The sequence below is a fragment of the Xenopus laevis genome, chromosome 2S (genome assembly GCF_017654675.1).
Source record: "Xenopus laevis strain J_2021 chromosome 2S, Xenopus_laevis_v10.1, whole genome shotgun sequence".
In the NCBI taxonomy this organism is placed as follows: domain Eukaryota; kingdom Metazoa; phylum Chordata; class Amphibia; order Anura; family Pipidae; genus Xenopus; species Xenopus laevis.
In genome coordinates, this window is record NC_054374.1 from 127,772,973 (window position 1) to 127,845,061 (window position 72,089).

A 72,089-nucleotide genomic window follows, 5' to 3' on the forward strand; every position below is an offset into this window, starting at 1 on the left:
CTCTTTTCTTTTTCTGCTGAGACGCCAGGTGATTCGCTGCAAAAAAAAACCAAAACATTATGTCCCTTAAGCACAAAAATATTTGCAATAATTAAAGAACAGTCGAGCATATAATGGAAAATCCCTTAAATGATCTCATCAGTGCTGAGACACAGTCAGTCTGTTATACAGCCGCGCCTATATCAGTGTTCGATTGCAAATAGACCTCTGCACTGGATAATGATGTCAATGGTATGTTTCTGACTATTAGGGCTGTGCTAAAGGCATTAGGGGTGCAAGGATACAAACATCCTCACAATATTAACTCTTCAGATATCAAGGCCCAATCATAGCTGAAAAGTGACCCACCTGCTGTTTTGAACTACAACTCCCAGCATCCAGTGTAATACCATGCCCAAGGCTTGTTGCTACATTTCTGCAAAACCCATGTCACTTGGCACCAAAATGTAGATGAGCATAAAACCCTGACAAAAAATGTGACTGGGTAGACACACAATCAATTGACAATGTACTAATAGTAATTATAGCCCTGACGGTTATGAAGAAACATACTAAAATGTCCAGTGCAGTAACCTTTGGACCCAGAAAAATTAAACAGCTAGGACCAAATATGTATAACCGCACCTATAGGGGTGCCAAGACTTTGTAGTGATGTTATAAAGTCAGGATCTGTATAAAAGAACTCCTGCACACAAAGTCAGGGTCTAACACCTCATGTGTTACACAACTATGGAACATGAAACCACATTACATTACATTAAGAATAAATAGATTATGTTGTATTTAATTTAAACAACACCTACTTCTGAATCAAATGACTTGGAAGTGCCCAGTAGGGTGGCCTAAAGGGTGTGTCTGTAAATAATGGTTTGCTGCCTTGATATACACTGACCACCAGCTCATGACCTACATTTGCACACCCCTCTTGTAGATGTTGCAAAATTATATTCTGATCAACTAGAAAAGCCATGCCTGACTTCAGGACACGTCCTGCGCCAGGGCCCCATCCCCTCTAGTTACGTTACTGTATAATACACAAGATTTAGTGAGTCATGTGACAGAAATGACATCACTAAACTACAAAAAACGACAAAAAAATACTACAAAAAACGTATCAATTATTATTTTGTAAAGGGCCTCTGGGAGTGGGACTGTGCAAAACTGTAATAACTGAAAAAAAGACACATAAATGTGTTCAAACTTTCATAACCTGCCAAATTTTGTAAAATTAACATGGTAATTAAGGGGTGTGGCCACACAGTGGGCGTGGTCAAAAAATGTTGCCGTGCTACACCCGCCAACTTTTTTAGCCCTCTTTCTGTTTCCAAAATGTTGGGAGGTATGTGCTAGCATGGCTGTTCACTTCTCAGGCTTTGAGCCGGTATAACCTCTCTGGCCATGATTGGTTCAACCACTGTTTCGCAGCTGAAGCAGTGCCGGTGACATGACTGTCCCCATTCAGCACATCTATGTAGAAGGTGCATGGCTCCTCTGCGCAATGCCATCAAATTATCCAAATTTTTAAAAATTATTTCCTTTTTCTCTGTAATAATAAAACAGTACCTTGTACTTTATCCAAACGAAGATATAGTTAATCCTTATTGGAAGCAAAACCAGCTTATTGGGTTTATTTAATGTTTATAGTTTATTTACAGATTTTCTAGTAGACAATCTATGAAGATCCATTTTCCAGAAAACCCCAGGTCCCGAGCATTCCGCATTACAGGTCCCATACCTATATATATATATATATATATATATATATATATATATATATATATATATATATATATATATATATATATATATATATATACAATAAACACGGTGCCCGGTAAAACTTGACATATGAGGAACGAAAAGACCTGCTGGTACAGTGCTGCAGAATATACTTGTAGAGTTACAAGCAACCAGGTATGTTATACAGTAGCAGAGAAACAAAGCAGTTGAGGCTGAACAAAAATGGTATTATCCTTTATTTATTAATTTCTGGTATAGGATGCAGGGTATCAACCTGCACATTGTATAACTCTACCCAGAGGTGCAACTGGCTTGTAGTAGGACATTATAGTAAAAAATCTTCCCTCAAGACCTTGACAGGGCTGAGGTCTGGCAATTGTGCCAACCAGTCCATTACAGATAGTACTCCTAGCAACATGGCAGCAGTTTGGAAGACAGAATAAAAGATCCATACGAGAGGCCCTGAAAATTAAAATAAGAACTGTTTCAAGAAACAGGACAGCTTGCTAAAAGCAAGGTTCCTTGTGATTCCCTATCCCTGTGCTACTCCATCAGCTTTATAGGAACCCTATACAGTACCAATACTGCATAGACCATACATTGCTGTGCCAGAGTGGGCATAACGGTCCTGCTAACAATTTTGCAAAGTTTAATAAGTTTAACAATACATAACACATACATAAAGGTGGGCACAGCTTTTCCAAAGCAGAACACACAGATATATGAAATGTATTTCTATATGTACATTATGTATTATATATAACTTCTTTTTAAAAATTAGCCTGACTCTCCCCCTACTTAAAGAACCTACTATCAAATTATATTCCTGCAGCACCTCCCTTTAGTTTTTTTGTGGTAATTTTACTAACAGTGTATATTTGTCCGTATAAGTGCATGCAGTGTTGCCATGCAGAATGACAGAATGCTTTGTATAGCTTTGCCAAGCAGTATGCTAAAAAGGAAACCCCTCACAGACATGGCAACTGAATGACACTGAATCTAAATATGTAATTGGCTATCATAAAATTCCTTAATTCTGTGGAACAGCACCTTTATCTACCTGGTAACAGCACTATGTGTAGAAAAATATTAGCATAGGAAATATATATCCCCCTCAAACCAGTATTTTCTCAGTTTTGGAGAGCGGTGCCCTTACATACCCATTTTCCCCAGATACACATTGAGTATAAACAGGGTTAGAAAGCAGGGAACCCTGGCAACAATGCAGAATGGCAGGATCCTATTTAAGGAGGGGGGGGGGTTAACAAAGACACACACATATATATATATATATATATATATATATATATATATATATATATATATATATATATATATATATATATATTTCTAACAATTGTTTTTACAATATAATATGTCCTTTACCTCCTTCTAAGGAGCCCCACTGTTGCTGGAGGTCCAGAGCAAATGTACCCTGTAATCACCCCTTGTTATCAGTCCCCAACAGAATGGTGAGAGAGAGTGAGAGAGAGAGAGAGAGAGAGAGAGAGAGAGAAGAGAGAGAGACATCTGCCAAGGAATGAGATGAGGTGAATTCTGTAGAAGTGATGGACAGAGAGGGGAGTGGAGAAGTAACCACAGGGAGTGGCTGTGGCGTGCACTGACTAGAGCAACTTCAGAGAGGAGCCAATCTACCAGAGAAACAGCCCATATCCCAAACAGGAGCTGCACAGACTGTGTAACAGGCACAGCTGGGAATTACCAGGGATACAAACACAACCACAGGGAGAGCCAGTGCCACAGGGAACATGAGTGGGAAGCTTGGTGGCACCACATTGCAGTAGCATTCCAAGAGACATGTAGCACCCACAGAGATCACAAGGGAGCATCTCCAGTCCATAGCCAGGCACAGGAGAGCAAGGTATGGCAACTGGGCATGGGTAGGGGAATGGAAACTACCTGACCTGGCACCTGCCACTCAGCACAGCATTTGCTAAAATTCTGTACAAAACATAATGCAGCAAATTCAGGGCTGCCTTAAGAAACCTTTATTTTCTTTAGGGGCCCAGTACTATATGAGCACCCAGGGCCCCTTTTGACATTCTGCGCAGTATGTCCGTTGTTTTATTTCTAGAGCCCCAGCAATGCTAGGACCCCATATACTTGTACCACCTGTTCTGCATAATGTTGCTCCTGGCGCATTGGCTATAAGTGATTCCCCTCTCCTTTAGTACTCTGCAAGGTTTCCTTTTCTACAAGTGAGTGTTGTACATCTCTAGCTTGTTGTTGAGTTGCAACTCTCCACTTTCCACTGAAAACCAAATACAGATAGAGGATACAGGGTGGACATCCCTGAATTAGAGTGTGTCCCAGTCTTCCATCATTGCCACGGGACCCTTCTTTTCCACTTCTAACACTGACTGCCAGCTAGGTGGCTCAGAGTGGGTACAGTGCAATGACAAGAATAGAGTGCATTGCTGTGATTAGATACTGAATTGCAACAGTTGTATATTTAACAGACATATACACGTGAATAGTAGGTGTACAGACCTTTGTGTTAAGTATGGAACTACATAATGTGCACAATTCTAGCACTTGAGAATTAAAGCCCTTGTGTCACAGAAGCGACTGTGATTGCTGCATGTAAAAGAAAGATGCATCATGTTTATCAACAGGAAAAAAAATCTACAGTAGAACCCCCATTTTACGTTTTTCAGGGTTCCAGAAAAAAATGGTGTAAAATCCAGGAAAATGTAAAATCAGGGAAATGTTTTTATGCATAATATATAGGGGGGACCATAAAACATACAATGTAAAATGAGGGAAAACTTAAAATCAAGGGATGTAAAATTGAGGTTCCACTGTATGTGCCTAAATAGGAAAATATATAATAATGCATAATAATGAAATATATAATGCTGAAAATATACATTTATTTTATTCTGTATATGTAATGTCAACATGCTGTGCAGAGCTTTATATAGATTGTACATCATTCATATCAGTCCCTGCACCACTAGAGCTTACAATTTAAGGTCCCTATTCTAACATTTCAGTTTACCATTTGTCTGTATCTATCTGTCTATCTTTAAGAAACTATTTATCTTCAGCTCTCGATTCATTCATTCATTCACTTGTCTAATTATCTAACTACCTAATTATATGTCTGCTGTTCTCTATTTATATAGCCGATTATGTATCTGTTATTTATCTATATTTATCTGTCCTATCTAAAGGTCTGTTTATCAATGTAGCAAATATCCTAGGGAGGTAGAAGGATCTGCTTTGGAAAACCTTTAATTTTATAAATAAATATTTGTGTGTGTGGGTTAGTAATGGCATTGAATATTAGTTAATAGGAAATATCTATCTGTCTGTCTGTCTGTCTATCTCTCTCTTTCTCTCTGTCTATATTTATCTATCTATCTATCTATCTATCTATCTAGTTATCTTGCTATCATCTATATCTATCTATCTATCTATCTATCTATCTATCTATCTATCTATCTATCTATCTATCATCTATCTCTCTCTCTATATCTATCTATCTATCTATCTATCTATCTATCTATCTATCTATCTATCTATCTATCTATCTATCTATCTATCTATCTATCTATCTAGTTATCTTGCTATCATCTATATCTATCTATCTATCTCTATCTTCTATCTATCTATCTATCTATCTATCTATCTATCTATCTATCTATCTATCTATCTATCTATCTCTCTCTCTCTCTCTCTCTCTCTCTCTCTCACTCTCTCTCTCTCTCTCTCTCTCTCTCTCTCTCTCTCTCTCTGTCTGTCTGTCTATCTATCTATCTATCTATCTATCTATCTATCTATCTATCTATCTATCTATCTATCTATCTATCTATCTATCTATCTAGTTATCTTGCTATCATCTATATCTATCTATCTATCTTCTATCTATCTATCTATCTATCTATCTATCTATCTATCTATCTATCTATCTATCTATCTATCTATCTATCTATCTATCTATTCATCTATCTATCTATCATCTATCTATCTATCTATCTATCTATCTATCTATCTATCTATCTATCATCTATCTATCTCTTTCTCTCTGTCTATATATCTATCTATCTATCTATCTATCTATCTATCTATTTATCTATCTATCTATGAATGTAGCAAATATCCTAGGGAGGTAGAAGGATCTGCATTGGAAAACCTTTAATTTTATAAATAAATATTTGTGTGTGTAGGTTAGTAATGATATTGAATATTAGTTAATAGGAAATATTAGTAGTGGAGCATGCCCATTATCTATCTGTCTGTCTGTCTGTCTGTCTGTCTGTCTGTCTGTCTGTCTCTCTCTATCTATCTATCTATCTATATCTATCATCTATCTCTTTATCTCTGTCTATCTATATCTACAGTATCTATCTAGCTAATCTCTAGCTATCTCTACATCTATCCATGTGTCAGTCTATCCAGGTGTGATCCTGGCCCCTCCGTCGCCTGAGGCAGCAGCAGTTGCTGCTGCCCCCCCTCCCCTAGAAATTCGCTCTTAAAGTACCAGGAGCAGCATTTTTGCTGCCCCTGGTACCTAGTGGGGCACTGCCGCCTGAGGCGACAGCCTCAACTGGCCTCATTGGCGAAGCACCCCTGAGTCTATCTTCCTTCCAGCATATTTCTCTCTATAAATTGTCTTGACTGTATGTGAAAGAAAACATTTTCCCATGCATTTTGTCTTCTAATCCCAACCCTGTGATTGCAGGCGAATGAGTTGTTAGTAGTGCAGTCATTGGCAAGAATGATGGATGAGGTGGTAGACGCCTTATCCTGAAACAAACCTGTAATTTGAAAGATGCCATTATAAACACACACCTAAACTTTTGTTACCCCTGCCCACCATATGAGCTGACATACAAAGAAAAGGTGTGAGAGGATTGTTGTACTATTACTAAAGGTGGCCATAGACACACAGATCCAATCGTACGAATCGAGGATTTGTACGGCGTGTGCCGACATCTTTCGTCCAGTGGAGATCGGTCGTTTGGTCGATCGGTCAAGTTTGATTTTGACCCGACCGATCCCGCCGGAGCTCATGGCACATAGTAATCTGATCGTTCGGCCATATGGCCGAACAATCAGATTACCCCCGATATAGCCATGCCTGTTAATGGCATATCGGGGAAAGATCCGCTCGTTTGGCAACATCGCCAAACGAGCGAATCTTTGCATCTATGGCCACCTTAAGGAATTAATTCATTATATGCAATCTCTCTCCCGGCTGCTGCTCTAGAGGTAAAATATTAGCCCTCATACAGAAAGCGAAAAAAGAGCAATTTAATTAAACCATAAAAAGAAAAGAGTAACACATAAAGAACAAGCACATTTTGCGTTAATGGAATTATTATACGGGAATTTATTTAATGTATTCTCCAAATGCATGATGTATCTTGTATAAAAATGTTTCCCCCTAGAATTGTTACATTGTGCAATAGATTAATGACAGTACATTACAGACATGTGTAATGTTCCCATTATATTAATGCCTGCCTCTGTTAATGCTGTATTGTACCTATTCTGTGAAAGTCTGCTGACATATATTTATATTATATTTATCAAAACGAGAATTCTGTTTTGTTTTTTCTCTGACACTTTGCATATAAAGACCAAGCAATAAATACAAGCCCCTAAAAACTATCAATCACTCTTGCTGCCCATCTGCTCTGGGAATAAGATTATTTGTGGGGCGTGTTGTATTCTTCAATGAACTGAAGCTGCTCCTGAGATCTCCACTGTGCTAACATTTGCAAATGAATGTCCCAGCCCTATGTAGTTGGGTTAGGCAATAAAATGGTTTAATCCTGTTGCAAAATCCAGTAGACTACTTTAGGTATTAGTACAATACAGCTAATCCAAAAAATAAAAGTTTGCCTATTGATAGAAAATTGCCATTATAATCAAATCATCAATATTCAGTACATTTCCATACATTTGTATTTTCATTTGCCTTAATGTTATTTAAAAATGTAATTGCAAAATAGCTAAAACCTGTATTTGTCTGTCCCTTTCTGGACTCATGGTTCTTCTTTTTAAACAATGTAGCAGAAATCAGTTCTCTAAGACAGGTCTCTTAAAGAACACATAAAAAAATGTTTTGCCTAATTAAAAACCATAATTCTAAATAACTTTGCAACATATATTCATTACACATTTTCTATGGCTTTAAAAATGATTTGTATATGTATATATTGCTATTTAAAGCAGTGTTTGTCTGTCCCTTTCTATTCTCTGCCCTGGTGGCACTGGCTTTTGAAACAATGTAACATAAGCCAACTTCAACCTGTCAAGGTCCTGCAGAAGTCAATGACAGAATACCTATTTGCAATTTGAAAATATTCTGGTCTGCGCTGGGTCTCGTACGCGAATCCAAAAATGTCAGGCTTTTTAGGCGATTACATTTAAAATTATTACTTTTCGGGCATCAAATCTAAAAAATTCTGATATTTCACATTACAATCCAAAAAAAGTCACAGTTTTCGTGCAACAATCCAAAAAAGTCGTGTTTTTTCTTGGTTTTTTAATGATAAATAAGGGTAAATCATGGATTCTAGTTTGGTTGGAGTTTTTTTTTTTATTAGTTTTTTTTAATTTAAAATATCAGAAAATGTGGATTTAGATAAATAACCCCCTATATGTTGAGGTTGACATCTTATTGATACTCTCCTGATACTTCTGGTACACTCTGAAAAGTAGTCAAAGATTTCTGGGAGAAAAAAAACATGGAAAGAAGTCAGAGCAAAACAGTAACAGGACTAAGGTCATTTATGGAAGAACTGGAAACAAAAATAACTGCCCGTTTATTTATCAAACAATTTCAATGATCTCACATTTGTCTTATAAATACTGATTTATCCTGCGTCAGGAGTTAGACGTATTCAGAATGTCGTTTTTCATCATCAACACAAATCAGACATTAGTCAATGACAGTGGTAATCCTTTATGAACATAAAACCTACACACCAGGGGGGGTACAGATCAGAAAGAGAGACATTCTATTTCGGTAAAATATGTGACATGAAAAAAAATACTCTACTTCCATTCAAAACCTGCCTGCCACCTGCCCTAAACCTGCCATCGTCTGCCCTTTTAAAGACACATGAATTGCACAGTCTTCAGAAAACGTATTATTTTTTTTTGCAAATCCATCTCACAAGATGCATCAAGAATGCCCAGGGGCTTAACAACAAATTATTTTTTAGTCAGCCTTTGGAGATTATTTTTTAAAGCTGACCCTTTTTAGTCACTCAGAACACTTTAATGGAAAATGTAGGTGTTAAGATCCTTCCTCAGGCTAAAACAACATAAGTAATAACTGGATGTGCACACAGCTGGTGCAGCAGTGATACCTGAGTATGGCTCCACGGAGCTGCTGCTGATGAACTCCGCTTTTTACTGATCATATTACATTCACAGATGTAAAGTCATTGTCTGTAGCAAGACAAATACAGATAACATGGACCAATGTTAAATGGTTTGTGCAAAATGCAGGTGAACAATACAATACAATACAGTTGTGAAGAATATCATACTGTTGCTTTAGGTATAGTATAGTGTTTGGGATTCAGAAGCGAGCACCTAGGGACATTAACTTTGGGTTACCAGCTCAGTTGAAAATTCAGGGACATGTCTAGTGTATGCTGCAGGGGTGCACTGGTTGCATTTAGATTCAATTAAATTTATATGAAATTTGAGATGTGCTCCTGCATTTTAAAGTGATCTGGTAACCCTAATTCCAACTACTGCATAGAGGTCTATCAGAAGTTCTTTTCCTTCATATACTTGTTAGGGTCCTACAGACTCGACCTCTATCTGTTATTTTAAGGAGTCAAGCCCCTGTCCATTCTTTGGAGCAAATTTACTAACCTCTGAAAATTCGCCAGCGACGGCTTCACTCACATCACAATACTTTGCGAGGATTAGATTAGCCAGGACAAAGCTAATTCACTAAAATCCGAAATTGCGTCCAGGGCGCCGAACACTGGCTAAGTTGCGCTAGCGTTACTGCACCAAGCAAATCGAAGTTGTGCTAGCGATGCCTAATTTGCATACGGCGGGAAGTTAAAGTACAATGGATGTATCTGTTGCTGCAAATACATTACACTACACAAGTCCAGGAAACCTTAATAAAAGAAAATAGAGGTTATATTGCCCTACTCATAAACCCAGTGTATCGTTTATGTGCCAAATGTAACAAAATGTAGGGGGGAACCCTGGAAAAAATTTACGATCTTTTGCAGCCTATCACCCTGAAAAATGAAAAGTCGCCAGCGTATTTAGGGACTTAGAAAAAATTCAGAAAAAAACTCCTATCTACTCTATTCAGGGCCGGGCCAAGATATTTTGGCACTTTAGGCAAGGGCTTCTATCAGTGCCCCCAACCGGTCCTGCATTACCATTTCCCACCTTACCAGTCATATTGCCCCATGTACCTGTGCCAGCACCTATCATATTGCCTCCATTTGTACCTGTGATAATGGCAATCAATCCCTCAGATTGCCCCAAGACCACAATCTATACCCGTGCCAGCATAAGCCAAAACATCCATCTTATTGTTACCCCCAATCTGTACCTATGCCAGCAGCAGGCAAAAAAAATTCCATCATATTGCCCACAAATATATACCTGTGCCAGCAGCTGCCAAGAACGAGGTGAGGAACACTTTTGCCCACAGTATGAATTACATGCAAGAGGGGGTTAATACAGGCGGTTTATAAAATTGAAAATCTATTAAAGGCCACACAAAAAATGGTTTGAAAAAAGTGAGCCCTGATGTTCTTGACTGTTGGTAACTGCACTTGTGTTATTTGGTACCAGCGTTAGAGTAAGCTCCACTAGCATTTAAAATTTAAAAAGATTTTTTTGAAAAAAGTTTGAAATCCTTCACACTTTATACAGAATACACCACTACTGTGCTAAAGATGGTAATGCTGGCATGTACTGTAATACGCATAATTGCTCCACTCCATGCAAACAGCCCTGTTATATTACATGATAAAAATGCATATTAGATAGTACTAGATATGCCAGGCCCTCCTTACACTAAGGGGGTGATTTATCAATGTTCAATTTTAACATTTTGCTGCAAATACATTTTTTTGGGCTTCAACTCCTGAAATTGAATCATGTTTTAAAAACTCATATGTACCCTATTTGTTAAGCGCTAAAATTGGTAACACTCGTGTAGAAGTCAATGGGAGCTGTATATTTTGATGGGGGTTTAGACAGAGTACAATTTCGAGGTAAATCAGCAAACATTCACGTTTGATAAAAATTTGAATCACTTATTTGAATTTTGATAACTAGAACTTTATAGTGCAGGAAGACAAAAGGCACATAATCAAATTAACAATGGCAGATGCTGTTCAGTCTCAGCATGATGGGTAGCAGGAGCCACCACAGTCATCCGGGCAAAGCAATTATTTTAGTGTCCCATTGTCTTTTATAGACATATTAACTCACTAGTTACGCATTACTCAAATCGAACCCCCTGTTGTGTTCTGTTTCTTGACAAAAGAAAGGAGCCCAGGTTATTGTTCTGTTATAGCAGGGGGACATTTTTTCTCACTTTATGCCCCTGTAGAATGGGTTGTGAAGAGTCACTACAAATATTCAGAGCAGTCACATTCCAGGCATCAGGGTGATGGTCCCAACGTCATTTCTAAGTTGTAATAAATAGGGACCCCTTCTTTCTATGAGAAAACAACAATAGTTGTGAGTCCCTCCAAAAATCTGTCATAGGTAGTTAAATGTACAAAATGTTTATTAGGACATAGTAGACAAGGGCCTAATGCGTTCCGTGTCTGTTGGGGCACTTACTCATAACGCGTTTCGTGCCTGTGAGGGCACTTACTCATAGCCTGAGTAAGTGCCCCAACAGGCATGAAACGTGTTAGGCCCTTGTCTACTATGTCCTAATAAACATTTTGTACTTCCACTGACTGATTTTTGGGGGGACTCCCAACTATTGTTTTTTTTCTCATGGATATGCACCTGTGGACTGGGGTGAACTGTGAGTATATCCTCCTACTTTCACTACTTTTTGCTTTATGGCAACCCCATTTACTGTGATAGTGCTCATACTGGCCCTTGGCACCTGCTTTTTTTTGGGGGGGGGGGTTGTTTTACTTTTTTTTTTTTTTTGCTTTTGTTTCTAGCTAAAGTTAGAAATCAATGTATAACGGTTAGTCGTGCAGATTAGTGTTGAAAAGAATAGATTGTATTTTAAATTGACACTTATTCCAGTGCATAAGGAGACTGATTTCATTCTACCTTCATCCAATTATATGAGTCAAACTGTCTGTATAGCAGAAAATAAGCATGATCAGTGGTTCAGATCTAAATTTCACTGTCCACCTGTGTCCACCTGATGTTAAGAATACAACGATCCATTCTGGTGTACACAAGTCACAGTTAGAAACAACTCAAGCAAGTATTTTTGTGCCAAAGTTTCCCTGTCACTGTGTTTAGTGCATCTTACCATTTCTAAACATCAGGAGCAATGACAGTTGAGCAGCAGTGTTTCATTTATCACTTTTTTCCCCTGGACAGGAGCAACGAACAAGACCCCCATTTGGCATTGGCCTTAGGGGATTAGATTCTTTTACAGTCTACTCTTACTTGTAATAGATGGATGCTTATTGGTTGTCAGGAGCAACTACAATGCAATTTATCACCCATGTAACAAAAAACCTTAAATCTTCTTGGATCGAGGCTGAGCTAGAATCACATGGCTGGAAAATACTAGATAGGCCCATGTATACCAGGAGTCTTTCCCAGTCCCGCTGTGCTTTATTCTATATGGACCCACAGTAAAACCAAATGTTTTGTATTCTGTTAAACTTCTCTATTAGACTAGCAATTTATATTAATGTTGAACAGAATGTACCACAAGTGGAACATTCTCACATTCATGTTAGTGATACTGCAGTTTCTTTGCTATTCACCAGAAAAGGGTGGTTAGTTCTGCAGACTTTCACAACTACCTACAGTCTTTCATCAGCAATGAATGCTGTGCCTGAAGACTTTTAGGGTAATTTAGAAGTCTTCTTCAGCTATGGCTAGGGACACCAACATTATCCGACTCACTTAACTACTAAAGATGTCGTTTTTATCATCATTTATTTCTATAGCCGTAACAAGTGCATGTAGTGCTGTAAAAGAGCCTTACGTTGCATAAAAATTCAAGGGACACTGAATAGAACAGCCTACAACATAAAAGGCAACAAAGCACTTGAAATATACACCTGGCAGATGACATTTTCTATATTGTTATGATCAGTAAGTTGGTCTTCATATAGTGTGCAAAATTAAAATGACTTTTGCTTTGCTGCTATAGCATCCTTTGTTCTTTTGGGAAGATTTATGGGAAAATTGTTAGTGGGATTTGCTTCCATTCAGCCACAAGTGGATTAGTGATGTTGGGGGATCAGGATTGGATTGCAGTTCCAATCCATCCCACAGGTGTTCAGTTGGGCTGAGGTCAGGGTTCTGTGTAGGACAGTCATGGTCTTGCTCTCCCATCTCAGCAAACCCATTCTGTACAGGCCTGGCTTTGTGCATGGGAGGATTATTACACCAAAGCCAAACTGCTACCACAAAGCAGAGAGAGAGAGTGTCATTGCACTCCTGGGAGGCAAAATTCAAACTTGTGAGTTTTTTCTTCATTCAAAAAAAATGCAACAAACTCATCTGGAAAAATCTATCAATTAAGAACTTGAAAGAAAACCTTGAATGCAACAAAATGCATTCTACTCATTATTTTCAATGAGCCTACTAACTTTAAAACTTGATTTATTGGATTGGGGGAAAAACTCAATAAAATCGAGTGAAACCCCGAATTGTTTCAAGTTTTTTTTCGGATTTTTGCCCAGAATTGCTTGATTTTTTTGGACTTTTTCCAGAAAAGCCTGAATGTTCCCGATTATTGCACGAAAAATCTGAAATAGTCGGATTTTGGGGCTACTTCCAGCACAGACCACAGAAACTTCCAAATAGGATAGGGGCCGCTCCCATTGACTTAAATACAACCTTGGCCGGTCTGAGATGGTGGATTTTCGAATTTGGACTTTTTGCAGCCTCAGGATATAATAAATCGCGATAAATTTGAGTTTGTTCTCGCAATTTATTTCAGATTTGGATTTTATTGTAAAAAAACTATAATTATTAGAGTTGTTAGCATTCAGACTTTAATAAATAACCCCCTTGATGTATAGCACTGTGTTTACAAGTACCACTAAATAAGTATACATAGAGGTATATTTATCAAAGAGTGAAGTTAGAGATCACCACAGTCCTCTAGAGTGAAATTCCGCCACTCTCCATTCATTTGTATGGGATTTTAAAAGAGTATTTATCAATGGGTGAAAGTGAAAGTTCATCCTTTGATAAATACGCCTTTCAAACTCCCATAGAAATTAATGGAAAGAGGCAGTATTTCACTCTAGAGGACTGTGGTGATCTCTAACTTCATTCCTTGATAAAATACCCCATAGACACATATGTGAATCTACAGGGATTGAACAAAATGTACAGTGACCAATATGTTTGCATATCGCATATGCCTCCACTACCCTGTACTGAGTATCACAGCAGCCTAAGGGGTCCTTTTACTAAAGTTTGTAAAAATTGGCTACAACCCATTACCCATTATCTCTGAGAATATTTTTGTGACAAAATTAACGCTGCTCGCATGTTTACTAAAGTGCAATGAGACAAATTCGATAAATGTCGTTACATATGCAATCGTAGCTGTTCGTTTCACCGCTATTTCTGGCAAATTGTTTTTTGGAGCTTGTTCAGGTTAGCTGCATAATCCGCTTTAAATCTTGCAGTTTTTTTGGCACCACTGCCAATGGCCACACTAATATATGAATATATATATATATATATGAATGAGTTTATATAAAATAGTATTTATGACTAGTTATTACTGCATCTGCACCGAAGCCGTGCAATGCCTGTAACAATGCTTAGTGATGTGACTTGTGTAAAATGACTCAGTGAAACTTGTCTATAGAAAAAGCTACTGTACACCATGAAATATATATATATATATATATATATATATATATATATATATATATATATATATATATATATATATATATATAAAATATAAATATAAAATATAAATATAATGATATAAGAAGTCACCTTGATGTTCCACGCAGGTGGAGAATTTGTTTGGTTTTTATAATAAATGTTTTAATGAATTACTTTTTAAATCTTTTAGTTAATTTATTCATTTGTTTACTGCTACATTATTCAGCATTAATTAGGCAAACACAACATCAAAGGCAGGGTGGTACAATCTGGTTGCCTGCTAAAACATGTCTCATTTTAGTTCATGAAAGGAAACCAGGATTTTTCATGTGGGAGATTAAGATCAGTGCAGGTGCCATAGTGAAAAGCAATGCCTACTTTTCCTCGTTTTGTATGTGGAAATTGTAACCAAACATATACTGGGTTTAGAAAACAACAGATGTTTCTTGCTGAATGAAGCCTGGGTACCCTCATGCGCACTCAGAGATGCCAGTTAGTCCTCCAGTCCAAACTGGAGCCAATAAAAGCCGCACACTCTGCCCCTCTAGGATATCAAAACAATGCGTACAGCTTCAAACATTAAAAATGAAAGTTCTGTAGCTTAAAAATAAACCAGCAAAGACATTAAAAATATAGTTGAACCTGAATTCCTCAATCGGTCATCTTGGTTTATACACTTCTAAAAATTCCAGTATGTTTCATGTTCTCCCTTTTCCCCTTTCATTTTAACCTTTTCTGCCACTTACTACTGCAGCTAAAACTTCCCAGCCTTCATAGATTCAATTTTTGGTTAACTAACTATATTGAAAACATTTTTATATTGCACAGCCTATCTATTTACCCAGTTTTTATTTGTATACTGAACTGTTCCTTTAAGGGTTGTAGTAATATATATATAGATATATTGCTATGGGTTGCAGTGCACATCCGAAACAGCTGGCATGCCCCAGGAGACAAATGGTTGTTGCAAACTTTTTGTGGAGCGTGTGAATTCTCAATAGTACGGATAACTATCATTAAAGGGGGAAATATGTCCAGGGTCGGACTGAGGGGCCCGGGGCCCACTAGGGCTGCTGTCCCCTGCACCCTTCGGGCGGTCACGGCAGGAAGAATCCTGCAGATCAGGGTGCGGATCTGGGCCAGCGGGGCCCACAAGAGCCAGGGGCCCACTGGGTTTTTTCCCAGTGTCCCGTCAGCCCCGTCTGACCCTGAATATTTCCCTGATCACAAGAAGTGTATCAGTTTCCTCATAAGTGGGGTCAATGTCCCAACAGCTATAATGCATTGTGTGATTGTTGAAAATTCGGAAAAATATAGTTTGGCTCTTTGAGAATTACCACAACACCACTGATGTACACCCCTTGACTTGTATCTTATTCTCATATAACAGATAGGGTTGCCACCTAGCTCGTATTTTACCGGCCTGGCCGGTAAAAATTATGGTTGATCTCAATGTTATTAATAGGGAAAAAAGATAAATATATAGAAAGGCCGGTATTTTTTTCTAGAAAAGGTGGCAACCTTAATAACGGAGGACAATTGGGCTCATTGTATAAAACAGCTTCACTTGATTGGAGAATGTGCTCCTTTGGCAGATTCAAGAGCTACTAGCAGGGTACCTCTTGGAAATGCTCATTATCTGAGATAAAAATACTACCACAGGCAAGAACCTTAAAGGATCAGTAAAACCAAAACACTGAGGGGCCCATTTACTTAGCTCAAAGGAATAGAATAAAAAAAATTTAGAATGATTTTTTTGGCTACTTCGACCATCGAATTGGCTACTTCAACCTTCGACTACGACTTTGAATCAAATGATTCAAACTAAAAATCATTCGACTGTTCGACCATTCGATAGTTGAAGCACTGTCTCTTCGACCCCCTAGTTCGCCACCTAAAACCTACCGAAGTCAAGGTCCCCATAGGCTTTCTAAGTATTTTTTGGTCGAAGAAAAATCGATCGATCGATGGATTAAAATCTTTCGTATCAAACGATTTTTCGTTTGATCGTACTATTTGCGCTAAATCCTTCGACTTCGATATTCGAAGTCGAAGGATTTCAATTAGGCAGTCGAATATCGAGGGTTAATTAACCCTCGATATTCGACCATACGTAAATTTGCCCCTGAAAGTGTATCAAAGTAATCAAAGTATAATGTACTGTAGCTCTGCACTGGTACAGCTGGTGTATTTGCTTCAGAGAGACATCTATAGTTTATATAAACAAGTTGCTGTGTAGCTATGGGGGCAGCCATTGAAACTGGAAAAAGAAAAGACACATATTATATAGTAGATAACAGATAAAACACCATTGTATTGTACAGGGCTTGTCATTATGTACAATGTGACCTGTGCCTTTTCTCCTTTTTTCCATCTTGAATGGCTTCCCCCATGGCTACACAGAAACTATAGTTGTCTTTCTGAAGCAAACAATTACTTTAAAGGAAAACTATACCCCCAAAATGAACACTCAAGCAACAGATAGTTTACATCAGGGATCCCCAACCTTTTTCACCCGTGAGCAACATTCGGATGTAAAAAGAGTTGGGGAGCAACACAAGCATGAAAAATTTTCCTGGATCAAGCCAAATAAGGGCTGAATTTGGCTATTGGTAGCCCATATGTGGACTAGCAGCCTACAGGAGACTCTGTTTGGCAGTACACCTGGCTTTTATACAACCAAATCTTGCCTCAAAGCCTGGAATTCAAAAATACGTGCTTGCTTTGTGGCCACTGAGAGCAACATCCAAGGGTTTGGGGAGCAACATGTTGCTCACGAGCTACTGGTTGGGGATCACTGGTTTACATCATATTAAGTGGCATATTAAAGAATTTCACCAAACTGGTCTATATATTTAAGTAAATATTGCCCTTTTACATCTCTTGCCTTGAACCACCATTTTGTGATGGTCTGTGTGCTGCCTCAGAGATCACGTGACCAGAAATACTACAGCTCTAACTGTAACAGGAAGAAGTGTGGAAGCAAAAGAACTTTGTCTGTTATTTAGCTCATGTGACCTCACAAGTATGGTTTGTTGGTATGTTTGTGAGTACAGTGAATGCTATGATCCCAGGGGGCGCCCCTTATTTTTTAAAATGGCAATTTTCTATTTATGATTACCGAATGGCAAATACTACTAGAAAAGTATATTATTATGAAAATGGTTTATTTACATGAAGCAGGATTTTACATATGAGCTGTTTTATGCAATATCTTTTTATAGAGACCCACATTGTTCGGGGGGGTATAGTTTTCCTTTAAAACGCTTTCATTTTTTGGTGTTATGAATGTGGAAAAAATATTATTTTTCCCTATATTTCATTAAAACTCAAAAACATTGAGATCTATTAAGTGTAAAAAACAAGAAAACCTTTAATACAAAAATACGAGGTATTAGAGTATACATATTTTTTTGCCTCGTTCAGCACTTTATTTGTGCTTTTTATGTTTGGATCTTTTAATACATTTCCCGAAATCTGTGGGTTTAGACAAAATTAATTGAGTTGGGTTTTCAAAAACCTCTAAAACCACTAAAATGAGAATGTGGATAAATAAGCCTCCACATATGTTGCAGAGAGTGCTATTCTAAGACAATGTGCAATTCAGCAGCTCTCCAGTTTAGAATTTTAGAAGCTATCTGGTTGCTAGGGTCCAATTTACCCTAGCAACCAGGCAGTGGTTTGAATGAGAGACTGGAATATGAATAGGAGAGAGATTGAATAGAAAGATATGCAATAATATGTAATAATAGAAATTGTAGCCTAAAAAGCAATACCATTGTCTGCCTGAATCAGTGACCCCTATATGAAAGCTGGAAAGAGTCAGAAGAGGAAAGCAAGCACTTATTTTATAAGTTAAGACGAATTTCAAAAGTTGTTAGGAATTGGCCAGAAAAGTTCACTTAAAGGTGAATTACCCCTTTAAGTCTAAAAAGCATCTTATCATTTTCATGACAGTTTGACAACTAAAGGCAATATTTCACTGGGCTGTACAATGGAATAAATCACAATTTAACTTGCTAGAGACAAAAAAATCAGCTTAAGATCCAAAATATTCCAAAAACGAAGAGAAAAAAAACAGTAAGCAAAATAACACTTATAGAAACACACTGTAAATAAAAGTGAGCCGTATTCATAAATAAATTGTATTTTCCTTTTAATCGCTGTAGGAGAAAGGAAATACGTTTTGTTTTTTACACTTGCACATATAATACTAAAAAGGAGAACTGCAAGCAGTTTTTTTAAACCAGACTTAAATATTGGGCACCAGTTGTGAGAGGTTACTAATCGTTAGAAGTGTCAGGTTTCCCCTCCTCATCTGGCCTTTCAGCAGTAGAAAAGAAAACGTGTCAGTGGCTAGCCTCCAGGCTTACTGACAGAGAAGAGAAATGTGACCCTACAATAGTCAGTCACAGCTGTAAGGTGCACTTTTGACTCACTTTGTGCCATCAATAGAATCTAAAAGGTATAACCACTTAACTACACATTTTTATTATCCTAGTTAATTTCCTGTCACATTATTCAGAGTTATGTGTTTGTAGACTGTCAGCATTCAGTCGTTCCTGTAGAATCATAATAGGGGCAAATAGGTTCTTTCTCAAAACAAGTTTATTCTTGAACAGTAGTAACCCATTTCAACTAATCCAAATCTTACTTTCAGTTACTTTACTGTAGATGACAGACCAGGGGCTGCTATGTGTTACTACCCTGTAAACTAAAATGGCAGTGCCTGTTACTTTACTTCCAGATATTGCTACAATATTGCTAATGGTTTCCAAGTAAACTATTTTATTTTATGACAGTTCCTCTGTGGGAAAAAAATGGGTATCAAAAGTGATTATCTTGCAGGGACTAAAACACTTTGCTGGGGGCACAGACAGGGCTCATTTAGGGTGTCAGTAAGACCAGGGCAAAGATCTCACTGATGGTCCCCCACAGCAACCCCCCCAGAAATATGTAATAGAACTATGTTGAAGCAGATGAACTTTATTATAATTATGTAGGGAATGCTCTGTACTGATTGTAGTAGAAGTGATGGCTACGTACATAAACAGAGTTAGCGGAAATCCAGTTTCCATATCAGTTTGCTTCAGAATCAAAAATGCACATATGGAGGACCTGTAAGGGTTAGTTCACACGAGGAGATTCAGGGAGATTTTGTCGCCTGGCGACCAATCGCCTCTTCTTCTGGGCGAAAATCTCCCCGAACTATCTCCTCGTGTCTTCCCATCTGTTATAATGAAAAGTCGTCTACGCTAAAGCACACGCGGCACTGCGTTTTCAGAAGTCGCCCGAAGTTGCCTCACACGGAAACATCGGGCGACTTCGGTGTTCGGTGTGCTTTAGCGCAGGTGACTTTTCATTATAGCGGATGGGAAGACACAAGGAGGTAGTTCGGGGAGATTGTCGCCCAAAAGAAGAGGCTTTTAGTCGCCAGGCGTCAAAATATCCCCGGATCGCCTCATGTGAACTAACCCTAAAGTTGCAGAAAGCTTTTGGAAGATGGTAGAAAACATGCTGCTAGATCCTTACTGAAGGCAAATTGGAAAAGAGTAGGACAACAAAGTTTGATGGCGTTAAAGAGGATAAACCTTAAAAATAAACATGGCTGGGCATTCCATATTTTATATGCTGGACTTACTACACCACACTAAAGGTTTTGCATCTATATGAGCTGGAAAGAGTGCAGACACTGGTTACTGGTTAGAGGGATGGAAGGGATGGAATTATGAGGGTTGACTGTTAAGGTTATAGTTGTTTCCTCTGGATAAAAGACACCTGTGAGGGGACATGATTACTGCTTACAAGTACATTAGAGGGCATTATAGACAGATAGTGGGGAAGAGGATCACCAAACCAGAGACCACCCCTTTAGACTAGAGGAAAAAACTTCAATTTGAAGCAGTGGAGGTGGTTCTTCACAGTGAGGACAGTGAGGTGGAATGCACTGCCGGGTGATGTTGTGATGGCTGATTCTATTAATGTTTTTAAGAGTGGCTTGGATGATTTCTTGGACAAGCATAATATCAAAGGCCATTGTGATACTATAATCTACAATTAGTATAGATATGTGGTTTATATTGTTCATATATGTGAGTGTACAGAGGGGTCAGTGTGAGTGTATATAGATGTGTACACTGGGGTTCATTGGGAGGGGGTTGAACTTGGAGGACTTTGGTCTTTTTTCAACCTGTAACTGACAGCAGCCTAGAACATGTGCAGTGAGTCAGCAGAAAAGAAGGTGAAGAGCTACTGGGGACATCTTCATTGATCCCGATCCTCCATGCTAAAAGGCTGTGGTTGCCTTGGACTTATACAGAACCTCAGAACACAGTTGGCAACATTTTTGCCATACCTCTTTTAAAGCTCTTTTTATCTTTTAGCTGGTTCAGAGCCATGGAATAGAAGGTGATAGCCTCTTAGAGACAGTCTGTGAAGGGCAGTTGGAGTAATTATCTTAGGCCCAATATCTATAAAATTGACGGAGATGAGAGTTTGGTTTAACAATAAAGTAGCATAGTAACATAGTATCTTAGACTGAAAAAAGACACTTCCATCAAGTTCAACTTTTTTAATAAACCTGCCTAACTGCTAATGCATATGTAGAAAAATATCTGAAGCCTCTATTATGAGCTAATTCCACAGCCCTGTATTTTCTCATTGCTAAAAACTAACTAGATCCAGAGGCGATCCTGGCCCCTCCGCTGCCTGAGGCAGCAGCATTTGCTGCCGCCCTCCCCCGTTTTGCGCCTGAGGGGGTCCAGGAGGGTACGCAGAGAGCCTAACTGCACTCTCTGCGCTAGAAGAGTCTAATTTCCGGTTTGAAAACCGGAAATTCAGCTCTTAAAGTACCAGGAGCAGCATTTTTGCCGCCCCTGGTTCTTAGTGGGGTGCTGCTGCCTGAGGAGACAGCCTCACTCGCCTCACTAGCGAAGCGCCCCTGACTAGATCTAGTCCTTTTTTTTAAGCTATTTAATGTATCTGCCAGTATAACTGATTCATGGAGAGAATTCCACAACTTCACAGCTCTCACTGTAAAAATCCCTAAGATTGAACCTACTTTCTTCTTATGTAAATGGATGTCCTTGGGTCTGCTGGAAGGGCCTGCTGGTAAATAAAGTGTTAGGGAGATTATTATATGATCCCCTTATATTTTAACAGTAGACATAGTTATCATATCCCCCTTTAAGCGCCTCTTTTCCAGTGTAAACAACCTCAACGGGGAGGCCCATTTATCCAGATTTAGTGGTTTTTGAAACCACTAAAGTAGTAGTTTTTACTAAAACCCATGAATGGTAATTTATTAGAATAAAGAAAAATTACGTGAGTTTCCCATATATAAGTCAAAAATTGTTAAAAATACAAAAGCATTTATTAGGACATTAAAGATAAATAAGCCATAGAACAGCCATATACTGTAAATAGCCTTATTTGTCTTTCTTGTCCTATGAAATGCTTTTGTATTCTTAACTATTTTTGACTTATTTTTGGGAAACTCCCATCATTTTACTTTGATTATATATTTGCACCCTCAGACTGGGGTGAACTGTGAGACTCTTTCCTCATCCAAATTTAACTTCTTTGATTGAACTGTGGTTTACTAGGGTAACACCTTTATTTGACTTTTTGTTATGACACACTGCACCATTCCACCCTCTTCTTGTATCAATTTTTTTAAAACTCACAAATGAAAAACAAACAAAAATAATTGAATAACAATATGAAAACTTTGAAATCCTCATTTTTGTAAGAATTCAATTCATATGAATAAAAGCATATAATCCCCGAAAACCTCTAACCTCTATCACAAAGCAAAGACAGATTTGCCAATTGAAAATGGACAGCTCCCATTTAGTGTTGATCTGGACCACTGGGATACCAGGAAAACTCCAACGGGCTCTGGTGTTAGTGGCCCCTCTTACTTCTAACCATTTAGCCTATTTCATGGTCATTCCCCATTTCTTTATGAGGAAAAAATGTGTAATAATGGAATAATATAGTAAGTAGATATAAAAGACTAGGAGAATAAAGAGGTTGAGTGAGAAGTGGAGGAATAATAGTTTGGAAAATGGGCCCATGGTCTAAGGTTTTCTGGTGGGCCCCTGGCATCCCAGTCCAACACTGCTCCCATTGACATCTTCATGAACTTGCCAGCCGTTAGAAGATAAAGCCTTTTATTAGTGTTTCTCATTTAATAAATTACGATTTTATTGTGGCTTAGATAAATTAGTATAATCCATGATTTTAACACTAAACAAAAAAATATGACCATTAGGAAATAGGCCCCATAGTAACCACAGTTGTTTAGTTTCTTCCCCTCATATTTTTCTTTTCTATTGCCCCCTTTTCCCTACTCTAATCTAGATTTATTTTTTATACCTAAATTATGACAAATTGTTTACTGTCAGCTTATTCACTGACTTAAATTATGCCTGCTGTTAAGTCCAGGTTCTGGAGGGTGGATCAATTAAGTGGGGAAAACACAAGAAAAAAATGTCTTTATAGTATGTATAGAAACATTTATTCTGATATAAAATTAAAGTAAGAAAGAAGTTATCATGGCTGTAAAACTTCTCTATTTGATTCAAATGAGGGGTCTGCTATTTATACCTGAAAAGCTTGTCCTGGTGTGCCCTGGGCCAATGTACCTCTATTATTAAAGTAGCTGTTGGCTCAGTAACTTCTCCTTAAAGCAGAACTAAAGCCAAACTAAAGAAATAGGCTAGAAATGGTGTACATCATCTTAGAGAGGGTACGGAGAAGGGCAACTAAGCTGGTAAAAGGTATGGAAAATCTTAGCTTTGAGGAAAGACTAGCCAAGTTTGGGTTGTTCACTCTGGAGAACCCACAATATACTATATATATATATATATATATATATATATATACATACAAATACTTTGTCTGGAGTGCCCGCACCTCTGACATTTGTTGGTTGGAGGTGCTTGATCAATTGTAAATCATATAAGAATAAGAGGGATCCGCACACTCCTTGTTGTCAAAAGTGTAAGAATGCTTTTATTTTTGCATTATTATCCTACGTTTCATTTTTCAAGGATCTCCTATATCTATACTATAGAGATGTTCAATCTTTGGTGCAATATTGGAAAAGATGCATTTCTAGCCATATTAATTTTAGGGTTTAGTTCCTCTTTAAAGAGACAATATACAGTATACAATGATACAACCTGCCAATTGTTTTAATTTTTTTTTGTTATTTCTTGAGCTAAACAGGGCAAACACAAAATCTGAATCTACTCTTATTTTCCAACTTTATAGTTCTTGTGAGCAATTGTGGGAGGAGGAAAAAGTGAATCAAATTACCAGCTCATAATGAATTCTGATTTATCAGTAAGCCAGAGACAGGCACAAGCTCACTATCGCTGTTGAAAGGAATTACATGAAAGAGTTAGCAGTAGGCAGCAAGAGTAAAAACAAAACAATTTTCTACCAATGAATTTTTTTCGAATTAAAAGATGAAACGGTTAAAAGTTCCAGTAATGCATAATTTTAATGCTTAATGTGTTGTTAGCGTTGCTTTGCTTCAAAATCATCCTAAACATAAATTATCTTGGAATGGCACTTCCCCCTAAGTAATAAATCAGTGGGTTTGTTGGAATGTGTGACTGATTAATGAAGAAATTGCTCCGAAAAAACTGTAAACTTTATTACCACATAACATTTGTAGGGCCTTTATATTTCTTTTAATATATGAAAAACAATATTCAAATAGTAGTAGGAGCGAAGTACAATTTGAACCCCATTTCACCCTTTTTTACCCACAATGCAGTACTTTTTCAAGAATTGCAGTTGTTTGTGGCAATCAGAGGCAGCATAGCTCATTTTGGAAATAAAAAGAGGGACAAAAAAGTTGGCGCATGTAGTGCAACAAAATATTTGTGGCCGCACCCCCTAATTACCATGTTAATTTTACAAAATTTGGCAGGTAATGAAAGTTTGGAAAGTTTGAACATATTTCTGTGTTTTTTGTCAGTTATTACAGTTTTGTTAATGAAGATGAATTGCTCCTTAACCTTTGAGTCTAATTTCTCCCAAGGGAGCTGTTATCTTATATTGTTACAATTACTTATTTGCTTATCTCGAAATTGTTACAAAAGTATCTTATTTGAAGCTGTGGCTGTTCTGGGCTCTCTGCCAAAATCCAATTAAATTAGAAACATTGTTTCTTTTTCTGCCTGTTCAGTGCAGAGAAAAACTGAACTTTCCAGTACAAACGAGGGACTGCGGGTTAAGCTGTCAAAAGAGGGACTATCCCTCTAAAAACTGGACAGTTAGGAAAACTGAGGCAGTTGCAGGTGAAGCAAGAGTGGCCAATGCACAATGGAATTGTGTTCACACTTCAACGTAAGCTGGTTACAATTGTCAGGCCCGGATTTGTGGCATGGCCCCCCCAGCCGCATCCCTAAGGGGCACTGGGGACTCAATGCTCCCCAGTGCTCCTGTGCTTGAGAGACCACTCGCGTCTGCGGAAAAAGTGCATGCACTACCGGAGCCTGCTCTAGGACCATGTTTCCTAGGGAGGAGGGGGGCATGCGTGCAAGATGCTGGGACCATGCGGCCTTGGGGCGCCACATCACGAAATCCGGCCCTGACAGTTGTACTAAAGGTTTTCAAACTCCAGCCTGAGTTATTTCCCGTATTCAGCATGATTTTGACAAATCATTGGACTGGTTCATTGCTGGCCCACCAGGGCTGCAACACCAAAGGTCCTCCTTTCAACAACTAGGCCCCCCATGTCCAAACACTCCCATCCCGTGCGCTGTGTCCCTTCGAGTCACTGCATCGATTGAAGCAGGGCACTGAGGGAACCCTGAAGCAAACACCTGTTCTGAAGGTGGTGCTAGGTCCAGGATTCCCCTGCATCAAGTGGCATTGCAGCACTCAGTTAAAGTGGCAGTAGCAGTGAGCACAACTATATGGAAGTGCAAAGAGCACATTTTGGCACAAGTACTTTTAATTAATAAGGTTTTACACACAACTAACTAGCATAAATGTAACTGAATGCATGAGTGCTTTTGAGGGTAAATTACCCTAAGTCTCTGCAATCTATACTGAGAAGCCCACCTGTTCTTAAAAGACAAGACAAATAAATATAAATCTCTATTTACTGTTCATTCATCAGCATCAGTTGTGGAATATTGTGAAAAATAATGATCAGCTTCTTGTTCCTCGGAATTTTATCGGTGCAAAAGAGTTTTCTATTTTATATATTCATTCTTTAAAAATATAATTGTCTTTGTAATTAGGTGGTTATTTTAAAGTTTTTTATTATATTCATACAAGTGGGCAAATGTTTTCTTTTATTTAGTTGGCCTTTTGAAAATGCAGTAGGGCATATCCAAGAGCACTGAGTGAAACGTTGTAGAACGTCAAGGTTCACAAGAGCAGATGAGAATAACTGAGTATCTTTTACTTTAACAGGGCAGGTTGGACTGACATAGATAGAAGCCCCCCGGGCCAGGAGATGAAGGAAGAGCCTCACTGTCTGACACAGCTGTCCAATGAAATGTCAGAGGATGGCCTGGGACAACCATACAGAAACATGGCCCTGGATTCTTGCCATTGCCATCTGGCTGTGCAGCCGGTAAATGTGTGTTCATGTTTATGTGTGAATGGGATACATTATGATAGTCCGGAATGGTCATTATCTAAAGGGGACTCTTAGATGTCACTCTTTTAAAAAAGGTATCAGGTAGAGATATCTCCTTGTGTAGATGTTAGATTTGTAATGGCTTAAAATGTCTGTTTCAGTTTTATGCTCAGTTTTCTTAGACTAATGCAAGTGGATTTGATTATTTGATATTACTAATTATATTTAACAATAATAGTAATACTAATATGCAATCATTTAAAGGAGAAACAACCCCCTTGTTAAAAAAAAACCCTACCCCACATAGACCCCATCCTGCATAGAAAAACTAACTGTTCAGGTCAAAACCAAACAAGTGTCAACTCCATGCTTTCCTTTTCATTCCTCCTATGGCTTTGCCATGTCATTAGTTATACTGTTTTGTGGCAAATGGTACTTTTTTGTCTTTGTAAATCCTTGAAGTGGTTTGAGAAGAAATGATTATATATTTGGGGATAGTGAGCCAATGTTGCACTTTCTATTATATAATATCTGTCATTGCAGAACCTCACTTTTTCATATCATGGATCAGGAATATGATGCTCATTCCTCCTGAGGGATGTGAGAGATGTAGTTGTGTACTTGAGTGTCAAAGGATCCTATATAGCAGTGATCCCCAACCAGTAGCTCATGAGCAACATGTTGCTCTCCAACCCCTTGGGTGTTGCTCCCAGAGGCCTCAAAGCAGGTGCTTATTTTTCAATTCCTGGCTTGGAGGCAAGTTTTTGTTGTATAAAAACCAGATGAACTTCCAAATGTCTCAATGTAGGTTGTCAACCACATAGAGGCCACCAAATGACCAATCGCAGCACTTATTTGGCATCCGTAGAACATTTTTCATGCTAGTGTTGCTCCCCAACTCCTTTTACTTCTGAATGTTGATCACGGGCTGTAAAGGTTGGGGATCCCTGCTATATAGACTGCCAGTCTAAGCATAACCTTGATGTGTCAGGGATTTGCCATCTCATGGACTCATGGAAGTCTGATCTTGTACATATATGGTAGCACACAAGTCTCAAACTGTGAAAATGAGTCTGATTTGATTCAAGTCAGTCAGACTTATGTATCATTATGGTGCATGATAATCCATTGCAACCAATCGACAGGTTTACTTGCCTAGTGTAATTATAATTATGATTATGGGCGAATAAATTTGGCTGTCACGAATTTGCTGCGAATTTCCACATTTCGCCGCCGCGCATCAACACTATTTGGACACCCATTGACTTTAACTCCAGCGTCAAAATTGTCGCGAGCGACTTTTTCGGAGGCATGTCCAAAATTGGACGCGGGCGTCATTTTCAGATTTTCGCAAATTGTTCGACTAATTTTTTGGGGAAAAATTGCAAATTTTTCGGCAAAACGGGAGAAATTCACCCATCACTGATTTTAACAGTTAAAGCAACAGTTTCATTGCTTACAATGAGTTTCAAGATTAGGATGTTTTGCATTACTACATAACACCCATTAGGACTCATTTATAAAGCCCAACTGCAATTAAGGTTGTGTCCAAAACGGCTCCTTCCACATAGTTATGTTCGGCACTGCTGCGTCTGACCCACCCCCTTGTGCGCAAATGTCCCTATTGACACTGGGAAACATGGAGCTTCCCCAGTTTCCCAGAAAAGACTGTGTCGATAGATGCAGCGTACTTACACCAAATGAATGACATTCTGGCATCATTCTGACAACGCCATTCTGATTCACGTTGAAGCACAAGCACTATTGGGGGCACTTGGATCCATTGGGTGCATCTTTCCTTCATGTCCTCAAGACCATTGCACTCTAGACAAACTGTCAGTTGAAAAAATGGCAGTTGTGCTCCAAAAGTTACCAGTGTTGTCTGTTTGCTGCTACCTCTAGTAAAGTATTACCTCGGGCAAGGTTCTCAGCTTACCCAGCAGCCCTACAATATAAAGGCCCATGCTGACATTGTGCCACGGCCGGCACCCAACACCAGAACAAGTGCTCGAATCCTGGTTCTGAGCTAAGCTTCACCAGTGGTGTGACCACCTTTGAGCTTCGGGAGGAGCCCTCAGCCTAATCGGGTGCCACCTGGTCTTACGAGAGGTTCAAGCAAGTGTTCTGGCAGGCAATGGGGCACGGCTGGTAGCTAGAGTCTTTGGGACCGAGGATCACGGTAACAGACAAGGATAAGGCAGAAGGATCGTCAGACAGGCTGGGTCGTGGCAGGCAGAAAGCAAGGGTCGTCAGGCAGGCAAGGGTCAAAACCGGGTATCAAGCAGGAAGGGTACAAGCAGAAGAGTAGTCGGATATCAGGCACAGGTCAGGATACAGAATTCAGGATGGTCAAGGTACAGGCTGGGTCAAACACGGATAATCAGATTCAAACAGGCAAAATAGCACAAGGCTTCAGAACAGAGCACCAGAAACAAGTTCTATCACGGGCAGTTTGCTGGGAGTGGAAGTGGCCTATTTATACCCTGTTTGGACGCCAAGGTTTTCGCGCCAAAATCGACGCACACGCGTCAGGATCGACGCGCGCGCGTCCGCGTCAAAATAAAGGAAACGAGACGCGGGCGCGCGCGTCCTAAGGAGGCAAGATGGTGGAACCACGAGGCGGGCGTCCCCGCGGCCGGCGTGGCGGGCGTCCCCGCGGCCGACTTACAGCACCCCCAATCCCAGGTAAAACAGATTTCCTTACATTACCCCCCTCTCTAGGGGGGGACACCGGACCCCCAGGCTTCCCAGGAAACTTTAAATGGAACTGCTTCCTAAGACGATCAGCCTTGATGTCATCAACTGAGACCCAGGAGTTCTCCTCAGGACCGAATCCTTTCCACCTAGTGAGGTACTGGAGTTTGTTACGTACCATTCGGGAATCAAGGAACTCCTGGATCTCAAATTCAGGCTGACCGTCAACTTGCACTGGAGGGGGAACAGAAGTAAGGCGAGTATTAGCGGCAGGTTTAAGTAAAGAAACATGAAAAGAATCAGAAATCTTGAAATTAACAGGCAATTTAAGGCGAACAGACGAAGGGTTGATAACAGTAGTGATGGGGTAAGGACCAATGAAACGGGGACCCAGCTTAAGGGAAGGAACCTTTAGCTTGATGTTTTTGGTAGAGAGCCACACCAAGTCTCCCACTTTATACTGGGGTGCTTCTCTACGTCTTTTATCAGCAGCCCTTTTCTGAGCAGAAGTAGCAGTAGACAAGGAATCATGTACCTGGGACCAAATCAAGGAAAATTGTTCGACAGAGGAATTAGCGGAAGGGACAGAAGAACCAGAATTAGAGAAGGAAAAGGCTTTTGGGTGTAACCCATTAACAACAAAAAATGGAGACTCCCCAGTGGAGGAGTGGGTAGCGTTATTGTAGGCAAATTCTGCCCAGGGTAACAGTTCTGCCCAGGAAGATTGATTTTCGGACACAAAACATCTTAAAAATTGCTCTAAAGACTGGTTCACTCTTTCGGTTTGCCCATTGGTTTGTGGGTGATAGGCGGTTGAAAAAGAAAGATCGATCCCCACTAACGAGCAAAATGCGCGCCAGAACTTAGAGATAAATTGAACACCTCTGTCTGAAACAATATTACTGGGAAACCCATGCAACTTAAATATATGTTGAATAAAAAGTTCGGACAAAGTTTTGGCAGATGGGAGGTGGGAAAGAGCAATAAAATGACCCATCTTACTGAATCTATCCACCACCACCCAAATTACTGTTTTCCCCTGGGACACAGGCAACTCCACAATAAAATCCATAGAAAGATGGGTCCATGGTCTTTCAGGAATAGGGAGGGGAATCAGTAACCCTTGGGACAAATTTCTAGAAGTCTTGGAGCGTTGGCAGACAGGACAAGAATCCACAAAAGATTTAACATCTTGTTTACAGGTCGGCCACCAAGCACTTCGAGTAAGTAATGAAATAGTTTTACTTACACCAGGATGTCCTGCCATCTTGGAATCATGAACCTCTCTTAGAACCTGTTCTCTAAGATCTTCAGGAACAAAAAATCTCCCAACAGGAGTGTTAGAGGGAGCGTCTGTCTGAACAGGGGATAACAAAGAAGAGAGGTCAGATTCCAAAGTAGCCACAATGACTTCACCCGGAATAATTGTACTACAGTCATCAGTTTCAGAATATATTGAGTCAAAGCTTCTGGAAAGAGCATCTGCCTTGACGTTCTTTGTACCAGGCCTAAACGTCAAGGTAAAGTTAAACCTAGAAAAGAACAAAGCCCACCTTGCCTGTCTGGGATTTAGACGCTTTGCTGACTCAATATACAACAGATTTTTATGGTCAGTGTAGACCGTAACCTGGTGTTTAGCCCCTTCTAATAGATGCCGCCATTCTTCAAAGGCCCACTTGACAGCTAATAGTTCTCTATTCCCTATGTCATAATTTGCCTCTGCAGGAAGAAATTTTCTAGAGAAAAATGCACAGGGATGTAACCTATTAGTAGTCGGGTGCCTTTGAGAGAGAATTGCCCCTGCTCCCACCTCAGAAGCATCTACCTCAACTATAAAAGGTAGTGTTGTATCGGGATGGCGGAGGATTGGGGCAGAACTAAACTCCCTTTTGAGGAACTCGAAAGCTTGGATAGCTTCCGGAGGCCACATACTGGGGTCAGCACCTTTTTTAGTAAGATTTGTGATAGGAGCCACAATAAGTGAAAAATTTTTAATGAATTGCCTATAATAGTTGGCAAAACCTAGGAACCTTTGGGTTGCACGTAAAGAATATGGTTGGGTCCACTCCAGGACAGCTCTTACTTTGTCTGGATCCATTTCGAGACCCTTGGAAGAAATATTAAATCCCAAGAACTGTACGGAAGCAACCTCAAAAATACATTTTTCCAATTTTGCATACAGGTTATTAGCTCTAAGCCTACGCAATACCTCACAAACATGAAGACGATGATCAGACAGATTGGCAGAGAAGATGAGGATGTCATCTAGGTAGACCACTACGTATATCCCCAGCAGGTCCCGAAAGATGTCATTGACAAACTCCTGAAACACTGCTGGGGCGTTACATAGACCAAACGGCATAACAAGGTACTCGTAGTGGCCATCCCTAGTATTAAAAGCCGTTTTCCACTCATCCCCCTCCCTGATCCGAATGAGGTTATAGGCACCCCTCAAGTCAAGCTTGGAGAAGATCTTAGCATCCTTGACCTGGTCAAATAGTTCGGAGATTAATGGTAAGGGGTAGCGATTTTTTACAGTGATTTTGTTAAGCCCCCTGTAATCAATACAGGGGCGTAAACCACCGTCTTTCTTACCCACAAAAAAGAACCCTGCCCCCGCAGGGGAACAGGAGGGCCTAATGAAGCCCCTGTCAAGATTTTCTTGTATATACTCTTTCATTGCCTGGGCTTCGGGCAATGAAAGAGGGTAGGTTCTACCACGTGGAGGAATTGACCCAGGAACTAAATCAATAGGACAGTCATACTGCCGATGCGGAGGTAAGGTCTCAGCTGCTTTTTTGGAGAAAACATCAGAAAAAACAGAATATGCTGTGGGTAACCCCTCAAAAGAAGTAGTGGCTACTACAGAGGGAAAACAAACCCCACTACATCCTGTACCCCATTGAGTCACCCCCTTAGAAACCCAGTCTATCAGAGGGTTATGCCTCTGGAGCCATGGTAAACCAAGAATAAGAGGAGAGGAAGCTCCCTCAATGAGGTATAGAGCTATCTCCTCACAGTGTAGATCATTTGCACACATGGAAAGATTTGTGGTCTTTTGGGAAACCACCCCTGATCCCAAGGGTCTTTTATCGACAGCCAGAATTCTCAAAGGAGGATTGAGGGCAACCAAAGGAATTTTATTTTTAGCAGCGAATGCTGCGTCCAAGAAATTACCCTCCGCCCCAGAATCAATGAAGGCTGACAATTTAACAGTGCCCGTAGGCCAGGTTAATTTAACAGATAATAGGACCTTGGAGGCAGATTGGGGAGAGGAAACGCCTGCACCCAAATGGAGCTCCCCTTCTCCATTTAGGCTAGAGCGTTTCCCGGCCTCTTGGAACATTGATTGAGGAAGTGACCCTTCTCCCCACAATACAAACACAACCCAAGAGACCGCCTCCGTGCCTTTTCCTCAGGAGAGAGGTGAAAGATGCCCAGCTGCATAGGCTCCTCCTGAGGTTGAGACACAGAGGGGTTTGACAACTTAGCACTAAAATTATGCTTATACAAAGAAGAAGTACCCTGTTCCTCCCGATTTTCCCTCTGTCTCCTATCTACCTGGATAACCAGAGACATAAGGTCATCCAGACTGGTAGATAGGGGGTAATTGACCAGGCTGTCTTTGACAGATTTGGCTAGACCGATGCGAAACTGGCTCCTTAGAGCTGCATCGTTCCAGCCAGTCTCCACCGCCCACCTACGAAACTCTGTGCAGTAAATTTCCACCTCCCGTTTACCCTGGCGTAGTTTGCGAATAGCGGAATCGGCCGAAGAGGCGCGATCCGGGTCATCGTAAAGAATGGCCATAGAGCGGAAGAAAATATCTAAAGAGAAACGGGCAGGGTCGGTGGCTGGCAATCTAAGTGCCCAGACTTGGGGGTCACCCACTAATAGGGTCATTACGAACCTGACCTTTTCCTCGTCAGAGGGAAATGAGTGGGGGAAAAAGCTGAGGTACAGCTTACAGGCTTCTTGAAAAACAAAAAACTGGGTTCTGTCCCCACCAAACTTGGCCGGAAATGCAATCTTGGGTTCCTGAGGTCTGAATACAGCACCCCTATCAGGCAGGGAACCCACTGAAGGAGTAGGAACAGAACTGGCTGGCTGCTGCGAGGGTTCCAGCTGGCGTGTTAGGTTATGAAACCCCTGGAGTAGATAGTTCTGCTTTTGCTCCTGCTCCTCCATGCGTTCCAGCAGCGTAGTTAGCAACAGCTCGGAAGAAGATGGAAGTGGAGCAGCGGCAGCAGCTTCGGTGTGATCGTCGTCCTCCATGGCCCGTGATAATGCCACGGCCGGCACCCAACACCAGAACAAGTGCTCGAATCCTGGTTCTGAGCTAAGCTTCACCAGTGGTGTGACCACCTTTGAGCTTCGGGAGGAGCCCTCAGCCTAATCGGGTGCCACCTGGTCTTACGAGAGGTTCAAGCAAGTGTTCTGGCAGGCAATGGGGCACGGCTGGTAGCTAGAGTCTTTGGGACCGAGGATCACGGTAACAGACAAGGATAAGGCAGAAGGATCGTCAGACAGGCTGGGTCGTGGCAGGCAGAAAGCAAGGGTCGTCAGGCAGGCAAGGGTCAAAACCGGGTATCAAGCAGGAAGGGTACAAGCAGAAGAGTAGTCGGATATCAGGCACAGGTCAGGATACAGAATTCAGGATGGTCAAGGTACAGGCTGGGTCAAACACGGATAATCAGATTCAAACAGGCAAAATAGCACAAGGCTTCAGAACAGAGCACCAGAAACAAGTTCTATCACGGGCAGTTTGCTGGGAGTGGAAGTGGCCTATTTATACCCTGTTTGGACGCCAAGGTTTTCGCGCCAAAATCGACGCACACGCGTCAGGATCGACGCGCGCGCGTCCGCGTCAAAATAAAGGAAACGAGACGCGGGCGCGCGCGTCCTAAGGAGGCAAGATGGTGGAACCACGAGGCGGGCGTCCCCGCGGCCGGCGTGGCGGGCGTCCCCGCGGCCGACTTACAGCACCCCCAATCCCAGGTAAAACAGATTTCCTTACACATTGCACGTGCTCAGTGTGCTCTAGGCTATTATAAAGTTAAGTTTAGGAATTATAGGAAATCATCAAAACATTACAAAGTACCGTAATCCATTCGTCCCATAGTTGGTGGGTAAAAAAGGTTGTTTTATCACAGTCTTAGTTTATTTTATCATTGTTAATATTTACTGTTAAAGTAACTTTTTTTTGCTGCTCACTCATTCATCATAATAGGAAATAGTCCCAGACTGATTTAACTTGGTCTAACAAGCTGATTCCAGAGTCCAACTGACAATCAGCATGGTTGATTTATTTTGCAGTTAGGCTATTTGAGAAACTCATCTCAGGCGGCAGAGCCCCACTGGTGACCAGAGGTGTCAAAAAATACCACTCCTGGTAACTTTTGGAGCCAAATTTCTGGTTTCCAAACAGGAAATTTGGCTCTTCTAGTGCAGGGAGTGCAATGGCTCTTCTTTGTGCCAGCGTCCCAGACCTCCCTGGCGCCAGCTGCAAGTCGTCTTAGGCTGCAAAGTGGCAAGGATTGCCCCTGATATCACTCCAACTTGCAGTACAGCAGTAAAGAGTGACTGAACTTTGTCAGAGCACAAATCACATGACTGGGGACACATAGGAAACTGACATTAAATCTAGCCCCATGACAGATTTCAAAATTAAATATAAAAAAATTTGCTCTTTTAAAAAACAGTTTTCAGTGCAGAAATCTGCTGGAGCAGCATTATTAACTGATGCATTTCGTCTTCCCATGACAGTATCTCTTCAACTCTATAAATCATAGACATTTTGTGATGGAAACAAGGCAAGAAGTATCTTCAGCCCAAGCCTTTATCACACTTGTGTTGCCCCTTTAATGCTTGGAAATCGAGCCCATTTTATGGCATAAAAGTCTTTTTGTTAGAATTGGTTTAATATATATGTAAATACAGCTTTATTGCATTTTATTTCCTGTTTTGCAAAAAGTTTGCCTTTATTACTGAGGTTATAAAACACAAATTATTTTCCCTTCAGCATGGACATGTTTTGATCTGTCGCTGGGTCCCTTGGCTCATAGCTCTGTTTTCCTGCCCCTCCTTCAGCAAGAGTGAAACTGCTGAGGATCAGATCTGAAGTGAAGACAAATATATTCCCACCCTGCAGGGAGCATCCCACAGAGTTTCTGAGGAAGGCCGAGGCTTCTGTCCCCACCCAGGGCAAGATAAGGGACCAGAAATGACCTTTTCCTGAAAGCAAACAGTACAAGCAGTCTTTACACACTTAACATTTAAATATATTTAAAAGAAGTGCTTATATATTTCCATCTATCTCTGGTAATTAAAATAGAATAGAACAGTGTGTATTGTGTTTACAGGTTTGTATACACTTTGCCAGAATGGCTGTCTCAGGAGAGACTTTCAGCTTTGGCCAATGTTATGCTGGGCCATGGGTGTTCGCAGAAAAATTTCCAGTGGGGGGCAAGTAAGCTAATCTCACATAGGGTAGCATCCCACTGAAGATGAACCTATTCATGACAATACAGGAGATAACATAATTAAGGCTTGCCTTTGGGTGGGAAGTATAAAAAATGTTTTGTGTTCTTGGGAACTAAATGTACAAACAATCTCTTGGAACTGGCTGGAGAAGTCAGGGTGGGACAACAGCCCCCTCTTGCCCACTTCTGCTGACACCCATGTGCTGGGCATTAGTATTTGCTGCCTGTAGTGAATTCCAAAGAGGTATAATTGTTTTCTAAGGGGCAACAGTCCATTTTGGCCTTGCCAACTACAACACCCAGCGACTAATCTCTCTCCACAAGCAACATAAGCCGTAAACATAAACAGTGAACACTAGCCTGTACTAGTATTCATATTTCTTATAGAGACTGAAGTGTCACTGTATCTGTATAAATCTAATTATTTAAAGAAATGTTAAGCAGACACTAGTGTTATTAGGTGAATATTTGCTATCAATTCCCAACTGATAGCACTATTTTCTGTCATAGGAACATGCCATGCCATGGACCAGTTAAGCTTTATTTTATTTGGAGAAAAGCTTATTGTAAAACATTGGTGTTGTTTGTAGAGGTCTATGGAGATCTTGGGTATTCTCGGGACATAAAAATTTCTTGAGTGGTCACATACTGCCCGTGGACCTCCAGTTGGACAGTGTTTATATTAGTGAATGTGAAACAGTTGTGTGTGTTCAGTGGCACATTAGGCGTTTTTCAGCATTTTACTCTTCAGCAGGGCCAGAACTAGGGGTAGGCTGAAGAGGCATGTGCCAGAGGCACAATGATGGAGAGGTCCTACCACCTTATTCACATACCTATTCTGCATTCTGTAACTCCAAGCTTGCACATCAGTGAGAAGGCAAGTTGCAAAAGAGTTGTTCTTGGTGGTTAAGTGACGATCAGGAGGCAGATGACGGAAGGGAACTTGTCCTGAGCACTCTAAACTTTGGACACAGCTCTGCTATTTAGCAACTCGGGTTCTGTTTGAAAAGCGCCAGTCCTGGTCCCTTTGGGAGTTAATTTAATAATAGGTGCAAAGATTTTTGCAGTACTCCATTATTACACTACTCCATTAGAAGCATATAAACCACCCTCATTATGAATAGAAAGCACAAACGACATACATCACTGTATAAATATCCTCAAAAGTTGCCTGATGAAATCATCAAGTACAGTGATAATTGCATCACATGACTGACAGAAATATGTGTATTATAAGAAATATTTTATCACCTTGCAGTTCCAATAACTATATATGGTCATAAAACATTTCAGTGACATTACTATTCTTAGAATATTATATTGGGGGTATTCCCTATGTAATCGAGGTCCAATAAGGTTTTGTATTATAAAAATAGAGCGGTGCGAGTGGCTCAATGGTATAACTAATAGTTACTGGGCTTCACAGCAAAATCATTTTTAATGCCCATTAAACTTTAGGAATGAGCCATTTTTCAAAAATGTATATACTGAAGCTGCTTATAAGTCAGTGGGGCTCATTTATTAACGCAGCACAGCGCTAAAAAGAGCGCAGTGGCCTTACATTTGCCCAGCGCATGCGAGTATTTAATAATGTAGTGCACGATACCTTAACAGTGCAATTTGTGCGCTAATGTAGACACAGACAGGTGCGACGTGTGAAACTGCGTATCAGCTGTCGCAGTGCTTATAATAAATTGTGCGCACAGGAAGATACCGCAAAGGTAAGGATTAGTTGTGCTCATGTATGAATGCGCTGCTTTAATTAGTTGCGTCACATATTGCGCATATTGCGTTCACTTAGACGCATCTGCATTTGTTTCTGTGCTAATATTTGTTTGGTTGCAAAGGTGTTTAGCCTACCTGATACCCTTAAAGGAACCTTGGTCAATATAAACATGTTGGGTGGAAGGCGTGGTTAATATGCACTTTACAGGGGTTGTTCATCTTTGAGTTAACTTTGAGTTAACAAACATCCCCACCAACAGCAGCCCCATTGTATTTGCCAGAACCCAGTTTAGCACTGTGGCTCTGCACACATATATAAAATTCTCTTTTAAGCAACATGAAACGCAAAAATGTGAATATACTAGCGCAGCTGGGCAGGAATGCGCATTTTGAAGAGCGTTACTATTACGCCACGAAGAGGCAGTCGTAAAAATTGTGGTGCTGTTGCCCGGGTGCAGTTTTGCACATATACAGACGCAAATCTGCGACGGCCGCAGTGCAAGCGCATTGTAGCCACGCCCACAGCCACGCCCCTAACAACCACGGCATCGTTTGCGACATAAATGCCCAATCTTTTGCGCAATGCGCATAAACAAAACCATCGCAAAAGCTCTGTGTTATGCGCAATATCACGCAAATATATTAGCGATCACGTTTGTGATGGCGCAGACAATCTTTTGCGTCCACTTATGCGCTGCGTTGCTTTAATAAATGAGCCCCAGTGTCTCTGTAACGGTAGAGGAAGGATCCTGTCATTGCTTACATGACATAACTCTATAAATCTCACCCTAACACTAGCACATGTATAGCATAGATAGACCAGAAAAATAGCTGCAGCCTCAAATGAATATCCTCCTAAGGAATATATTGTAAAGATAGCCCTGACTACATACAGTACTAACTAGACTACTGCACAGGATGCCATGGAGGTGCACTAAGAGAGTACAATTCCCTGATAATACCTCGTTGACATTATAAAAAATGTCATGTTATGATCACTTTACCTTGAGCTTTATGAAATGCAATAGTGATGTGCAGGTCAACAAAAAGTCAACCCGAACCCTAACCCATCTGCCCCTAACCCAGCAAGGCTTGTCTATTTATCGACCCATGACCAACCCACCCATCTCTGACATCATAAAAGGGGGCAGGACATGCATGACCCGATAAATAGAGGCTGGTGGTGGCAGAAGCCGGGAGAGTAGGGCGACCCTGAAATACTATGTCGGCCCAAACCAGCCCAACACGCAGGTTAAGAGCCAGCCTGCACATCACTAATTTCCAACATCCAAATGAATTCCCAACACATATATTTTGTGATTTATTAAACTTGGATTTTTTACATTTATTATGTTTGACTGTCAGGAACACTTTTACCAAAGCTCATACCAATGCCAGACATCAGAATGTTTTTGCTTTGAGCAGCTGAACACCTTTGTGTTCAATGGGGCTCAGCAACAGCACTGAGCACTATCATTCATCAGAATTCCTACTTCCTAGTAAGAAAGGATTTGGACAATAAGACCAGGGAGCATGGTCATCCCCACAAGGGATGATCATGCTCCCCTTGCTGCCTGGGTTGGTCTTTTCTGATGCCATAATTGCTCTCTCAGCACCAGAAGAAGTGCATTTCTGGTTGAAAAAAATGTGTGCTCTTTTTTGTATCCTGCTGTACATTGCTGCCAAATAATGATTCTCATCTTGCCTCATGGCAGGAGCACTATTTGCAACCCATAAAGTTAAAGTGAGTAGAGCTAACATGTGACCGAATAACTGTAAATTAAATACAGTCAGATGCATTTTAGAATATCTCTTTAAAATAGTGAGAAAGAAGTGGGGAAGAGACATATAACTCGTGCTTGCAGCTGAGATCTGGAGTTTATTAGCACAGATAGCTACAGCTGGATACTGCATGTAGAGCTATAAATCTAACTTGCAGAAAGGGTCTTAAATCTTTTAGGTGCTTGGAGGTACATATACATTTGCAGAATAAAAGCCTTCCCATCCCTCTCTAAAATACTTTTCATGTTTAGTGCCTAAAGTCTCATTTTTCATGTTCCCTTCATACATCTTCATATATACATAAAATAAATTGAATTTAATACAAGCACTTCCAATTCAGTTTGTACAGATACCAGAGCTCCACTTAAATTACAAAAGAGCAGTCAATGGAATATCTTATTCTTCACACATGGGGGCAAATTCACTAAGCGCCGAAGCGCCGAACGCTAGCGTTAATTCGCTAGCATTTGGCATTTTCGTTACTGCGCAAATTCACTAACGAACGCTGGCGTAGTTTCGCTAGTGTTACTTCGCACCCTTACACCAGGCGAAGTTTCGCTAGCGATGTAACTACGCAAATTCACTAACGCGCGCAGTGTACTGAACGCTACCTTTTACGCTAGACTTCCTTCGCCACCTCAGACCTGGTGAAGCGCAATAGAGTAGATAGGGATTGTTTCAAAAAAAGGCAAAATTTTTTCTAAGTCCCAAAAAACGCTGGCGTGTTTTCTACATTATGGGTGATAGGCTGAAAAAGATCGAAAAATTTTTTGGGGCTCCCCTCCTTCCCCCCTACATTTCCTGACTCATGGCAACTTACCTATACAATGGGCACATGTGTAGGGCAAAATAAATTTTTTATTTGATGATTTGAAGGTTTTCTTGGCATTTGTAGTGCTGAAACGTTTTCCTCCATTGAAATTTGAATTTGGCATCCTATGCAAATTAGCCTTCGCTAGCGTAACTTCGCTTTACATAGCGAATCAACGCTAGCGCAACTTCGCAACCTTACGCTACCCCTGAGCGCAACTTCGGATTTTAGTGAATTTGCGGAGCGCTGGCGAAACTACGCCTGGCGAAGTGCGGCGAAGTGCGGCGAAGTTGCGCCTGGCGAAACTACGAATGTTAGTGAATTTGCCCCATGCAGTTTTATTTTTATTTATTGCCTGTGTATGCAACAGGCCCTGTCCTGCATTTCAAGTCTAATGAAACTAACATCCAGATTTGTTTTTCTGGCTCAGCAAAAGCAGCATATATCTGAATTTTGCCAGGATGAGAGAACAGCAGCAAGGATAGGCTGTTGTGCATACAGTCGAGTAACAAGATATTATTGGGCCCCATAGCAAATTATTTTTCAGGCCCCCAAAATGTCTAAAGGTTGACCTGTCTGTCAGGACTGCTCGGCGCGTCCGTTCCGTTCAGCGCCTCTGTCCTCTCCAGCGTCACATCCAAGATGGTGGCGCCCATTGCCAACATGTGGGGACAGTGACGCTGGAGTCCTGACCCAGGCACGATGACATCACGTGCCTGGCACGACAATTCATGATAAAAGCTCTTCCAGGTCATGGGTTCAATGCCCAATTATAGGTTTTGTTTTGAACATTCCTGAGTGCTTTATAATTCCTGTTGAACTGATTTCTGGACTTTGACCCTGCCTGAATATTGACTTTCAGGCAGGGTCTGCCTGCTTGGACTTGGAACTTGGACTTTAACCCTTTAGCTTCCTCCTTGGTACAGACTACTCCCGCTGGGAGCCGTTAGGCCCCCTGACACTGTTTTACCAATTTATTAAAATTGAATTTGAATTAGGGCCTTATGGGGCCCCTATACCTCCTGGGGCCCCCAGCAGCCGCAGGGTCTGCTTCCTCTGTAGTTATGCACCTTTGTGCACATACAGTAGGCCCCAGCATCCTTAGCAAGCCTGTGACATACAAAGTCCCACAAAGATACTCTTAAATGCATTCATGTTTTTTGTTCATTTGCAATTCTGTGTTTATCTTTTCCCAAATATACTGCTGTGAGTCACCAGATGAAACAAGCATTTGTGTACTTCTTCTTGATGATGGAACTAAAGCTGTATTGTGTGATTTACAGAGGTACATGCTGTCTTATTGGCACTGTTCCATCAAAACTGTGCGCCTTAGGTGGGAAAGCAGCACAAGTACAGTTGAGTTGGCAGGTTCAGATTCATTTTACTTGTTCAGCTGCTTCTTCTGGGATTGTGGGGCACTTCTTGGCACTTACGCATATCCCACTGAGGTTCCAAAAATCACCTTAAAATGGGGCACTTGAGAAAATACAAACATAGTGAATAACTGAGCTGCAATCACACTTGCATTGCAACAAAGTTTGTTATTATAGATATAGATGACAGATAGATAGATGATAGACAGATAGATAGATAGATAGATAGATAGATAGATAGATAGATAGATAGATAGATAGATGATAGATAGATAGATAGATAGATAGATAGATAGATAGATAGATAGATAGATAGATAGATAGATAGATAATAGATAGATAGACTATTCCCAGTATTATGGTATGGCGCAAATGCAGGGGAGTAACTATAGAGGAAGCAGACCCTGTGGCTGCAGGGGGGCCCAGGAGCTACAGGGGCCCCATGAGGCCCTAATCCATAAACAATTTCAATAAATATTGGTAAAACAGGTCAACCTCTAGACTTTTGGGGGCCTGAAAAATGATTTGCTGTGGAGCCCAGTAATGTCTAGTTAAGCCACTGGGCATATGGCTAGAGACAAAGTGGCCCTGGAAAATATTTTTAGAGCAACTATGAGTTGGTGGTTTCAGGTAACTCAGTGAAGAACATCTCCCATATAGTCCATTAGAAGCAATTAATTCAATTTTCTTTTAGTATTTCTCTGTGATATTAAAACAGTACCTTGTACCTGATGATTAGCAGCCTCAAGGTACAAATTAAAAAACATAATCTGGAAAACCCCCATGTCCCAAACATTGTGGATAATAGAACCCATAATTGTACTAAGAAATATCCCTTCCTGCTGTACAATATTAGGGTATTTAAAATCCACGACCCAAGCATTCAGCCTGCAGTCTTTTTCTTTAATATGGTCATGAAACCACTCTGTGACTTCTAATATCCTTATATTTTGCAATACAAGGTATTTTATTCTAAACAGATAGATATTATGTATCTTTAGCTATAATTTTCCTTGTAAATAGTTAAATAGCCTCAGTCTTCAAATTAAGAAGGGCACCTACCCTCACCTACCGCACTTATTTTGCAGGTCCTGTATTAATTATATGCCATTCCTCAGGAATCTTAATTTCTCCTGAGACCATGGGGATGGCTAAAAAGAGAGAAGGAATAATTATTAGCAGTGACGGACTGGCCCGCCTGGGAGACCAGGAAAACTAATGATGGGCCCAGGTGTAAGTGGGCCCTCATGCTTCTTAATATTGGGCCTATTTTGTGGTCATTTTGTGGCCTACAAAGAGGCTAAATAGACTAATAGATTATAGTATGTAAAGAAAAGAGACTAGGAGAATAGAGGTTGGATGAGGTGAGGAAGAAAATAGTACTGAGAGTGGGCCCCTGATCTAAAGATTTTTGGTGGGCCCATGGTCTAACGTTTTTATGGTGGGCCCCTGGTGTTCCAGTCCGACACTGATTATTAGACTGAGTTCCCATGTATTGTTAACCACTGTTCAGGCTATGTGCCTTTATTAACCACTTACAGACATATACAATGTAAGACACAGGGCATATGCATTTAACTGGAAAAGGTTATAAATGCAGGTAGGATGTAGTAGGGTTTACTATTGTCATAAAGTTGTTCAACTATTGCACTGTATCTACAAGGAAACGAATACATGGCAGGGGTAATTTATTAGCGCAAGTGCTGGGAGTAAAGTACAATTTTGAATGCAATCAACTTGCCTTTTCCCCACAATGTAGTGTTTTCCCCCTAAATTCCAGCATTGTTATGATTGCCAGGGGGAGTTGTCCTGAACAGAGCGGTAGCCGGTTCGTCCAAAGTGTGCTCACACTCTAATGTAAATCAGACGCAATTACACTGAAAAGAATTTTTAAGTGCAGTTGACGTCATATCAAGAGTTCGGCATGAAAGTGATATGTGAAGCCAATTCTGCACTGCATCTATTGACAGGTGGGGGTATCTTTAGGGTTCCCCTGGTAAACGAGTTGACTAAAATACATATAACATAACTGATTTGAGCTAAAGTTTGCCTGCCTTTTGTTGTTACATTATGTAAAACTGGGTAATCTGAGGTTTGGCCCTTTAAGACATGTGAGGCATGCTTTCATACATACTGTATCTTAATGTCACATTAAATGTTTATTGGACTAGCTAAAGGGTAGCAAAATGAAGCAGCACACAATACAACAGTTCCCAAGCACTTGGTTTCTCATTATAAAGTAGTTTAATTAACGGCAGGGGTTGATTTTGGCATCACCGTGTTCTTTGGGCTGATCATTTTAAAAAATGCTTACTAAATATATTTGACTATGTTGTAACCTGTTTCCAACGAGAATTCACTGTTCTTTAAGGACACAGGTCATTCACCACAACCAGGCCAAACACACAGGTCAAGAGAATTTGTCATCATCATCGCTCTAATACATTCTTGTTTCCATGTGGGATTCAAGCTTTTCACATGAAAGTTGTAGCAGGCAAATCTACTTGTACTTTGCTCATATATTTTGTAATGCAAGCAGCAAATGTAGAGTAGCTGGATAGAGGTAAGAGACAAAGTGCTACTTATAATGTATTTGCATTCAGCACATCACACACAACATCAGGTCATTTGCTAAAAGAGAAAAAGCACTTTGGTGTTATTTACTAAAACTAAAATTTTTCTAGTACAGTTTTAAATGGGAAACAACTCTAATTTTTAGAGAAAAAAACGAATTATTATACCTGAAACTGCTAACAATCTAAATGCAAAAATACTCCAGCTAAAACTGAAAGTCAATGGCAGATGGTCCCTTTAACCTTTGAAACATGATTCATGCCTTTGTGGTTCTTGAAAGTTTTTCGGGTTGTTTGAGCTGGTTTTTGTTCGATAATCCAAATTATTCAAGTGTCAATTCGAAAAAGTTGCATGATTCTAATTGATTGTCTTCGCACCAATATTTTTGAGAACTTTTATTGGTAAATTAAGGGGATTCAGGAATGGGAGTTTGGTTGAATTTATTTATTTATTTTTAAATAAAGTGAGAAAAATTCTAGTTTTAGTAAATAACCCCCCTAATGTGAGGTATATACTAACTGGTAAGAACTACTCTACTCAGACTTCTGACAGTAGATCTAGCAGACCCAGTGGCTGCTGGGTAGCTGAACAGGACCTTTGTGTGTGGTGGGGGGTAACTGATGTGCAATATGAGAGGGGCAAAGAAAAGGTTTTCTAATGGGACCCGTAATTTTCCAAAAATGTAATTTTAACATTTTTTACAGGTTTTCATATTATATCATTAAGATTGCCCAACATGTTTTCCATTTGTATTTTTCATATTCAGATCTTTTAATAAATTGCATGACATTGGTGGTTTATTTGTGGTTTCAAAAACCTTTAAAAACCTTTAAAATTGAAATGTTGATAAACACGCCTCCAACAGTAAGCTAGTCATACCATTGTCTACACTACACTAAGGGGTCTATTTATGAAGCCTCAATTTTTTCTGGTCGAGTTTTTGAATTTTTCAATTTTTATTATGCTCCAAAGCTGCTGAAAATTCAAATCCGAAAATACTCCAGCTAAAAGCTGTCGAAATGATGGCAGATGTCCATTTAACAAACTGAAGATGTTTCTTGTCTTCATGATCCTTTGAGGGTTTCAGGCTGATTTTCGTTCGATAATCCAATAATTCGGGTGTCAAATCGAAAAAGTCACACAATTCGATTTGATGCATGATTTTGCCTCAACTTCTTCCCTCACATCCTGATTTATTGGTAAATTAAGGGGATTCGAATACCTTACCGAACTGAATCCAACCCCTAATTTGCATATGCAAATTAGGGATGGGAAGGGGAAAAAGATTTGACTTCCTTGTTTTGTGACAAAAAGTCACACAATTTCCCTCCCCATTTGCATATGCAAATTAGGGTTTGGATTCGGTTTGGCCAGGCAGAAGGATTCGGCCGAATCCGAATCCTGCTAAAAAAGGCCGAATCCCGAACCGAATCCTGGATTTGGTGCATCCCTAGGAAGAATAATATAACTAAATTGTAACATATAAGAATATTAGAATTCCCTGAGGAGTTTCACAAAATTATTAAGGCACAAGGTTCTTTCACATAGGTTATTGAAATTCAAGATAACTTCTGACAGGCTCATATTTAATAAAACTGTATGAAAATTTCATGTGACACAAGTGACAAGCACCAATATAAAAATGATGGCATCAGTAAACCCCATAGGTAATAATGTACCCCCTATTCTTAAATAAGTGACCAACAAATTCCATGATCACATAAAGACAAGGCTGGAAAAAGAGCTTTTATACAGGACATGGAACTCCAAGGTAATGTCTAACACACCCATTAAACAACAGGGGGTACAATATTTATTATGATATGTTTTTACAAATGACATCATTAAGAACTGATCATAACTGATGTTAAGATGTGAATAAAATACCCCCTATTGCCACAAGGACCATTGGAACCTTAATTCTAATCTAATATTTACTATAATACACAATTTCACGTGAGAAATAACATCATTAAGCACCTATTTTATCTGATGACATCACTAAGCATCATTTATAAGGATCCAATTTACAGGATGTTTGTGGCTCTTGTGTATTGTAAGGAAATAGATTACAGGTTACTAATGTATAGTAACTGTATCATTTGGTGTTTGTTCTGATTCTTTCCTCAGCTTACTGTATTGGTTTTTCTCTCCCCAGAGTTCTGTGCAACGATATATTGGGTCTAAAGTTACCAAATGACCCTATACTGACTCCCAACACTGTCTGTCTGACATTACCTGGCTTGAGCAAACGCCAGATGGGTCTGTGTGTGCGTAACCCAGATGTCACAGCCTCAGCTCTGCAGGGAATCCAGATCGCTATCCATGAATGCCAACACCAGCTGAAAGGGCAACGGTGGAATTGCTCCACATTGGAGACCACGGGTAAAATGCCCCATGACAGTGCCATCCTGAAGAGAGGTAAAGACTAGATAAGTCATTAATGGTTATATAAGGACAAATGTCAGTATTGCTAGGTTAGAATCTTCAGAACCTTCATTGCTGTAAATGTGCTCGCAAGCCACTGTCAGCCCAGCCTGTGGTATTTACACTAACGCTCTGACACAGTCTAGATGGCAGGGAGAGCAGAATCCTTAGTATAACTCATGTTGGGCTGAAAGTGGTACCATCCTTCAATAGGCTGAATCACTTAGTGTTAGGATTGCTACCTGGCAAGTTTTGAGCCAACAAACCATGTTTTCAAGGGGCTGTTCAGTTCAAAACCTTTTAAGGGTTGCAAAATCTAGGCAAAATTCCATCCAATCCACCACGATGGAAGAAAGTGTCTCTCTTTGCTCAGCTCTAGGCTGATGGCAGTTTTAACTAATAACGACACATTCCTATCACTTTTGATCTGTCAACAAGTTTAAAACATAATTTAATAAAAGGTACAAAATCTGCTCAAGTTCAGAAACCAATAAGCAAGCTCTGCTTTTCTGAGTAGTTACCAGGGGTCACTAGATCTGGAGAAAACGTATCCCCAAGTTATAGCTTTTTTGAGACTGGAATAATCTAACAGCAAATTAATCTGCAGTTTAATATACTATGATTATTAATCATAAATAACAGATCAGTAGTTGCCACACTTTTTCAGTTCAGTCCTATTTGAAGATCCAAATACATATTCCTCCCACATCTCTCCCTTACTGACCTTTGACTAGCTTTGAGGTTTACCTAGTAGTGCAAATGGCTATTCTCCCCAAATATCAGTCTAATTGGTCTCCAGCTTGAGAACCCCCTTTCCACTGTTCCAAACCACCCCTTAACCCCAAAGTGTTGGAATCGCTGTAACAAACAAGCTTGTTAGAGAGTGTAGGGCTGCATTAATACATGCTTTTAACCATAATAAATAATTACAACTAGATGTGTTTTTGTATATAATTTGACAAAGAGTGTTGTGATTGGGAGCATATGGACAGCCATTTAGAGGAAATTACACTAGATTGTTCATGTCTATGGTAGAACACAAGTAAAAACAGATAGAAACTCTCATGCTGCTCTGTGGACTCACGTACGTATACTCAATGCACATAGCTCAGATTAATTTGGCACAAAACTCTTGGCACATCACAGTAAAGCTGAATGCAAATGAATTCCCAGCTAAAAGAATTTCTGCCACCCAGAAACCAGAAGCAGGTTTAGTGTGAGTCACAGTGCATCCTCTGGAAAACCAAGCTTCTGTTTGAAGTGATTTATAGGTTTCATAGCTTAGAGGCTGTGGCACACGTGCTTTTTCAGCTTTACACAAGTTCTTTCCTTCCTGAGGAAAAACCAACATGATCAGAAATCCATTGAAACCCTTGAAAAAGTGTCACAATCTATAGATGGGCAAGTCGAGGCCCTCTTGATGATCTTGTACTACAACTCCAAGGAGCCAAATCAACCTTCGTTAGTAACCACTGGTTTTCAGCTTTACATTTTAGGCGGAATAGAAAGGCAATTAAAAAGCCACAAAACAGTAAAAAAATGAACTCAAGAATTTCCTTTCCCTAAGGGAAAAAACTTTGAGCTGATTCACAGTCAAGTTTGTGGTTCTCCTCAAACAGCTGCATTAAGGACACAACAAATCTCTGGCACCTGTGAAAACCGTCAGAGTGCACCCAGTGCTATGTAAGGACTCTCTAATATAACTATCATCACATAGGATTATATTTATAAAGCTGTGCAAAAAAACCCATTAGAATACAATATAAATTGTTTTTTTTAATGCCACCCCACACTGGGTCTGGTTTGCTAACCTGCAAACTGATCACAATTGCAATATAATTAACAAGGGAGATTTGTAAATGCATCATTTATTGGGCCCTTCCATTATTAATATGCTTCATACTGCAAGTTTGCTTCTGACTTCAACAAAAGTAATTGGCCTGAGCAATGGTACTTACATTCACTAACTTGAATTGGGGTTGAACCAAATCCTGTAATTATTATAACTGTGATAATGTTCAATGTAGTCGTGGGATGCAGCGATTCACAGAACTACTAATGCATAATACGTTGATTACTTCCTCTGCTTCCTTTTCAAGAAGAGCAGCAATAAAATGCTAAAGGAACAACAGTAATGTATGATGCTGTTACTTGGTGGATACACAGAACATATAGATGAATGAGAGCTGCCATAATGATTGCAGGATGTTGTAATTCAGGATAGTGACAGAGCTGAAGATAAGATTCACAATTAATTCCATTTACTGACACAGCCTCACAACATATTGAATCAGGGCCAAAGAAACAGGTTACAAAAAAAAGCAGGGAACTGCAGCTCAGGGTGTCGAAGGCACCAGGGAGAAGATTGATCACAGCTGCATCAGGTGGAAAATTCCCAACTACAAGTAGCAACTTCATTGAGTCTTGGCATCCTGCTTGCTGGCTAGAGGTAAACGTGTTTAAGTTCAAAAAACCAAGCATCTTTAATTGTAGGCCTTTGTGGATAGACATTTTAAAAAATGTATTCAATTTCACAAATGCTGCAACAGAAGATCTATAATTGTTGAAGGCCAGCTAAAGCTTTTGGAAAATAATGGTTACATTTAGATAGTTTGCTGGTGTTATGTTGCATGGCTGCTGAACACATTTCTAGGGAAAGCATTCAGAATTAAATTAAATTAATTATGCCCCCCATTCTCCCCTTTCATATACTTTTCAGTCTCAAGCAATATTTAAATCCAATATATAACTCTCTCCATGTCATTTGGGTCATGATGATCCATTTCAGGTTCAGCCTTTTCATATTTCCATTTTCCATTTAGAGTGATGGCACACGGGGCTATTGGTTGCCAGTAGGAACCTGCACCTACAGTGAAAATTACATCAGTCAGTTGAGAGCAAAGGTACTTGTTTCCCATTGGTGCCATCGTCCATCCATCAAGTAGCACCATAATAACATGATTTTACTTGACGTAGCTGCATGGCCTGTTACCATTTTTTTTTTTTTAAATCTCTTTTATTTTTCAAAAACAGATGCATAGACAGAGAATAATGCAAACATCATTTTCAGTACAAAATATTTCAACTGGTTTACATCAGTACAACTTCATCTAGTATAACATATATCAAGGTACAGTTTCAATCAAGATTGTAGAAACACATTCCATGGGCCTGTTACCATTTTAAAGGACTTGCTAAGTACAGTTTTTATTCCCTCACCCGCATCCTTGCCTTTTGAGTATAGATATGTTCAACTTTTTTTCCACCAAGGCTTCCATTTGAGTTTGGTTACAGGTGCCTGCAAATATTCCTTTACCCGTTATTGCCATATATTGCTACATGCAGTAAGGCAACTACCAGACCCCACAACTGTGTGTGTGGGGGGGTACTGCTCTATAGTAGGTCCCCAATGTAAACTTTGCCACCCACTCACTCTTTTGTAACAAGTTTGGCAAGAGGGTCCTGGTTGGTACTAGCTGCAACACTGCCTGTTACCAGAGCAACTGGAATGTATGTTTTAATCACATCAATACATATAAAAATGTTTGGGACTTCTTATCATTGGATAAAATCATAATATTAAGTTTCAGAAGACAAGCCTCACAGTTTGAGAAACAATGGTCTAGATCAGTGATCCCCAACAATTGACTAATGAGAAACACATTGCTCACCAACCCCTTGGATGTTGTTCCCAGTGGCCTCAAAGCAGGTGCTTATTTTTGAATTCCTGGCTTGAAGGCAAGTTTTGGTTGAATAAAACCAATTTTACTACCAGTTCACATAAAAGCTACCAATAGTCAATCACAGCCCATAATTGTCACCCCCAAGAACTTTTTGAATGCTTGTGTTGCTCCCAACATTTTTTTTACATTTCAATGTGGCTCATGGGTAAAAAAAAGTTGGGGATCCCTGGTCTAGATTTACAGTATGAAGCAATGAAGTCTAAAGCAAGCAATCTTAAAACCATTTAATCTCATACCAGTAGCTTCTTCAATTCAGATCAGTGATAGATAATTCCCCATCATTACAAACACCAACATCCAATACATTGACCAATGTCCAATCACAATGGTTTAATTGAACTGATTCCGGTAGGACTAAAATTATAATCCAGTCACAATGGTACCATGACGCTCATCGAGGCAGGTATTATTTTTTTAAAGTTACATAACTGGGAATGTGAACTACTGTGACCACGGGGTCTGCTTCCTCTATAATTACGCCATTGAAACCATCTCCTTGGTCCAAAAATGAACATTACTGCCCTCAAAGGTGAGTCAATTTTCCTTTAGATATAGATAGACTGTTCCCATGCGTCCCATGTATTTAACCATTTGCTTACCGAGTGGTTATTTAGGCTCCAGAACACAATCTATATATCTCTGTACTCGTCACTACACTGGACAACATATACTGTACCTTATGACTATTTTTGCTTGCACAAGACCTGTTGAGTGCTGTACTTAGTGGGACTTTATTTATAAAACCATATAAATGTGGCTACATTGTTAATATTGATGGGCAGCCAGTGTACTTCTTGTGAAGCTATACAGATTTCATCTCTTTAACAGGGCTAAATAAAGGGCAACTTGCACATGACTTATTAAGTATTCTTTCCTTTCTGTTTATTAGGATTTCGGGAGAGTGCCTTTGCCTTCTCTCTACTGGCAGCTGGTGTTATGCATTCAGTTGCTACAGCATGTAGCCTAGGCAAGCTTCAGGGCTGTGGGTGTGAGTGGAAAAGACGGGGTACTGAAGAGAAGATACGACTGAAGCTGAATCAGCTGCAACTCCAAGCTCTATCTAAAGTCAAGGGTCTCCCCAGGGACCTGACTCCACTTCTTCGAGAGACACCAGAACCCAGCCCACAGGATACCTGGGAATGGGGAGGCTGCAAGCATGAGCTGGAGTTTGGAGAGAAATTCTCCAGAGACTTTTTAGACTCCAGGGAGTCTCCAAGGGATATTCATGCAAGAATGAGAATTCATAACAACCGTGTGGGACGTCAGGTAGGATATACTACTGAGAACAACATTTCATTGCCTGCCCTATAGCAGATGGGTAACATTCAAACTTTTATTAAGAGAACTTCCATATATTTTCTGTAAAATAGTTAGCAATGTATGCAGGCATCAATACCCTTCAAGACCCTTCCTCTGCTTATTTGCATTGATATCGTTGACTGAGATCTGCCATACAGCACCATATGCTTTGCTTTAGGCTAATGGAAAAGGCTTTCGCATATCACAACTGTAAATATAATTAAAGCCACTAGATAAGCTATTATTTTGTACAGGGGATAATCTCAGAGAAACTTAGACTTTCAGGGGCAAATTAAGTTACCTTCGAAGTTGCGGCAGTATTGGCTTCACTGCACTTCGCCAGGCGAAGTTTCACCAGGGCGCCGCTAATTCACTAAAATCCGAAGTTGTGCTCAGGGAGGGGAAAGGTAGCGAAGTGGCGCTACCGTTAATACGTCAAGCAAAGCGAAGTTACGCTAGCGATGCCTAATTTGCATATGGCGCCAAGTTAAAGTACAATGGACGTGTAGCAGCAAATACATTACACTACACAAGCCTGGGAAAGCTTTATAAAATAAAATAAAGTTGTTATTTTGCCCTATACATGTGCCCACTGTATAGTTTAGGTGCCATATGTTAGGAAATGTAGGGGGGAAGGAGGGTACCCCCAAAATAAATTTACGATCTTTTCAAGCCTATCACCCTTAATAAAGTAAAAGACGCCAGCGTTTTTTGGGACTTTTTGGAACTTTCAATTTTTTTTCTAAGCAAGCCCTATCTACTCTATTGCACTTCGCCTGGTCTGAGGTGGCGAAGGCAAGTCTGGCGCAAGGGGCAATGTTCAGTAAAATCCACAAGTTAGTAAATTAGCGTAGTTACGTTCCTTCGCCATAGCGCAACTTCGTCTGGCGTAAGGGTGTGAAGTAGCGCTAGAGTAGGTCCACTACGCTAGCGAATTTACGTCAGCACCAGTTAGTAAATCGGCGAAGTAACAAATTACATCACACTGGCGAATTTTCGCTAGCGTTAGCCACTTCGCCCTTTAGTAAATTTGCCCCTCAAACTTTGACTCACAGGAGGGAAGAAGAGGAAGTAGGAAAAGGGAGCAATAAGTATGAAGATCGCTTATAATGTTTTAACATGAATTAATGGACTAGACAATGAGGGAGGTGTATTCATATTCGAATGAAGTAATACAGTTAAAGGGGTTGTTAATCTTTGAATGAACTTTTCGTATGATGTAGAGAGTGATATTCTGAGACAATTTGCAGTTGATTTTAATTTTTTATTATTTGTGGTTTTTGAGTTATTTAGATTTTTATTCAGCAGCTCTCCAGTTTGCCGTTTCAGCAATCTAGTTGCAAGGGTCAAATTATACTAGCAACCATGCATTGATATCATTGATACGGGAATATGAATAGGTGAGGTCAGGATAGAAAGATAACTAATAAAAATTAGCACTGCCATTAAATGTTTAGCCTTACAGAGCATTTTTTTTTTTTTCAATTTGCAGGTTTATTGTGCAGTAAAGTTATATGTAATACAAACATGTGTTTGGTATTAATCATACAAATAAACCACATATCAGCACTATAATTTTTACGGAATCTTGTAACTAAACAAAAAAAGCAAAAAATAAGAATAAAGAAAGCAAAAAATTTACGGTAGTACATGGCATAAATTCCAATATGCGTAAAATCACAGTAAAACAAGGTTATTATCAGGTCTATTTAAACCCCAATACTGAAGGCAGTCAAAAACGAAGTTTCACTCATCTGTGATGGGGTGCCACGGATCCCATATCTGGGCACATTTAATTTTATCTTCTATCGATCCTGCTGAGAATCGTTCCATAAATTCTCTCAAGTCCATCTGTTGCAGAGCATTTATTTTTATATGGGTCAGTGGCCCCCTTCTGAAAGCTGTAAGAGTCAGAAGAAGAAGGCAAATTATTTAAACACTATAAAATATAAATAATGAAGATCAATTGAAAAGTTGCTTAGAATTAGCCATTCTATAACATACCAAAGTTAACTTAAAGGTGAACCACCCCTTTAATATATAAGCTGCTATCTATAATTCAATACCAGAACTAGCTATTAGAACTTACTGTATATAAAAAGTTTATATAGAGAATAATATACCCCCTATTGCAAAACATAAGGATATTAGAAGTCATTAAAGAGTTTTATGACTATAAAAGGGCACAGGGCCTAAGTTTTTTTTATACAGGTCATGGCTGATGTGATCACTAAGCGCCATTAATAAGGATATAATTTACAGGTTATTCTTGTGTATTATAAAGATTTATTCTACAGGATACTAATGACTCTTGTGTGTTTTTGAGATTTAATTACAGAAAGTAATATAATATAAAAGGACATTTATGACACCAGAAATGTTGTTCTTTGGACATCAATGGGATCATTTATTATTACAATGCTACCTATGTTTGCCAGTGATGTATTTAAAAGGGATGGGCAAGGGGGGGAATGTAGGTGTTGGAGGACGCAGGCAGATTGCAGTGTTGGGGTTGATTCTTGACCTGCATTTGGCCTGAGTTTCAGCCCAATGTGGCATTACCCTAAGGGACTCAAGGACAGGACCCATGGTGCTCATTCAGTAAGCACTTCCGCCCCCTGTCTGTAGTAAATTACCCCTCATGTAGAGCAAGATCATTAATATAGGTAATATAATGTAAATTTTCATAGCAGACGCTCCTTTAATTTATCAGCGAACTTTGTTTTTCCCAGGCCGTGACAGAGAACATGAAACGTAGATGCAAGTGCCATGGAACATCTGGTAGTTGCCAATTCAAGACTTGCTGGCACGTGACTCCTGATTTCCGAGCTGTTAGTACCCTAATGCGGGACAAGTTGCAGCGGGCTGTATTTGTTAACTCGAGAAACAAGAATAGTGGGGCCTTTCACCCACGACTGAACAAGAAACGCTTGCAAAGGGAGCTGGTGTATTTTGAGAAATCTCCGGATTTCTGTGAAAAGGATCCCAGAGTGGATTCCCTAGGCACTCAAGGGCGAGTGTGTAACAAAACAAGCCAGCAGATGGACAACTGTGCCAGCCTTTGCTGCGGCCGAGGACACAATATACTGATGCAGACCCGGCGAGAACGTTGCAACTGCCGCTTCCACTGGTGCTGTTATGTGATGTGTGAAGAATGCCTTGTTACACAGTTGGTCAATGTTTGCAAGTGAATCAGTCACAGACATCAGTTCTTGGACATTTAATGTCTCAGTATAGGAATTAATTTATTTTCTTCTATTGCTTCTGGATTATGCAGCTCTTTGCAGCGTTTTTATGAATTGTGACTCACCAAGAGAGCTGGAGGCACTGGAGGTTCTGATCATAGACATATGCGACAGGCACTGGGAATCAAACATTTTGCATCTGAAAGACAGAAGCGTCTTCCTTTCCACCGAAAGAATTTGTCAGCCCTTCTACTGAAAGTGGAGCACATTCCAGAATCCTACAAATCAGAATCACACAGAGGAACAAAGAACATATGTATTTCCTTATTGGTCCATTATTTACTAGAACTATTGCTTGGATGTTGGGATAGTCACTAAATCCAGTCACTTATCCTGAATCTTGGCTTAATCACAGCATCATGTTGTCTACTTACATAGTCTTTTCTATATCAAGACAGTGTTGCAGTATTTCTGATCAGTATTTGTAAACTGCTATAAAAGACAATATTCAAAGAATATATATTATAGATCCATATCATAGTGCACATATAGCTGAGCTCATAGAAGATGCTGGGTTACTCCAACCATTCTATTGTCCATCCTGACAACTTATTTGCAGACAAAACTTTCATCTGCAGGGATGAAGGGGTTTAACTAATTGGAGCATAGCTACTGCTTTTAAATTAAAAAAAACATCTTGAGTTCCATGTTTTTGCTTAAGCTCAGTTTACCTGGGAAAATTTGTGGCAATGTTCATATTCCTGATATTCATGATATTTTTTCCACAAGCAACAGAAGGGCAACAACAGCAAATTATACATATTTAAATACAAACCCAAATACCAATCAAATCTAAGATTCAGCACCTGCACAATCTGGATATTCCAACTTTATCAAAATACTTAACTTTGATGAAGTTTAACGCATCTAAAAATAACTCTGACCATCTTGAAATTAGCTATGTTTGCTGTTGAAAAACAACCCTTGCCCGTTCAAAAACAGCAAATGCACATAACAACACATAAGTGAAAATCAGAAGTATGAACCAGCATTTTGGATCCCATAAGTTTTAAAAAAAGACCTAAAAAGTTGCTTCATACTGCGTGTAAGAGACACATAGCATGATGGGTATTGTCTGTATATATGTATATATTGTCTATATAAACTTTATATATTAAAGTGCAATGGGGACATTTGTTACTGCACAACTTTTTTGCATATTAAACTGTGTCATATATTCTTTAATGTGTCATTAGATATTTTACATTATATACAAAATGAATATCATTACAGTGGTAGTGTAGCTAACCGTAGGAAAAGAGACTCCAACTGGTTGATGCTAGTTCTCAAGTTGAATATGGTATGACCCCAGCAATCAGGGCCACCACCATCAGGGGTTTACACGGTTACTGCAGTCAGGAGCCCCAAGGTAGAGGGGACCCCAAGACACATAAAAATGCAATTCTCAGGTCCCTAAAGAGCTTATAGAAGTTGGTGGGGTTTGGATGGACCATAGTTAGGGTTTTGGCATGTGGTGTGACTGGGACAGATGAAAGGCCATACATGAGCAAGTCATGGCCCCTGGTAGCGATGGGCACTACGGCCCTGGCAAGGCCATGTCACACAGGAAGAATTTTATTGCAGTGATTAATAGAATCTGTATTAAAAAAAGCAATGTCATAATTGCATAATATAACTGACATTTACTTTTGAGCCTAGCTAAGTGAATCTTCTGAGCTGTGGTATATCTAAAGGCATGAGAGCCCCCAATGTATAGTTTAGGTCAGTGATCCCCAACCAGTAACTCGTGAGCAACATGTTGCTCTCCAACCCCTTGGATGTTGCTCTCAGGGTCCTCAAAGCAGGTGCTTATTTTTGAATTCCAAGCATGAAAGCAAGTTTTAATTGCATAAAAACGAAGTATAGTGCCAAGTTGAGCCTCTTGTAGGCTGCCAGTCCACAAAGGGGCTACCAAATAGCCAATCATAGACCTTATTTGGCACCCCAAGGGACTTTTTCATGCTTGTGTTGCTCCCCAACTCTTTTTACATTTGAATGTGCCTAAAAAAGGTTGGGGACCCCTGGTATAGGTCATGATACCCAACTTGTCTTCATTTCAACCCCTCAAGCCATCATTGTCACCATCCTATACATTTCAAACTGCGCATTGGACACATTATATCCTTAAAAAAGGACCAGTAAAATTATAATATGGAAATGATTCAAGCTGGCATATAAGTTATTTGAAGCAGAAATCCTTTAAATGTGGTTGTGCTGTGTCATACACAATGTGTGGCACGTGCAGTTACCCTACATGTAAGTTACAATGGTGTCACTGGCAGCACACACCAGCAGTTACAACACCATTAGTGTGCATGTGCAAGTTACTTGTCGCAAGTAGGGAAGCATGTACCACATTTGGTTGCATAACCCCAACTATGAGATACCTATAATAAATTAAGATGAAATATATATTCAATTTACAATGAAAGCAACATGTTCCCCCCATCAGTTAATAAAAGTGGTAGGCACCGAGAAAAGCTGACTCATTATACTGTTTCCTACTCAGTACATCAAGGCAGGGTGTTGTATTGGGGTATAGGTCTTTTATGTCTACAAGCCATTTACTAATCACTACTTCTGCTTCACACTGATGAAAAGCATCAAGAGTGCACCATTAATTAACAGGTGAGGCCACACCCATTTTGCCATTGAAATGAGTGAAGCGCCAAATGCACCATTCCTCAGATGCAGCAAGCCAAATTTGCACCTTTACATTAATTAACAGAAACAAAAAAATCAACTACATTTTATCGGTTTACTACAGTTGGAACCATGAAAGCAAATTTCAGATAAGTTGCTATGTATTCCTGCACTATGCACATTTATACACGAAATTGGAAATAAAGGATAATGAATAAAAGTCTTCCAATTATTGCTACGGTAAAATAATCGCAGGTTACAATGGGTCTTTAATAGGCACAAAATCTGGTTAATTTGCTGAAAGACTTTTGAACATCACATCTTTTGTTTGCTAATGAGAGTTTGTGCAGCAGATGGAGTAGGCAGGCTTGCAGCAGGCATTGCCACTCATACAAGTATGACCTGTTTGCTCTGCCTGCCACCCACACACTGTCAATGGAGCTCAGTAAGTGTCAGTTCTAATAGGAGGGGGCTGCTACTGAGAGACTCGCTAGCAAAAACACTCTATTTAATTAATGCTGATGAATTTACCATATGAGATAACTTAAAAGAATAATTTACATTTTACAAAGCTATAATTTATATTTTAAAAACTATTGCATTTGTCCTATTGCCATTGAAAATAACCCTGCAATAGATATTAATGATCAGTAATTGAAAATAAAGACAAAACCTCAGTTTTAAAGTTATTCTACTTTATATAGTTGGAGGTCTATGAGCTTGATGCAGCACATTTATTTTCATGGCTTCACTGTTTCTTTGTATATCTTGATTTTATTGGTGATTAACCTTTAAGTTAACTTTCAGTATGTTATACAATGGACAAATCTAAGCAGCTTTTCAATTGGTCTTCGGTTTTTATTTTTTGTAGATATTATTTGCCTTTTTCTTTGGACTCTTTCTATCTTTCAATTGGGGGTCAATTACCACAACTAAAAAACAAATCCTCTGTAAGGCTGCACATTTATTGGAATTGCTACTTTGCATAACTCATCTTTCTATTCAGGCCCTCTTCTATTCATATTCCAGTCCCTTATTCAGGATTGCTAGGGTAATTTTACCCTAGCAACCAGATTGCTGAAACTGTAAACCAGAGAGCTGCTGAATAAAAAGCTAAATAACTGAAAAATCACTAATAATAAAAAAAATGAAAACTAATTGCAAATTGTCTCAGAATATCACTCTCTACAGCATAATAAGGGCCTATTTATGAAACCTCAAATTTTTCTGGTCGAGTTTTAAAGGGAAGAAAATCCAACTTTTTAGAGGACAAAAATGTTTTTATTATGTTCTGAAGCTGCTAAAATCCTGAAAAAAACTCCAGCTAAAACCTGTCGAAATCATGTAGAAGTCAATGGTCCTTTTAACAATTGAAACATGTTTTTTACCTTCACGATTCAATAGGTTCGGGCTGTATACAATGCTTTTCGTTTGATAATAATAATCCGATTAATCTGAGTTTTTGGGGTGACAATTTGATATCGAATTTGAGTCGAGTTTTTTTAATAAAGTGAGAAAAAGTCTTAGTAAATAAAGTTTTAGGAAATAACCCCCTTAATGTTACTTTAAAGGTGATCAACCCAATGCAGCAGAGAGCAGTCAGTAGACACAAGTCCATTGAGAGGTGTCAGAGGTAGCGCAAATTCAGACAGGGGTAGATCAGAGTCAGACATATCCTAGTCAAGGCAGAAGGTCAGGCAACAAGCAAGAGAAGGTTGAATTAAGGCAGGACCACAACAGGAGATCAACAAAGGACCAAGGCTAGATTTTAAAGGAGAAAGAAACCCCCCTAAGGTGAAAACCCCCATCCACTACACTGGCTCACTTTCTCCAGGCATTGCCTTTTGCTAGAAAAAGTGTCCCTGGCAGTAACCAGAACTATGTATGCAGAGTAGTGCAGTGGAGTTTATGGATGACTTCAGTATCTCCAGCATCTTCAGATCCTCATCTTTCTCTTCTGTTATTTACGGCGCTTTCTGGTGTGTGCGAGTGTGATCCGATTACTTGCTACGATTGCACATGCGCCAAAAGCTTGAGTGTCGGAGGCCACTTAACGTAAAAATCTGAAGATACCAAAGCTCTGCTGCACTACTCTGCATGCACAAGTCAGCACACGGATACTTTTTTTTAGCAAAAGACTATGCAGGAGGGAAGCAAGGAGGGGGCCAGTGGAGGGTAGTGGACGGTGGTTTTTAGCTTTAGTGTTTTTTTAAGACAGGACTGAGATTCAAAATGAGTCCTGGCATTTCAAGTACATAGAGGTCAAACAACCCCCCCCCTCACAGGACCAATAGTGAATCTCTGTGACATTTTACAGCAGCCCTTCTGGCAATTGCCACAATCTACATATCACAGTCCAAGCTTGTTTTAAGGGAAGACCAAGATAGGTTGAGGACTGTCGTTGTTAATGACAGGCCAGAGAGTTTGAGGATGCCAGTACTGTGGTGTTAAGTTGCTTACTGTTGTGTAATGGCTGCATGAGCCTGCTAATAAAGCACTGTTATACTCTACTCATCCTCGGCTACCAAAACATAACAAGTAAACCTGTAGATAATCACACTAAGGACAGGACAAGCTTTGGGTGCTTCACACCTCAACTTCAATGTTGCAGGCAGCAGACAGGGACATCCTGGACATTGTTGACAAGGATTGTTTAGTTAATTATTTAGTAAGATGCAAAACTAGACAGTTTACTATAAAGTAGAATCCTATGCATGTAATGTTTCTGAAAACTGGACCCAACCTGCGCCTAGACCCACATTTTATCAAGACCCATGATTCAACCCACAACCCCTACCCATACCTGCATTTGCAAGTCTTAATAACAACCTGCAAAATACAAAAAGTATAAATATATTCATAAATGCTATTATTTGTTTTTTATAAGGGTGTGAGTAACCAATGTACCCAATCAGATAGTCTAGGGATGCACCGAATCCAGGATTCGGTTAGGGATTTGTCCAGAATTTTTCAGCAGAATTCGGATTCGGGCGTATCCTTCTGGCTGGCCAAACCAAATCTGAATCCTAATTTGCATATGCAAATAAGGGGTGGGGAGGGCAATTGCGTGACTTTTTGTCACAAAACAAGGAAGTAAAAAATAGTTTCCCCCTTCCCACCCCTAATTTGAAGGATTCGGGGGTTCGGCCAAATCCAAAATAGTAGATTTGGTGGATCCCTAAAATATTCACAATTCAAATGTCAATTATCACACCAACAGCTGTAACAGAATGGAGGAAAGCATTTCTATAGAAAACTATATAGTTTATACATCCAGATTTTTAGAATTCATACCAAGTCAACAATTGACAATTATTTTTCTAAGTTGTACTCATAATCCTATCATTTAAATGAACCGTGGGAGCTGGAAAGTAAAAATGAAAGTTAAATGAATTCACTGTATCTCCATTAAGCATTAACATAAAGGATTAAAACATCTGAAATAATTTGCTATCTACAAATATTCTTTTTTTCAAGGTACATTTTCTCCGGTGTCCTAATGTTGTCTGGTCCCCACACAAAAAACTGCACACCTGTCATGAGGTTTATATTCCCATAAATGTGGAAATTAAGATCTTGATTAGCAAGGTTGGTTGGATTAAGAATGCAAAACTAAAGAGGATAATTTTCCTCTTTAATAACATGGCAGGCAGGCCAGTGCATGAAGGAAGAGCACCTCAGGGACTTTTACACCCTACAGAGCTGGATCTGGAGAGCATGTATCAACAACAAGCCAACCTTCATCTCCACCCGTCATTAATCTGCAGGAAATTTTAAGGAGCACAGTAAGTTTTAGGGCCAGACCAAGGGCAGGGTAGACAGAGCATGGATTCCAAGCCTCACAGTGAACAAAATGGACAAAATGGGCTTTAGTGGTAACCTTTTGAGAGATGTAGTTAAACAGCAGCAGTAAGACCACCCTAATTTGATTTAGTTTCAACTTCAGGACCCAGTTTCCTGATTTTTTCCCCCCCTAAAATGGTTTATTTCTGTAGCTAAGCAGCCTTATATTCATGGATTGACTCACTAAGGAGTGCTTTAGGAAATTGGGGCAGCAGTGTTGATTCCAGAAAATCTGGTCCTGGCATGAAAACCGGATTCATTTCAAAATTAGATGACAAATTAGTTGACGTTTTATCACAAAGGTTGGCTTGGCCATTAAGTTTGTCTACTCTAACACTAAAGGGCTCATTTATTCAAGTCTGATTTTTTTCTGTTCAGAGTTTTAAAGGGGTAAACACAATTTTTTTCTGAGAAAAAAAAATGGAATAATTTGGATTTATTAAACCCCAATGCTGCTAAAAGTCAGAATAAAAAAGAACTTCATCTTAAACCTGCCGAGGTCATATAGAAGTCAATGGCAGATGTCACGTTTATAATTGGAAGATATCATGATCTGTGCTGGTTTTCATACAATAACACAAAGAATTCGTGGTTTTCGGGAGAGAATCCAAAAAAAGTCTGAGTTTGCAGGTGATAAATCAAAAAGAATTTTATGATTCAGATTTTTTCACAATTGTATTGAGTTTTTCCCACACGAGTAAATGTAGATGAGTAAATGTAAATGGAGTTTGCCCAAACTGGTTTTAAAAAAATAATGAGAATTTTTCAGATTTTAGTAAATAACCCCCTAAATGTTTAGAGACTAGTATCTAGCTTTGAACTGGGCAGGGCCGGAACCAACCTCTTGGTATTTAACAGGGCAAGAACAACATGTAGCTAATCTGAGAATTATTTTACAAAATCCTCTTTATTGAATTTTCATTTTCACTCAACAAAAAAAATCAAAAAGCCAAGTTCCAGAGTACAGACATGTAAAGACATTGTGGGGCAGATTTATTAAAGGAAAACTATACCCCCCCCCAAACAATGTAGGTCTCCATAAAAAGATATTGCATAAAACAGCTCATGTGTAAAACCCTGCTTCATGTAAATAAACCATTTTCATAATAATATATTTTTCTAGTAGTATGTGCCATTTGGTAATCATAAATTAAAATTTTTGCATTTTTTTTTATGGTCAGAACTCTCAAATTTGAATTGTGTTTTATACAAACTTGATTCGAGTTTTAATTAAAATTTCGAGATTTATTATACTCTGGCCCTTTAAAAACTCAGATTTGACTATTCCCCACCTAAAACCTGCCGAATTCATGTATAAGTCATTTGGGAGAGGTCATGTTAGATCAGGGAACAAGTAAATTAACATAAATGCTTATCATTTGGTTGAATGCCAGAAACAGAAAGTGCAAGTCTATCAAGTTACCTGAGATACAAAGGAACATTTAGGGTTGGACTCCACAGGTGATTTCGGCGCGATCCGATGCGCTGTGCAAAAACGCAGGCGTCAATTCGGATGCAACGGAAATAAGGTAAGATATGGAAATGTTGGATGAAGTTGCAGCGTTTATCCAACACAACGTGACTGTCAGATGCAGACGCAGCATGCAGAGTCTGTATCCAACAGTCATGTCGCGTCGGATCAACAATCCGACAATGCTATTACTTACCTTATTTCCGTTGCATCCGAATTGACGCCTGCGTTTTTGCACAGCGCATCGGATCACGCCAAAATTTCCCATCGAGTCCTAGGGGGTTATTTATTAAGCTCCGAATTTTTGTAGCCAGACTTTGAGAGGGGAAATTACCATTTTTTTGGAGAAAAATATATTTATTTATGAAAGATTTATAAAAGTCAAATCACTGCGTATCTTGTCGGCACTATATAAATAAATAATTATGATGATAAAAGTTCAGAGAACATGTAAAAGTCAATGGCAGATTTGAATCAGAGTTGAATGTGGAATTTTTTTACGATTTTATCGTAAAAAAATCATAGTAGTGAGGTAGGACATCCAAGGGGACCATACTTTGTTAGACTTTTTTGGATACGTAGATATCTTAGCTGATATAAGAGGACAGAGGCGTTAACCATCCCCACAAAATGTTTCTTTTGGGGATTGGTTAGATTTTCAGTTAAGTTCAATAAATTTCTTGGCTTGGATCAGATAACACAAGAGTACCTTTTTTTTTGCTGGATTGGGAGCAGTTTCTTCTACTTGATTTAGTAGGAGTATTACCGGGTCTAGTGGGATTATTAATGCTAACAGTCATCTTATTTCCTCTAACACTCATTTCCAGAATTTTTGTACATGACGACAATCCCATACCACATGAATATTGTTAGCAGGTGAGTGGTTACATTTGGGACATTTGTCAGGTATATTCAGATTCATTCGATGTAGCCTGTGGGGGGGGGGGTTAAGATAGGAGGATCTATGTAGATATCTAAATTGTATAATTTTATTTTTGGAACTAATTAACATTATAATGTGGGTTTCCAAGATACCTGTCCACATTTTGGTTGTTAGATGCGGTACGACCTGGGTCCACTTTGCACAGAGCTTTGGCAGGACAGGGCTACCTGGTTTATTCAGGAGGGAGTAAAATGGGGGTGCTGGTTTCAACAGATCGGGAGTAAATATAATTTCCTCTAATCTTTATATTAATATTTATGTTTCCAAATTGGGCTTTCAGGGCATGTCTGAGCTGAAAAAATCTTGTTTGGCATGTTGTATTTTGTTATCAGTTATGTGGCCCACATATTTAAGATTGTACTGTGCCCATATCTAGGAGTCTTTGATGGATAGGTGGGGTCGTTGAGGCTTATGCCACAAAGGAGTACAGATGGAGGCATGAGAGGCACCTCTAGGGAAGTGTTGTATTTGCTGCTTTCCTAATTCATACTGTTGCAATTGTTAATGGTGAGAGTAAATTGTTCCACAGTATAGTAGGTACCCGAGGGCATCGTAGGAGCCGACAATTTGGTGTTGCATTCAGGAAGGCAAACTACGTGGATAGTGTTACGCCTAAGGCGGTTTTCCAAGTCATCTGACTTGGCTTGCAGTGCTGCAATTTTACAGGCATGATCATATAAAGTGTTAGAGTAGAGTTGTACCCTTTCTTCTATGTCAGTTATATGTCTCTCAGTTTCTTGTGTCTTTTCCCTTACGTTTTGTGCATCCACTTTTCTAATATAAGTCTATTTTCAGCTCATCCAGTTTACTTCGTACAAAGGCATGGTTTGAGCCCTGCAGGGCCACTATCTCCCATAGGGACTTGCTGGGGGAGGAGTGGGGGTGCTTCCCTGATGAGAATATCTATATTGCCAGTTAGAGAGCTGCTCGCATCAGGGGTATCAGGTGGCTGTTTTCTTGCAAGTTTACTTACAGGGGAACTATCACGAAAATGAAAATTTAATATAAGCTTTCTAAATACAATCAATTAAATATTCTGCATTGTTTCTGACTCAAATAACTAATTCCAGTACAAAAAAAATCACAATAACACAATAACTGCCTTTTGCACAAATCCTGCAGGTAGAGAGACAGGATTTCTGGAGATTTTAATAGAGGGAGCTCTAATACATCTTCTAGGCAAAAGGAGTCCCCTATACAATATATTGGATCTAACTGTCAATGATTATCTGACACCCAACTGATGCATGAAGACAGAATGAAGAGAAACAGATCCTGAGAGAGGAATAGTGAAGAAGAACTTGATTATTTCAGAAACAGTACAGAATATTTAATTGATTGTATTTAGAAAGTTTCTTATTTCAGTATGCTTAAGCTTATGTAAAATTTTCATTTTCGTGATAGTTCCCCTTTGATGTTTGTGCAGTGTTCTCTGTGCTGGTCCTCCTCCACCTTCTCCTAGTCCACAGCAGATGTCACATAGCCATCTTGGGAAGCTGTGTATCTAGAGCTCTGCGATGCTCCATTGTTTTTGCCCGTAGCGCTGTTTGTCAGAGCGCAGGAGAGTACCAGACTGTTTGGTGTCTTTGGAGCCTTTAAATTTATGCGGAGGACCCGGTATTTCAGGGTTATGACAGGATGGCAGACTGGAGCTCTGTAAAGTGCATCCTACTCCATGTGAGTCAAACCATGCCCCTCTAATCTGAGAATTTTACCACTCCCAATTGCAAGCTGCAAAGGAAATAGCTAAATAGAGAAATAGCCAGTTTATCTTTTTTTGTGAGCTGCCTAATTACTTAGAAAGCAAAAATATAATATCCATAAACACCTGCAATATTATCTTTGGAAATGGAAAGGAATGAAATGCTTTTAAATGGATCACCAAGGGGCTATTTATTAAAGTCCAATTTTTTCTGGTTGTACTCCATCTCAGACCTGCCGAGTTCATGTATAAAGTCAATGGCAGATGTCCTATTTACAAATGGAAGATATCCTGATCTGTGCTGAGTTTCATTCAATAATCTGATTAAGTATTGATAAACATGGTAAAAAAGTCAGGGGGAATTTGGTCGAAGTGGTTTTAAGAAATTTTTTTTCAGATTTTAGTAAATAACCCCTAAATGTTCCACAAAGGACTGAAATTCACTCTCATGACAATTAGATGCCAAAGTACAACATATTTGTGTTACAACAGTAAAAGTTTTGTGTGTGCCACTCACACTGAAACATAATCACCCCCCTCCACCAGTCTAATCATTTTCCATGACCATAACAAGGCTAATGGAAACTGCCATAGGTTGGGGGTCTATTAGGGCCTGTTGAGAGATTCTCTGTACTCTAATAAGCCAATATAAACCAGGTAGAATACCATGGACAACTGGACAGTCCCCATAATATAACATTCATGGCTTTGTATACCAAGGTTTCTATACTTTGAGCTCAACTGAAATATGAAATGTTAAACGCCATAATAATATTCAATGCTGTTGGTTATAATTGCATAAAGCATCTCCCCTAGGTTGCATAACCACAGAAGTCCCTTAAGTTGTGTTCTTGGTGGGTTTTAAAACATTTTTGTATATACATTTTGTGACTACCGCAAATATAGCATTACTATACTATACTGGATATATTACAAATGCGTATGTTTACAAATAATGTGAAATTTATTTTTCAGGTGATGTGCTGTAATTGTGGGCCACCTGAAACATTTACATTGTGGGTTTTCAGTAAAAATGCACATACTTGGACAAAGTTATGTAGTTATTCATACCTGATTAGCTGTCTTCAGAGAGCATCTTTGTGAAATTCAGAATATAGTTTTTTTCACCTGAAACCTGTTCTAATTGTGTACTTGATGACCATGTATAAAACCGATGTCTTGTCTTGTCTTGCAAAAAAAGAAAACACTGAGGTCAGAGGTCTGTAGTGCAAACACAAAAGGGAACAAGTAGTTCTGGGATAATACATCTGTCTAATTAATTCCTCCAGTACTACAGTTCAGTCCAAGTTTTCTTTACACTTGCCTACACCCAAGGTTTGTCAATCACTCAACTTCATGAAAGTTTTCAGTGTTAACAATTGGCCTTTTAGAACGACCTTGGTTTGCCAGATGTTTTTTTGTAATGATTTTTGTCCTGGATGGCCTAAGATGTCCTAAGCCCTCTGAATCAAAACACATGAAAGCTTATTGATATACAGTATGTGGGAACTTCTTATTTATGCATGGATTGTAAAGTTAAGACCGTCTAACTGTTTCTGGGAGAGTGTATTGCCCATGCTGTATTTACTCAATGATCAACAAAAGTATCAGATGGAAAATGGGCTTGAGTAGCTTGCCAGTAATTTCATGCATGCTACGAATCTGCGGTAAGTTGACATTTATCCATGTTTTGAATGGACTCCAGTGACATTAATCACTTTTTTATGAGGTTGCAGAATTGTATGCCAGTTTAGAACTGCCAGATCTTTAGGAAATCAGATCATTACACATTGCTTTCATTGCCTTTCTCCACTCCTCCAATCACTCATTGACCTGAGCTCTGCTAAATCAATCCACAGCTTCATCAATCAACTTGAATGGTGTAACTTGAAATTAAATCTCTTAGTGTCAACATAGGAGGAAAATTGCTTTTTCAATGGCATGACATACTGCTCCCCAGGTGTTTTTTTTACTGATTATTATCATGTTTTTGGACATGCACTCTACAATTTAGGAGTGCAGGGGGGTGCTACGCAAAACTAGCTTATTTTATAATGCCTTCATGGTATTGAAGGACCTACTCCTTTACATGAAAGGATAAAGAAAACACTTGGGTGAAAACCCCTTATATTTTATTCAGCCAGGTGATTGGATGTGCTTGCATTTCTTACATTACAACTTGGATAAGCCAAACATATAGCTTTATAAACTCCATTCTGGACCAGTCTTTTATTTTTTGTTTGTTTTTGTTTTGTTTTTTGCTAAATGTATACAACGGTCTAATCTATTTCTAGCAATGCTTTACAAAATATTGAATGGGGCTGAAATATGATCAAACAGAAACAAGCATGACAAGTGGTAATAGGACTCTGGTCATGACAGTTTACAATCTCAGTCAGGTCAAACTGGGGGCTTATTTGAGATGCTGGGGGCAGTGGATTAGACTCGTTTTGTGTCTAATATTTTTTAATCTAGATGGAGCCTGTTTGCATTTTGGTGTCAGCTTCCTATTGTGACTGTTCTGTGCTCATATCAGGTTTCACATAGTATATGTAACATGCTTTAATAGATATCAATGCAATGCAATGTATTTTCATTAGTTGAACCACCTGAGCTGTGAGAGTTTCCTCACTAAAGTTTACTGTGTAACCCCACATAAGAAGCTTGTGAGTCATTTGTTAGATTTTCAGGTAATTGACGTCACATTGGCTGTACATGAACTAGCATGAGTTTTGGAATGATGAGGAGTCCCCGGGCACATATATTATACTGACATGTATAAAACTACATTTCTTTTCATTCAGGATGGACCAAAATTCCCCACCAAGTCTGATCTGATTAAATATATTTAAATTTGGTAATTTGGCAATTTGGTGCCTGGAAAAATGCCATTGTGACTCTCCCCTAAATTGACCACATTTCTGAATTTAGATAAACTAATATTTATTTTCATAATTTCTTTTGTGAGGAATAGAATAAGCACATACACAGACAATGTACAAGCCAATATTTGGGATAGCAGTCTTGGGGAAGCAGAACACCAGCACCCTGAAAAGAAAGTTCCTCCATTGTGACAACTTGGGTGCCTTTAAAAACCAATGAATGTATTATGACACACTGGATCCCTCTAAAAAGCCATTATAATAACTGGGTTTGAATCTCTGAGCTCTCATATCACTATGTATGCAACTACTGTGCCAATTATGTACCAGTTAATTTAGTCTATGGGGCACTGCTGTGCAGCATATGATACCCAAGCCCTACATGGCTGCATTCACAATCACATCTATTGTAATTATTTTCCAATCCTCTTATGAATAGATTAGGACAATAAAGCCCCCCCATTGACGCAAAAACTTTTCTTTGATGAACGACCAATTTCAGTGCAGTTCAACAAATTCACCAAATTATTGGGAGGTCGGTATGCAAGGAACGATTGTACATCTACCGATCTTTCTTCCGACATCAGTTGGAAAATTGATTGGGTAGGGTAAAAAATTTTCGTCTCTAAATGATGAAAATTGCCCATTGATGGGACAGACAGATTGCGATTGTTTACAATTTATAAACTGCGCATGTGTGGGGAGGTGCTTGTGTGACACCTGTCAACGAACGTTCGTTCACTACAGCGATCGTTCATTACACTGATATATTTATTCACAGACAAGCATAAAAGAAAAAGTAAAAATATTGTTTTTACTATTTTTTGTGCATAAAATATTAACAACAATAAATATTTATTTATATATATTTATAGTCAATCTGGAACAAACAATTCCTGGACCAGCACTTCCCTTTAATTCCATGTTTTATTTATACACACATATAGCCACTCCAACGTATCGCCCACTTTGGGACCTTTTCATCCTTGATAAAGGTCCCAAAGTGGACTGAAATGTTGAAGTGGCTATATGTGTGTATAAATAAAACACGGAATTGAAGGGAAGTGCTGGTCCAGGAATTGTTTGTTCCAGATTGACAACATAATTGGCATTGACCGTGCACCCCACAAGTTACTACAGCAAGAGTGCAAGCACTTTGTAACTACGATATATATAGTGAAGGGAGGATCAGCACTCACTGTGGTTAAAGTGAAAAAAGTTGATTTTATTTTTCAAACAAGCTTACATCTCAATCTGACATTTCGGACCCACATGGGGCCCTTTCTCAAGGACAAAATGCACCCACAATATTAAGCGACTGGTTGAAAGTGCATACGTTTAGCTGTGTGTGTGTGTGTGTATATATATATATATATATATATATATATATATATATATATATATATATATATATATATAGATATATAGATATATAGATATATAGATATATATAGATATATATAGATATATATATATAGATATATATATATATATATAGATATATATATAGATATAGATATATATACACACACAAACACACAGATATATATAGATATATATAGATAGATATATACAGGGGCGATCCTGGCCCCTCTGCCGCCTGAAGCAGCAGCAGTTGCTGCTGCTCCCCCTCCCCGGGAAATTCGCTCTTAAAGTACCAGGAGCAGCATTTTTGCTGCCCCTGGTACCTAGTGTTGGCGCTGCCGCCTGAGGCGACAGCCTCAACTCACCTCATTGGCGAAGCACCCCTGGATATATATAGATATATAGATATACATAAATTTACATGTAGATGGATTCCTCGCGCTGAATGAATGCAAAACAAAGGAACATCCATTGAAAAGCAGTTTAAATGAAAGCATAACCGTCATATCCTCTTCCGGTTTTGGGCTGCCACTGGTTGATATCCCTTGAAATGGTTGTTTTCGCTGATGGACAAATCATAGCTGTAAACGATCGTTTCACCAATATCTTCGGTTGTACATTTACAAAAAATCTTATATAAATCTACCGATATATATTATATTAAGCGGCTCACCAGTTACCCATATATCTCCTGGGACATAAAAGGAATAGTTTAGTGTAAAAATAAAAACTGGGTAAATAAATGTTTCTAATATAGTTAGTTAGCCAAAAGTGTAATCTATAAAGGCTGGAGTTGCTGGATATCTAACAGAACTGAACCCAACTTGTTGCTTTTCAGCTCTTTAACTATTAATTAGTCAACACATAGGACATAAATATTCATATGAGTTTGCAATTGATCCTTAAAGGAGAAACAAACCCCTTATTATAAAAACTCTACCTACATAGACCTCCCTCACCCCCAGCCTAGCTGTTAATGCCCCTAACTTTTTACTTACCCCTCGGTGCAGATTCAGGAATCGGAGTTCACAGCAGCTCTCTTCCGGGTCTTCGTGTCTTCTTCCGGCCCTTCAGCAATTTCAGCGCATTCTACCAGTCTCATTCTTAGATTACCGAAGACCCAGAAGATGGCAGCCTATAGATTCAATTTTGGCTAACAAACTATGGAAACATTTTTTATTTTCTTTTTATATTGAACAATTCCTTTAAGCAACTAATAGGCTGTAAATACTTATTTGCTTAGTCATGTACCAGGTGAATGATAGATTTAATTTTAGAAATTTTTATTTGAAAGGTTTATATATCATCATTCAACAGTCACAGAGGTATGCATTCTTAGCATCAAATTCTAGACAACAAGAATGAATTCTGATATAAATAAAACTTACTTGGGGAAGGAATGCTCGATGGTGTCTAAAAAGTAACTTATCTATACACCCCTATTCCAATATTGCTGCAGGGGCTGTAAGAACTGGCAGCAGCCAAGGCTAGGCTCAAAGCCAAGGGGGAAGGTTTACAATGCCCTGCAGACTCTTCTGGTATTGAAGGACCCACAGCTGTACTTTGAGTGAAAGATAAGTTGTCTCATAAAAACACAGTTTGCAGATTACAGTGAATGTGCTTAGTTTTAATTTTCAATTTATAAAGTATACCTATAAAGTATAAAGTAATGTGTTGCCATCCTGTGGCACTCTATCTAAAGGATGAAACATTCTTGGCAATGCCTAAAACAGTGGTTCCCAAATGGTGGCACACAATTACAAGGGTGGCCCTGCTTTAAGGTAATGACCAAATGGAAAGATACAATTTGAGTAGCTTTACACATGCATGGTCACCTTTTTTATTGTTCCGTTTGGTGGCCTGACAGCCCAACATTATGTATCATAGGTCTCAGGTTCAGAAACCTATGCCTTAAACTGACTTCAAATGAATGTTAAATTAGAAGGAAAGGCTAAAATGAAGTCATCTTTATTAGAAAGGTCTATATAAATTCACCAGTAAACCCTCAAAGTAATGCTGCTCTGAGTATGAGTGAGCAGGGAGAGACTCAAGCAGATATGGCAGCTGCTATCGTAAACAAACTGAGAAAGTTTCTAGAGCTGTTAAGTCAAGTATGGTAAAGCATTCTGCAGAATGAATATAATTGTATATATTGCGCTATTATGACTAATCTATTGGCAATAAACTGCTTCGGTAGCTTTCCTTCTCCTATAAGCCCTTAGGACGGTAAAATATAGCAGCATTTTTCAGAGGTCAAACAAAATATGATTGCTGCTAATTCGGTGAAACTCAATTGAGTACGTGTTCCTAATTGCAGTAACTGGGTACTCTTTTAAATGAATCCTATTTAAAGTGTCAACTAATTGTAATCTTGTAGTCTTTGTTAATATGTTAACTGTAGATGCAATATAAAATTAATGTAACTTTTATATCAGCCTAAACGACTCAACCTTATTGCATCATCACAAATTATTTTACTATATAAAGCATGTATGGTAACCTAGAAGCAGGCAGCTTTTGTTTTTCTAACTGTACTTGGGTGATAAACAAACTGCATATTGGCTGATACTAGTACTGCATGAGAGCAAATCTGCCCCAGTGATAGTAAACTAAGTCTTTTGGTATTGAATGCAAAATGATAACAGAAGACAATTGATGAGATACAAATTGGATATAATAGAAAAATAAGA

The 72,089-nt window shown here is 39.4% G+C and overlaps 1 protein-coding gene across 2 annotated transcripts; it reads left to right on the forward strand.

Annotated features, from left to right (window-relative positions):
- Positions 1-3,377: 3,377 nt before the first annotated feature.
- LOC108709816 (protein Wnt-10b) lies at positions 3,378-55,730 on the forward strand. 2 transcript variants are annotated; one of them, XM_041584369.1, is made up of 5 exons: positions 3,378-3,622; positions 26,227-26,395; positions 45,995-46,257; positions 50,896-51,272; positions 54,038-55,730. In XM_041584369.1, the coding sequence occupies exons 3-5, from the start codon at positions 46,095-46,097 to the stop codon at positions 54,494-54,496; spliced, it is 999 nt and encodes a 332-aa protein (XP_041440303.1). In that variant the 5' UTR covers positions 3,378-3,622; positions 26,227-26,395; positions 45,995-46,094; the 3' UTR covers positions 54,497-55,730. The 2 variants fall into 2 exon arrangements, with proteins under 2 accessions (XP_041440303.1, XP_018105488.1); XM_018249999.2 differs by having other exon boundaries at positions 26,227-26,389.
- The last annotated feature ends 16,359 nt before the right edge of the window (positions 55,731-72,089 follow it).

Excerpts from the sequence above, each read along its gene's own strand:
- LOC108709816 (XM_018249999.2), top strand. The coding sequence starts at position 26,307 with ATGAAATGTCAGAGGATGGCCTGGGACAACCATACAGAAACATGGCCC. Across the intron at positions 26,390-45,994 it reads GCCATCTGGCTGTGCAGCCG|AGTTCTGTGCAACGATATAT; the intron begins GTAAATGTGTGT and ends TTCTCTCCCCAG. Across the intron at positions 51,273-54,037 it reads ACAACCGTGTGGGACGTCAG|GCCGTGACAGAGAACATGAA; the intron begins GTAGGATATACT and ends TGTTTTTCCCAG.